This window comes from Crotalus tigris, unplaced genomic scaffold, assembly GCF_016545835.1.
Source record: "Crotalus tigris isolate CLP2741 ecotype Arizona unplaced genomic scaffold, ASM1654583v1 scf7180000021586.92266, whole genome shotgun sequence".
NCBI classification, from domain to species: Eukaryota; Metazoa; Chordata; class Lepidosauria; order Squamata; family Viperidae; genus Crotalus; species Crotalus tigris.
The window spans coordinates 2,758-74,846 of NW_024098577.1; the positions used below are offsets into that span (position 1 = coordinate 2,758).

General features: G+C 38.9%; 3 protein-coding genes across 3 annotated transcripts; all 3 read left to right on the plus strand.

Annotated features, from left to right (window-relative positions):
* The first annotated feature begins 809 nt into the window (after positions 1-809).
* Positions 810-13,369, plus strand: LOC120296822 (vomeronasal type-2 receptor 26-like). Its single transcript, XM_039318838.1, has 6 exons — positions 810-990; positions 2,941-3,118; positions 8,217-9,068; positions 10,186-10,413; positions 11,133-11,259; positions 12,468-13,369. The coding sequence occupies exons 1-6, from the start codon at positions 827-829 to the stop codon at positions 13,367-13,369; spliced, it is 2,451 nt and encodes an 816-aa protein (XP_039174772.1). The 5' UTR covers positions 810-826.
* A 1,652-nt stretch (positions 13,370-15,021) lies between these two features.
* Positions 15,022-39,588, plus strand: LOC120296823 (vomeronasal type-2 receptor 26-like). The gene is made up of 7 exons (XM_039318839.1): positions 15,022-15,396; positions 20,875-21,041; positions 33,092-33,269; positions 34,368-35,219; positions 36,698-36,925; positions 37,300-37,426; positions 38,687-39,588. The coding sequence occupies exons 1-7, from the start codon at positions 15,022-15,024 to the stop codon at positions 39,586-39,588; spliced, it is 2,829 nt and encodes a 942-aa protein (XP_039174773.1).
* A 2,487-nt stretch (positions 39,589-42,075) lies between these two features.
* Positions 42,076-55,174, plus strand: LOC120296825 (vomeronasal type-2 receptor 26-like). The gene is made up of 7 exons (XM_039318840.1): positions 42,076-42,350; positions 45,720-45,914; positions 47,889-48,066; positions 48,961-49,821; positions 50,861-51,088; positions 51,747-51,873; positions 54,273-55,174. Exons 1-7 carry the CDS (start codon positions 42,076-42,078, stop codon positions 55,172-55,174), a joined length of 2,766 nt encoding a protein of 921 aa, XP_039174774.1.
* The last annotated feature ends 16,915 nt before the right edge of the window (positions 55,175-72,089 follow it).

Sequence of the window (72,089 nt, forward strand, 5' to 3'; positions counted from 1 at the left end):
ACAAAATGGCAAACCATTTCTGAAAACATCAAGAAAAATTCATGGGATTGCTCTTGTAAGCACCACAAGTCAAGACTGATTAATCAACCATAATAATAATACTGACCCTAACATTTTGTAAAATGAACCCATTTTATTATATTTAGGGGATTGTTGGACAGAGAAGAATAATGAACTCTTGGTGATGTAAAGCCATGGATGTTTTCTGACATGCTTTCTGATGGAGCTTTTTGACTTAACATGTTTGTTTTCTCATTATGGAAGCTTATTACAAGTGCAAACCTGATTTTTTTTGTCATGCCAGTATACCACTAAAAATTTGTAAAAACAAATATCATTTTCATTCTTAATATTATCTATTTATTTTTCTGGATATTATCTGCTTTGATTGGAACCTGTTTTTCTCTTGCTGCTACACAGAAAACTACACACAATTTACACTGAGGTGAGATCAATTATTTTCCTCTGCAAGTTCAAAAGTGTATGAGATGTTGTGTCCCCATAATTGACCACATTTAATTCTACTCCTTGGGAGTAGGCTCTTGGGAGTTCCAAGGAGCAGAGGAAAACAGTAACCCAACTAAGAATGCCTGATGTTTTTTATATGCCTTGTTTTTGATTGTATTCAAATATGAGGTTTGATGAGCAATGCTGTTTGTGCCTGTTTTTCCAATGCATTTCTGCATTCATATCATCTAAGATAAATAGCAAAATTGTTGGATGCCCTGTATTCACAAGCCACATCAATGATCATTTGGGCAAAGCACATCTCTGATTTGCTATGCTACCCTTCATGCTGTGGGTGACAATATGGCTTCCGCAGGTTATGTGCCATGATGCTAAATGTGCTGTCAATGACCGTAGTATTAAATACAAATCTTATCATTCAGGTGATCTCAACATTGGTGGCATTATTTCTCTAATGTATATGATATCTAACCTGATCACCTTCAAAAGAATTCCATCTGAAGAACTTCTTGATGATCCGATGTATGTAACTATTTTTCTTAACTATACTAGCTTCAAGTCTGATTGTATAATTAATTAATATATTAACTGGGCATAAAGGGAAGGGAATGAAGACTGAAATATAACTTTTATTTCCTTTCAGTTTTTATTTCCTTCTCTTCTATTTCTTACATACTTCATAATTATTAGGTTAACAGCAAGGCAATGTTTTTGTTCCACTTGGTTTCAAGTTAGAAAGTTTGTATCAATATACTTGGTTTTGCTTAAAAGATATCTGACTTTTTCCTAAAGCTCTGATTCCTAGTTTCCCAATGTTTTTGTCTCTATCTTCTCTAGCACACCAGTTCCAACATAGCATTGTATGCCTGTCAGATCAGATCATGCTTTACATCAAGAAGAAATTTCTGTGAGGTATAAACCTAAAGTTAAATTCTCAGCCCAATCCACCTCATAGAAATTGTTATTGTTGTGGGAAACCTTGAGTTAATTGTAAAAATAATAAATATTGGAAATAAGTAAATAAATAAGTAAGGAAGATAAACATTTCATTTGGGAGATTAAATACATGTTTCTACATAGAAAACTTTCTACTGTTTTTATTAAGTGGATATATTTTTGATTCATATTATTTTTTCTTTACTGATTCAGTCTAGTTGGAATTCATCACTGAAGAATAGAAACAGATATAACAATTGCCCAACCAACTTGTTTTCAACTGAGAACAGATTCTAGTCTGATTTACGGTAACATAAAGTCTAAGGACATTGTTATCCCATATACTTTTCCAATCTATATCCCATTTCCTAAGATACATAGATTCAAGTCCTGAGAGAGGATTTTTTCTGGGGGTGGAATTGGGGAATGTTGCTAGAGAATGGTATAGAATGGTACAGAAGAAATCTTTAAGGAAAGCTCAGGAAAAGAAAGGGAATTGTTTTAGCAGTGACTGAGAAGCAAGTTAATTGTTGTAAAAAAATTAATAGTGAATGTGACCCAAATTTTGCAGCCAAAACTCCAGCCTTAGATATGTCAAAGATAGATTCATTATTCCATGAGATTATTGGTTCTAGAAGGGAATTTGATTACGGGGCAGAGAAAGAGAATTATGGAAAGAAATGTGAGAGGCACTCTCGGTCTATGGAGATTCTCAATCATCCAGGTCATGGTTGTCTCAAAGGTGCTTTTAAAAAGGAAGCTGGAATTCTTATTTTGTTTTTCCTTGAATATGTTTCACTTCTCATCTAATAAACTCCATAGGTTCTGGCTGGTTGGTGGGGAGACAGAAGGGCTTCCATCTCTCCTTTCATCTCTCCCACCATCCTTAGGAGCTGAAAATGTTTCATTTCTAGATTTTGGACACTGACACTTTCAACACGGTTCAATATAGAGTACTTCATCTTTCAAAATGAGATAAAAATACAGAGGTAGAAATCTGTCCTAAACCAGCATGATATACCAGTTCCTGCATAGCATATCCACAAACCATCAGCTTTTTCCTTAGTCAAATCCTCTCGACAACAAAGAGAGGATATCTTAGGAGCTGGAAATTAATTCCCCCCCCCCATGTTTTAGATATTGCCGTTTCTAACATTGTTCATTTTATAACATTAAACCTTTCAAAATGAGGTAGAAATATGGAATTGTAAAATATCTTCCAAATATCTAATTCTGCATTGAAATTATGAAATAGTGAGAAGAGATCCAATCTACAACTCCAAGGTCCCTTCCAACTCTGTTATTCTGTTAAGGATTTTCTATACACTATTTTTCTTTGAGGTGGAAACTTATACTTTATTTTTAAATCTTCTCTGTGTTGAAATGCAAATATTGTGACAGAGGCATTACTCTCCCTTAAAGTATGTTTCTACAGACGTATCAGCATATCTTGTCCTTGATCTTTGCTGTAACGGAGATCAACAATAATCCTCAGATCTTGCCAAACATCACTCTGGGCTTTGGGATATTTAACAGCTATTTCATGGCAACATGGACCTACCTTGCTTCTATGGAGCTTCTTTCTTCACATGACAAATTTGTTCCCAACTATAAATGCAGCATCCATCAAAATTCAGTTTGTGTTATTGCTGGACCCAACTCTCATATCTCTCAGGTTATGGCTGACATCCTGAGCATATATAAGATTCCACAGGTAAGACCTGCTCAAGAAAAAATATAACTCCTATTCGTATTTGACCTCCTCTTTAATGACATTTTGGGGGAAGAAGGTTGTAAGTAGTGGCAATTAGAAGATAACTAAAATCTGCCTGGACAACACTTACATGTATTCAGTCCTAATTTACTGAAAAGGTTGCAAGAGTTTCAGAAAAAACAACAACATATTGTCTCTATTTTTTTAAAAAAAAGGAAATGAAAAGAAACCCATTAGCATTTTCAAAGTCCCTTCCACCACCACCACCACCACCACCATCATCATCATCATCATCATCATCATTATTTTGGATCATTGCAAGGTCAGCCAGATGTTCAGACTGGATTTGGCATTTTGTCTACCTATTGAGTCCTTACCCAGGATCTGGGATAGGCAGATGTGGATGTTTGATGGTATTACAGATATCATCGCAGGATGGAAGCAGTTCAGAGTAAGGCCGCCTTTTGCAATTGACTAATAGCGAATTTGTCAATGCCAATGATGTTCAAGTGGAGCTCCAGTTGTTTTGGGATTGCACCCAAGGCGCCTATGACTATTGGTACTACCCTTGCTTGTTTTTGCCACAGTCTTTCTATTTCTATTTGTAGGTCTTTGTACTTTGTTATCTTCTCCAGTTCTTTCTCGTCTCTTCTGCTGTCTCCAGGCACTGCCACGTCCACTATCCAGACTTTTTTGTCTTTCTTATCGACAATTGTTAAGTCTGGGGTGTTATGTTGCAGGTGCTTGTCTGTTTGAATTCTGAAGTCCCAGAGCAGTTTAATTTTATCATTTTCTATGACTTTCTTATTTTATGATCCCACCAGTTTTTGCTTACAGGCAAATGATATTTTTTGCAGATCTTCCAATGCACCATTGTTGCTACTTTGTCATGCCGCTGCTTGTAGTCAGTCTGTGCAATCTTCTTGCAACAGCTTACCAAGTGGTCCACTGTTTCTTCAGCTTCTTTGTATAGGCGGCATTTACTGTCTGTTGCTGTCTTCTCAATTTTGACTCTATATGCATTTGTCCTTAAGGCTTGGTCTTGTGCAGCCAGAATTAGTCCCTCGGTCTCTTTCTTTAATTTTCCTGCTCTTAGCCATTGCCAGGTTTTATTATTATCTGCTTCCCCAGCTATTTTTTTCACGTATTGGCCATGTAGTGCTTTGTCTTCCCATGCCTCTATTCTGTTCTTAATTTGGTCTTTCTTGAAGGCCAGTTTGGTCTCTCCAGTAGTTAGTAAGCCTTCCTGATATACTAATTTCAGTGCATCTTCATCATTGTTCTTCAGATATTCTTCCAAAGCCACTTTTTCTTCTTCAACCATCTGATGTACTTGTAGCATTCCACGCCCACCTATTTGCCTTGGTAGATAAAGTCTATCAATGTCACTGTGTGGATGAAGGGCATGATTCATTGTCATTATTTTTCTGGTCTGCCTATCCATTGCTTTTAATTCTGCTTGAGTCCAGTCCATTATTCCAGCTGTATACCTAATGACTGGAATTGCCCAGGTGTTGATTGCCTTTATGGTATTTCCCCCATTGAGTTTGGATTTTAAGATCTTCTTAACTCTCTTGATGTATTCACTTCTAATCTTTTTCTTGACTTCAGTGTGCTTAATGTTGTCAGCTTGAATGATACCCAAGTATTTGTAGTACTCTATCTCATCCAGACTCTTAATGTTATTTTTGTGGGGCATCTTGATTTCTTCAGTTTTCACTATTTTTCCTTGTTTGATAGTAAGTGTGGCACATCTGTCCAAGCCAAACTCCATTACAACATCTTGGCTATATATACGGACAGTGTTGAGCAGCGATTTTATTTCAGATGATGTTTTTCCATACAGCTTCAGATCATCCATGTAAAGGAGGTGGGATAGTCTGGCAGATATTTTTGATGTTTGATAGCCATGTCCTGAGTTATTCAGTATTGTTGACAGAGGAAACAGTGCAATAACAAATAGTAATGGTGATAATGAATCTCCTTGAAATATTCCTCTCTTGATATTAACCTCTCCCAGCCTCTCACTATTGATCTGCAACTGTGTCTTCCATTGTGCCATCGATCTTTGCACAAATTTTCTGATGTTTCTACTGACTCCTGTTATTTCTAGGCACTTTATTATCCAATCATGTGGCAGAGAGTCAAATGCCTTTTTGTAGTCAATCCATGCCACATTCAGGTTGGTCTTCCTTCTCTTGCAGTTTTCCAAGATCATTTTGTCTATTAGGAGTTGATCTTTTGTTCCTCTGCTATTGGGGCGGTTTCCTTTCTGCTCAGGTGGAAAGAGATTGTTTTCAACTAGATGCTGTTGCACTGCATCAGCTACCACACCAGTTAGTAATTTGAAAGTTGTTGGTAAGCAGGTAATTGGCCTGTAGTTACCTGGTGTTGCCCCTTTTGCTGGATTTTTCATTATTAGGTAGGTTTTCCCAGTTGTTAGCCACTTTTCAATTTCTCCTCCTTGTAGTATATTGTTGAACTGCTTGGCAATGAGTGGGTGTATAACAGTTAGATGTTTCAACCAAAACCCATGCAGTTCATCTTCACCTGGTGCTGACCAATTTTTGATTTTCCTTGCTCTTTTTTCTACCATTTTTGTTGTTATTACTAGTTCTTTCATTTCAACTTCTGTTTTATTTGCATCCACCTCTTTTAACCAAGCTTCATCCTTGTTGTATTTCTTTGAGTTATCCCATATCTGCTTCCAGAACTGCACTGTTTCTTCCTTGTCAGGTACTGACTGATTCATTGCAGTTTCTCCATTGATGGATTGGTAGAAACGTTTCTGATCGGATTGAAATTGGAGGTTCTGCCTGTAGTTTGCAATTCGAGCTTCATATCTACTGATTTTCCTGGCTATAGCTGTTATTTGTTGCTTTATTATTTCCAGTGCTTCCTTGATCTTCCTTGTTTCTAAGTGGTATTTCTTGATTAGGTATTCTTTGGTCTTCTTGTTCTTCAGCTTCTTTTCTTTCATCTGTTCTAGCTTGCTTGCATGTGATCTTAACTTGCTGATCTTATTTTCTAGTCTAACCTTCTATTTTTGTGGTGCACTGTTTGTTTGTTTTTCTTCTTTGTTGATTTTGCATCCCAGGTATTCAGTTATAACTGCAGCTGTGCTGCCCATTAGTTGATTTGTTTCTTGCAGTGAATTGGTGCTTATACTTGATATTGCAGTATTTGCATCTTTTAATGCTTGTGCTAGCTGTTTCTTTGGAACAAGCTTCAATGCAGGTAGCCTTATTCTGTTGTTTTTGTGCTGTTCTAGATGCTCAGTTATTCTTTGTTTCAATTCTTTTATTTCTTTAGTTAGAGGGTTTTGTTCTTCCTGAGGTAGAGGTGCCTGGTTTCCAAATGAGAACAGTTGCAAATCTCTGCTGGATTCCTTCACTGCCAACTCCCCCTGGTTTGCCTCTACATTCTGAATTACTTCTGGTAAGGCTTTGATTTCTTTGCCCTGGGTAAACTTTTGCAGTTCGTCCAATTCTGTTTCTGTGAATACTTTATTTCATATTATAAATCTGCATTGATCTGCTAGTCTCTGTTCTGTTATTTCTGATTCTGGATGTTGTTCTTTCCAGAGCTGGTGCATTCGTTTTAGATATCCTCTTTTTGTTGGACTTGATCTGTAATAACAGATCATTATTTCTTTGTTTTCAATCACTGTGTATCTGCGATGGGTAAATACCTTTTCTTCCAGTAGTTCTGCAGCTGCTGGCCCTGGTTGCTCAGCCAACAGTCCTGAGTCCTGTGACCCATTTTTAACCAGATATCCAGGAACTCCAATATCTAGCGCGGACCTTGTTAACCCGGGCAACGTCCGAGCCAGTATGGCATTCTGCAATTTACGTCTCACCATATTTTTTATGGGAGAGACACTCTTTGTCTGACTCCTCTGATGAGACCTGTCCAGTATGCTTGAACCTCTGGCATAGCTCTCATCATCCCCAGAGTACACAAGCTCCACAACCACGTCAAGGTAGTGCCTCACTGGGGGATTATTATTATTATTATTATTATTATTATTATTATTATTATTATTATTATTAATCATTGCACAGTCAGCCAGATGTTCACACTGGATTTGGCATTTTGTCTACCTATCGAGTCCTTACCAAGGACCTGGGATAGGCAGATGTGGATGTTTGATGTTATTACAGATATTGTCACAGGATAGAGGCAGTATTATTATTATTATTATTATTATTATTATTATTTAGAGATTTTTCTTTTAATTTGAAATACTTCCTAGAGAACTCTTAAGCAATGACATACTCAGCCTTATGGAGTTATGGGGGTTCTATCACTGGAGATCTTCAAGAAAAGCTAGTAATATTACCTGTCAGGGATTGTATGAGGATTCCTGCTGGAAACATGGCCAAGTTTCCTTCTAATGCTATGCTCTATGTCTCCACAAATGAAAGTTTATCATATCCAGTTGATACTCATCCCTCATAATAATGATACTTGTTATCAAATTTCTATTCTTGAACTTGTATTTTTAGAAGAATGTTATCTTTTAAATATGATGAGTTTCTTGGAAATATTACAAAATCTGTGATTGTGCGGTATCATTAACGTCACAGAGCTTAAAGAAAAACCCTTGTTCAATATGAAAAACCCATGAAAATCAATAAGAGTTAGTCAGGCTTATCATTGAAAAATTATAAAAAATATTAAAATGGTATGTGCAAATGATCTCAGGAGTCAAAAGGAAGAACCACAAAAAAGACAAACATTATGTAAAAGGTATCTCAGCCCATAGAAAGAAAAGGGGTGTGGAAAACATTTCACAAAGACTTTCCCTACTTTCTAAGAAAGTACAGGGAGAGGAGAGGAGAGGAGAGGAGAGGAACATTACTTACAGACCTGTAAGATTGTTATTCACTCTTCAATGTACTCTAGAGAAGAAGCAGAACAATGAATATCCCTTCTAAAAGTCTTCATATGGCTCCCCTTCTCCTGTAGACTGAGTTAACATTTGCATGAGAGCTGTCTAGTCTACATCACTTAACTTCTGTCTCCCAAGATTTTTCTCATATCATTATCAATTTGTATGAATACATTCTCTTTTCTGTTTCCTTTTTATCCTTAGCTCACGTATGGCTCTGCTCCAGTGATCAACAATATGATTCAAACAACTTTTTATCATCAGATGTTCCCAAATGAAGAACTTCAAATTATGGGGATCCTCCAGCTGCTGCTGTATTTTAAGTGGTCCTGGATTGGGCTTATTTGTCAAGAAAATGAGATTGGTCAAAGATTTCTGCAAGAAGTGCTTTTCATATTTTCTGAAAAGGGAATCTGCTTTGATTATACTGAAGAGATTCTGCTAGAAGCTTTTTCAAGTGATTTGGGAGAAAAAATTGATAATTGTCTTCAAATGTACAATGTCATTATGACAAGTATTTCTAGTGTTGTGATTGTATATTGTGAAAACCAGGTTATGGTTCTTTTCAGAATGATCTCTGTTTCAGAATATTTTGACACAACAGTAGAGAGAAAAGACAAAGTTTGGATTTTTTCAGCCCAGATGGAATATACTTCAGTTCCGTTTCAAAGAGACAGCAGTATAGACTTCATCCATGGTGCTCTTTCTTTCTCAGTTTCTTCAAAAAAAATATTAGGATTCAAATCATGTCCTCAGATGACAAATGGTGTTCCAGAAAAGGAAGACAGTCTTTCAGGGGTCTTTTGGGAGCAAATATTTGGATGTTCCTTCTCAAATTCCACTTTGAAGCCAGAGAAAAGATGTACTGGGGAAGAGAAGCTGGAGACAATTTCAGATTCTGTTTTTGAACTGAGCATGACTGGGCAAAGCTACAGTATCTACAATGCAGTCTATGCTGTGGCACATGCTCTCCAAGCCGTGATTACATCCCACTCCAAACACAGAGCCATAGATACTAGAAGGAAACAGAAGCTTTTTCATCATGAGGTTTGGCAAGTAAGTTCCTACATTTATTGGTCTAGCAGATTACTCTGCTTCCATATCTACAAATGCTCATGATGAATGCTGAAACTTGTTTAAATATAAGAGATGGATCAGAATGTCCATACCCCTTCCTACACCAAATGGATGATTTCCCCACATTGTTTCTTTATGTTCCAGATATTTGGATTAATTTTTATCATATTTTATGTAGACTTTCTATATTGTTAATATTTTATATTCTTAATATAAAATATTAAGAATATATTCTTAATTTAGAATAACAAATTACTTTGATCAGTTAATTAAAGTATTTTTGCAAACAAGATATGGTACCAGTTCTGATCTGCAACAATGTTAATCATTTGATGATCAAACTGAATGTGCAACTATTATGTCACCTCCTCCATGTCATTTGTTAATTAAACTATAAAGTAAAAGCCCTAAAAGGAAATATCTTCCATGGAGCTTTCCCATTAGTGATATTGCTAATATTTCTTGGTGATGGGATGGTGGGAGAAGCTCTTTTTCCCCTGGAGAAATATATATTCACTTTTTCTTTGAACACATATAGTAGAGAATTTGGTGCTTTAAAGATGGTTGCATAATTATGACAGAGAATGCTGGTGGCTTTAGGCACTGAGAATCAACATTCCAACAATGAGGACACGATGATGAGGAAGAAGCTAAAAGAAGTTGATGTGGTTGCCAAATGATACTAATAAAACGTGGTGGTGGCATCTACTTTTAGGAGATAGTCACTAATCTGGATGTGGTTCATGGGACTGATAAATTACTATTACCACCACTACTACTATTATTATAAGTAGATAGCACAACAATATCTTCAGAAATAAAGGAATCTTAGAATTGGAAGTGCACAATCTGTCAGATTTGAATAGCATGATTTTCTATGATACGATCTCATTAAGGTTAATACAGATTTTAAAAATCACTTTATTAAAATTGTCATACTGAAAATGTGAAACAGGATTCCAGACTGTGCCTGAAAATGCCTTTATATACCTCAAAAGAAGCATTTATAAGAAAAAAAGGAGCATCCACTTTCTCTCTCAACATATAGCACATTTTTCCATATCCTTATTAATTACTATTGTGTTCTTCTCTTGAGCTTCATCACTATCTGAGAAAAGTCTCATTTAACAACAATGCTGGAGAAAACATTTTCTTTGACCAGAATGGGAAGGTTGCAACTGGCTTTGACATTGTCAACTGGGTCATTTTCTCAAATCAATCCTTTCTTAGGATGAAAGTTGGAAAAGTAAATCCTTCATCTCAACTAGAAAATTCTCTCTCTCTGTCAGCAGATAAAATTGTTTGGCCCAATCTTTTTAACCAGGTATCTATTATTCATTTATTAAGGGATGGTTCAGTACTCATGCATTTTTGAACAGCTGCGCAAATTAATGAATCAAGCACAAGCAAGAAGGACAAGGGGGGACATGATAGCAGTATTCCAATATCTCAGGGGCTGCCATAAAGAAGAGGGAATTAAGCTATTTTCCAAAGCACCTGAAGGCAGGACAAGAAGCAACGGGTGGAAACTAATCAAGGAGAGAAGCAACCTAGAACTAAGGAGAAACTTCCTGACAGTGAGAACAATTAATCAGTGGAACAGCTTGCCTCCAGAAGCAGTAAATGCTCCAACACTGGAAGTTTTTAAGAAGAGACTGGACAGCCATTTGTCCGAAATGGTGTAGGGTTTCCTGCCCGAGCAGGGGGTTGGACTAGATGACCTCCAAGGTCCCTTCCAACTTTACTACTATTACTATTACTATATTCTTGAAAAGGAATTTGTAGAAGAAAAACTAACTCAATGTATCTCTGCTTATCAAATATTAGGCCTAATATTTGAGATCTATCACATGAATAAGAGATTTTTCATTTATATGACTCATTATGCCAGGACGATATTTTAAAGAATAAAATAAATCTTGCATGTTAGCATAGAATTTCATAACTCTGATTAAAAAAGAAAGAAAATATACATCAAAGTTGATGGTTTCTAGAGTGAAATTGTTTAAATTCTAAATGCATTCCACTTTCATTTATCAATAGAAACAACCTCTTTCTTTGTGTAATGCTCATTGCTCCTTGGGTTACAGCAAAGTCAAAATAGAAGGGAAGCCATTTTGCTGTTACAAATGCCTTCATTGCCCCAAGGGGAAAATTGCCAACCAGACAGGTAAGAGATGCCATGCAAGGAGTTTTGTAATGGAATTTGGCAATGCCCTTGGGGAAAGAGTGGAAGAGATGCTTCCCCCAGTGATTTAAGAGACAGAAAACCTAAAAAGGATCTGCCTTAATGGATGAGTTGAAAGTAGCAGAAAAAAGTTTTGTACTTTTGGACTTGCATCATTTTTTTAATGTAGTCTTGTTACAATGTAGAATTAGCTCACCTAGTAGTTTTTTTCTGTTTGATTTATCAGGTACGGTCGATAAAATTTGATATCTATCTATCTATCTATCTATCTCTCAAGTGGCTATGTATAATTTGGCAAATTCCATGATTTTACATCATCAATCACAAGCAGTTCGAAGATATGTTAGTCGGGCCATAGAATCCCCAAGAAAGCTTTCAAGGATCTCATTGAGAATTATTCTTGGTAACAATAGAGCATAAAAACTACATTCAGCTGGTTGACAAACTTCTTACAGTACACAACACCACAAAGTGCAACGTGTCACTGTAGATTCATATTCTACATTCACACTCCAACTTCTTTACCAAAAATGGACATTACCGCAATGGAAAAACAGTATTAGGGCTACTGAAATCCAACAATATTGGTTGATGATTTTGGGACACTGCAGTGAGATGCACTAGACAATGAGTATAAATAAAAATCAGCAGCAAAAGAGCTGCTCTGTTAAATTAATGCAACATGTGCAAACTTTATGGAATTAAATACATTATAGTCATTAAAAGCTAATTTCACATTTCTCAAGATTCCTACATCATATACTCATCCTGAAATTATATTTGTGTTTTTTGAAGGGGTCTATGATAATCACCAAATTCCACCAAATGCATCAAAAGCAAAACTTTTGAAAAAATGTTCTTTGATATTCTTATAAATATTGTTGCTATATTGTACTATCATGGTGTGTTTCCCCTAAAGCAATAGAGTAAATGGAAGACACAATTCCATTTCAAATATATAAATAGAATGAAAGTATATCTGAAGGAGTAACCTGCTTTCAAAGGATCTGTTCTCAGACAAATTGGATTTAAAGATTTTCTTGCTTATAACTTTCTAGATAAGTTAAATTTCAAATTGTCAGCTTTTGTGATGACTACCTGGAAATTCCAAGCATTCAAATATTATATTTCTGAAATTTGGGGATGGCTCATCTAACTTTGAATGCTTGACAACTGTATTTCTCTTCCAGATTTAGATGACTGTATCCCATGTTCTGAAGAAAGCTATCCTAACAAGAACCAGGATCTGTGCATTCAAAAACATCCAACCGTCTTGTCTTACAAAGAACCCTTAGGAATCACCTTGATTATTGCTGCTTTCTTTTTTTCTTTCATCTCAGCTGTGGTACTGGGGATCTTCATTAAAAATCAGGACACTCCAATTGTAAAAGCCAATAACCAGAACCTCACCTATACTCTTCTTGTTGCTCTCTTCCTCTCTTTCCTTTGCACTTTGCTTTTCTTTGGTCAACCTGATCAAGTAAAATGTTTCCTGAGACAAACTTCTTTTGGCATCATATTCTCTATAGCCCTTTCTTGTATATTGGGTAAAACAACCATAGTGGTCCTTGCTTTCATGGCCACCAAACCAGGCTCCAAAATGAGGAAATGGGTTGGGAAAAGGCTGGCCAGCACTATTGTCCTGTCTTGCTCCCTGATACAAGTCACTATTTGTAGTGTGTGGCTGGCAATTTCTCCCCCATTCCCAGATTCAGACATGCATTCTATGGTTGAAGAAATTATCCTGGAATGTAATGAAGGTTCAGCCATCATGTTTTACACTGTCCTTGGCTTTATGGGGTTCTTGGCGGCCATCAGCTTCATGGTAGCCTTCCTAGCCAGGAAGTTACCGGATAGCTTTAATGAAGCTAAATTTATTACCTTCAGTATGTTGGTCTTTTGTAGTGTCTGGATTTCCTTTGTTCCCGCCTATCTGAGCACCAAGGGAAAATACATGGTAGCTGTGGAGGTCTTCTCCATTTTGACATCTGCAGTTGGATTACTGGGCTGCATCTTTTTCCCCAAATGCTATGTTATTGTTCTGAGGCCTGATTTGAACAGAAAGGAGCAGCTAATAAAGAAACAAATGTGAAATCTTTTTGTTTATATTTATTTATTAAGCTTATTACTCCAGGTCCAAATGGAGCTTCTTTCTGTTTGTTAAATTTGTTCAGAATTAGTCCTTTTTTTCTCAAAGTAATGAAGAACAATATAGGCACTTCATCAGATAGGCAACCCCATTATTAATGTGAGCAATGAATATTATTTTCTTTTAAAAACAGGAACAGCCATACAGTATATTTCTGGTTGAGCATATTATAGTTTTTCCCAAACATTCAATATAGAAAAAAAAAGTTTGATGAAAAATATGACTTCTAGTCCTAACTGCTCAGTTTTCAAACTAGCATTTCAGAGGGGGGGAATAAATAACACCCTACTTCCTTTTTCTTGCTTTTCCCCTCAATCCCAAAATATGTGTACACTGATACTAAGAGTGTGGAAAATGTACTCAAGCACTTGAATACTTACTAATATAGGAAGCATAAATTTTAGGGAGATTTGATGGGATGACCTTCTGATTAGAATATAGTACTTAAAAATACCATTAATCCACAAATAAGAGAAGTAATTGAAAGGAGAATTATTAAAAGAAGTTGTGCTATATGTAAAACTTTTCCCGAAATGGTCAGATATTTAAAAGTATGAATGTGGTGATCCTAATAAAAACAAGCTGGTTAAAATAACTGAAAATATGTAAACTATGTTGGTAGTGGTGACTATCACCAGTTCACCCAGGAAGAAATTGTAGATGATGATTTTCAATCCTGTAATGTGCCTTAAAGTGTTTTACCATACTGACCATATTCTAGAGGCAAACTGCCAATTGTGGCCCTTCCAGAGAAATTATGATTTTTCATTTTGACTACTGGAGGATGAGATTTATTGGTTCTAGGTTTTTTATGACTCCCAACATCAGATACCTAATGAAATGTGTCTGTGTATTTGTGTGTGTGTGTGTGTTTGTGTGTGTGCACGCGCGCACGCGTATGCAACTTTAAATAATGGGCATATCTGGGTTTTTAGCTAAATGTCTGAAGAGAAAAAAAGCAGTCTTCCTTATTTACAAGTAAAGCACTGGGAACAATTTGGGCACTGCCTGAGAAGAAATGTGCCTCTTTGAATACTGAAATTTTCTCACTTTCTCAATTTAGACAAATTCACAATTTATCCACCATTTCTTACAATTTAGAAAAAAGGAGTCATGTAGCTTGTCAACCCTTTCCAAATTTGATTCTCTGGCTGATCCAATTTTAATTGCCCATGACTTCAGATTGATCACTTGATTTTCTATACAGCCAATCCCCAAGTTACGAGCATTCACTTGACGCTTGCTCAAAGTTATGTGATGAGCGCTCTCTAGTGCTTATGAACAACTCCTGAAATTGCAAGTATTGCAGCACCACAGCAGTTATTTGTCCTTACGAGCGACTGGAGAATCTTTGTTTTCTTGGCTGCTCCAGGCCTTTGATATGTTTGCAGAGAATGGAGTCCTAAAATAATGCAAGGTGATGCAAGATGAGTGGAGCGAGGTCTCACACTACTGATCTCGCGTGATCTCATGGTTCTTTAGGCCTCTGTTCTCTGCAACAGAGAAACAAACCAAAGCCAGGGGACACTTCAATGTGCCTCCAGAATCTGGATCAGGGCTCCATAGGACTGGAAAAGGCTCTGCCACCCGGATCTATGGCTGCAGAGCAATTTTGTGCCCCCTCCCCCACAGCCGATCCAGGCTCTGGAGGCCTGGAAAAGACCTCTGCCGCCAGAGTCTATGACTGGAGAGTGATTTTGCAGACCCCCCAGCAGCCCGATCTGGGCTCCAGAGGCCTGGAAAAGACCTCTGCCACCCAGATCTATGGCTGCAGAATGATTTTGTGCCCTTCCCTGAAGCTGATCTGGGGTCCTGAGGCCTTTTCCAAGCCTCTGGAGGTCTTTTCCAAGCCTCTGGAGACCTTTCCCAAGCCTCTGAAGCTCAGATCCATGGCCGCGAAACAATTTTGCAGCACCCCAGTGGCCCAATCCAAACTCCTGAAGCCTTTTCCAAGCCTCTGGAGCCCATATGTATGGCAGTGGAGCGATTGTGTGCCCCCCCCCAGTCCAATGTGAGTTTGGGAGGCCTTTTCTGAGCCTCTGGAGCCCAGATCTATGGTAGTGGAGCGATTTTGGGGCCCTTTGCAGTCCAATCTGGGCTTGGGAGGCCTTTTCCAAGCCTCCTGAACTTGGATCCATGGCCACAGAGCAATTTTGCAGGGGGGGGGCTAGTAGCCTGATCTGGGCTCCGGAGGCCTTTTCAAGCCTCTATAGACCAGATCCATAGCTATGGAGCGATTTTGCGCCCCTCTCCCAGCAGCCCAATTCGGGCTCTGAAAGCCTTTTCCAAGCCACCAGAAACCGAATCCATGGCCACAGAGAGATTCTATGCCCCCCCAGTGGCCCATAGCCTCTGGAGCCCAGATCAGTTTGCTGGGGACCCAAAAATCTCTCTATGGCCATAGATCTCGGCTCCAGAGGTCTTTTCCAAGCATCCGGTGCCTGGATTCATGGCCGTGGAGCAATTTTGCAGCCCCCCCCCCAGCAGCCCAAGCCAGGCTCTGGAGGCCAGGAAAAAAACTCTAAAGACAGGATCTATGGCCATGGAGCAATTTTGTGGTCACCCCACTGCCTGATCCAGGCTCTGTAGTCCTTTTCAGAGCCTCTAGAGTACAGATCTATGGCCAAAGAGAGGAGACTGATCTGAGCCCCAGAGGCCTTTTCCAAGCCTCTGGAGATTGGTTCCATAGCTACAGAGTGATTTTGTGGAGGGGGCAGTAGCCCAATCTGGGCTCCGGAGGCCTTTTCCAACCTCTGGAGGCCCTTTCCAAGGGTCTGGAGCCCATATCCATGGCCACAGAGTGATTTTGTGGGGCCCCAGTGCCCCAATCTAGGCTCTGCAGGCCTTTTCCAAGGCTCTGAAGGCCAGATCTATGGCCCCTGAGAGATTCTGTGGCCCCCCGCAGCCTTTTCCAAGCCTCCAGAGCCTGGATCCATTGCTACAGAGTGATTTTGCAGCCCCCTCTCAGCAGCCCAATCCAGGCTCTGGAGGCCTTTTCCTAGCCTCTGGAGACCGGATCCATGGCCACAGAGAGATTCTGCACCCCCCAGCAGCCTGATCTGGGTTCCGGAGGCCCTTTCCAAGCCTCCAGAGGCCTTTTGCAAGCCTCTGGAGGCCTTTTGCAAGGCTATGGATCCCAGATCCATGGCTGTGGATTGATTTTGCAGCCCCCCCCCCGCAGACTGATCTGGGCTCCGGAGGCCTTTTCCAAGCATCCAGATCCCAGATCGGTCCGCTGGGGCCCAAAAATTGCTCTGCAGCCATAGATCTCAGCTTCGGAGGTCTTTCCCAAGTCTCCAGAGCCCAGATCCATGGCTGCGGAGTGATTTTGAAGCCCCCCAGAAGCCCGATTGGGGCTCCAGAGCCTTTTGTAGGCCTACGGAACCCAGATCGGGCCGCTGGGGGGCCAAAAATCATTCCAAAACCATAGATTCTGTGCCCCCCACAGCCTTTTCCAAACCTACAGAGCCTGGATCCATTGCCACAGAGTGATTTTGCAGCCCCCCAAGCAGCCCAATCAAGGCTACAGTGGCCTTTTCCAAGCCTCTGGAGACCGGATCCATGGCCACAGAGAGATTCTGCACCCCCCAGCAGTCCGATCTGGGTTCCAGAGGCCCTTTCCAAGCCTCTGGAGGCCTTTTTCAAGGCTACGGAGCCCAGATCCATGGCCACAGAGCAATTTTGCAGCCCCTCAGTGGCCTGATCTGGGCTCTGGAGGCCTTTTGTAGGTCTGCGGAACCCAGATTGGACTGCTGGGGGGGCGAAAATTGCTCTGTGGCCATATATCTCAGTTTTGGAGGTCTTTCCTAAGCCTCTGGAGCCCAGATCCATGGCCACAGAGTGATTTTGAAGCCTCCCCAGCAGACCCATTGGGGCTCCAGAGGCCTTTTGTAGGCCTATGGAACCCAGATCGGGCCACTGGGGGACCAAAAAGTGTTCCACAGCCATAGATCTCGGCTCTGAAGGTCTTTTTTAAAAATAATATTTTATTAATTTTCCAATTTTACATTTAAGTATTTAAAAAGCAATGTGGTGACTGGGTTAATCAATAGTTCTATAACATATAAAAATCTTTAATACAAATCTCAAGTTACAACATCAAATATTTCCTCTCTTTTTCCCTTAACATCTACTGTCTCATATTTAAGCTAATACAGTTCTTATTATATCAACTCAGTAAAAACATCATTATTACATTTATCAATAAATTTTTAGTTTATACATATCTTAATTACTTTTTACATTCAAACTTCATAAACAATCCATATCCTGTTATTATTTTTTCCCAATTTTTAATTTCCCATTAATATTCCAATTTAATATTTGATATTTATAATTGTCAGTCTTTAGGTAACCAAAATTTCCCTTATCTCAATTCATGACAGAATCTAATATTCAAAATACACATTTTATCCATTTGGATATAGTCTTGTTCTATTTCCTAAAAGTTATCTAATTCCCACCATATTAAATCAGCTACTTAATATTACAATATCCCCTTTAATGAATCAAAACCATTATATATATTTTTTTCTGGATTAATCAATAAATCAAACATATTCATAATATTTTTTTTTCTTTTAGGTCTAATTTTTAAATATTAAACAGATAAAATCCTTATTTTCAAGTAATTTCCAAATACGTTAAATCTAATGACCAAAATTCCCCTTATTTCAACTCCTCCTTTAATCCTCTAATTAATAATAAATATGTTATTTGAAATAAGGGAGACCATTTAATTGCCATTTTTTTGGAAGGACTATCCCATTATCCCATCACGGCCGCCACAGACACTGGAAGGTGAACTCCGTCTTCTGCGTTCGGTTTTGCTCCGCTGCGGAACCCTGGTATGTAGGGGCAACAAGCAAGGAGAGGACCCCCGCTTGATCACAGGAAGTCCAAAATCTATTTTAGATCTTGGCTCTGGAGCTCTTTTTCAGGCCTCCAGAGCTCAGGTCCATGGCCACAAAGAGATTTTGCACATACACACACACACACACACACACACACACACACACACACACACCCATGGCCGATATGGGCTGGGGAGGCCTTTTCCAAGCCTCTGGAGCCTGGATTCCAAGCCTTCAAGCCCGGAACAATGGCCCCCCAGTGGCCCAATCCAGGCTCTGGAAGTCTGGAAAAGACCTCCAGAGCCCTGATCTATGGTTGCAGAGAAATTCCACACACTCCTGTGGCCCTATCCGGGCTCTGGAGGCCTTTTTCAATCTCTGGAGAACAGATCCATGGCCACGGAATGATTTTGCGGTCCCCTCAACAGCCCAATCTGGGCTCTGGGGGCTTTTTCCAAGCCTCTGGTGTCCAGACTCATGGCAATGGAGTGATTTTGCAACCCCTCAGTGGCCTGATCTGGACTCCAGAGGCTGGGTCGGGATGCGGGGTGGGGTGCAAAATCATTCTGCAGGCATAGATCTCAACTCCAGAGACTTTTCCAGGCCTCAGAGCCAGGATAAGCCATGGAGATGGGGCACAAAATTGTTCCATGGCCATTAATCCAATCTCTGGAGACTTGATCCAGTTCCTCCAGCAGCAGGAACCGTGGCAGAGAGGAGACAGACTTTTTCCAGGTGAGTCCTGCATGGCAGGAAGGGGGGGAGGAAGCATGAGGTGTCTTAGTGGATTGGGGGGGCCTTGGGGGGTGTTCCATCACTAGGCACTCCATGGCCTTCCCCACCCTCAGATACCTCATGTTTACTTCACAAGCTGCATGCATTTTAACAAGCAAGAGAGTGATCTCATTAAAGCAACGAGATTCACTCAATGAGTTTTCGAGTTATGAGTGGAATGGGCAGTTTCCATTACACTCCTACCTCGAGGACTACCTGTACATTGTTTCTGAAAAATATATTGAGCACCTGAAAAATATATTGATAACCTGAAGGTTAAATATATTTAACCTTCCAAATCTTGAGGTTCTCCATCTGAGAGAAGCACACAAAACTTCAGTAGTCAGGAGTCCAAGAGAAGTCTCAACTTAGACAATCATAACCTCAATAGAAATGTAATGTCACTCAGGTCTATGGAGATTCTCTGTCATCCAGATCATAGCTGTCCCAAAGATGCTTTTTCACTTTCTTGCTTTTCTTTAAAGAAATTTTGCTTCTCATCCAAGAAGCTACTTCAGATCTGACTGGATGGTGGGGAATGGAAGGATTTATACTCCTTGCACACAGCTAATCATTTGCATTCTTTAGAGAGTTGTAGAGGCCATCCAGAGGTTTATTTGTGTCATCAGGGTCACCTGAGTGGTGCAAAAGGATGTGGAGCCTTCTTGGAACTATTGAAAGAACTGTGTTGTAGTCTGTAGATAAATGATATCATATCCCTCCCCCTCTGTTGAGAGAGGGAATCCTTCCATTCTCCACCATCCAGTCAGAGCTGAAGAAGCTTTTTGGATGAGAAGCAAAACATCTTCAAAGAAAAACAAGAAAGTCCGGTTGCCTCTGAAAAAGCATCTTTGGGGCAATCTCATTCAAGATTCAGTTTGCAGCAGAGAGAATAAATACCACGTCATATCTTCTTAGGCTTGATTTTAGGTTTTTTATGTCATGCATTCTCTCTTGGGTCACAAGCTACACATGTATTTGAGAAAAAAGTCACCTGAATACCTTTGAGCCAGTCATTCTCTCTTGGCCATAAGAACAAGCATTTTTGGAAGTGTCAAGGAAAATCCATGGACTTGTTCTTGCAAGTACCTCAAGTCACGGTTGAGTCAATCAACCATAACATCAAAACTGACTATAAATTTTCTAAACTGAAGCCATTTAATGATATTTCAAAGACTGATGGCTAGAGAAAAGTAACAAACTCTTGGTGATCTAAAGCCATGGATATTTTGTGACAAATGAAGCTTTTTGGTTTAACATTGTTTCCTCATTGATAAAACCTACTTCAAGGGCAAACCTGACTTCTGTGTCATACGATCACACAAATACAAACCTGACAAATGTGTTCTTTTTCACACAATATATTATTTATTTGGTTTCCTTTGTCTCCTATTGCAATCTGCTTTTTTTGTTGCTGCTATGCAGAAAGCGACAAATCATTTACTCCAACCTTATTATTTTCTCCTGCTATATCAGAAAAGCAAAAGATGTTGTGTGCCGTAACTGACCATGTTTAATTCTATCCTCTGAGCTCTAGGGAATATCAAAGAGCAGAGCAAAATAGGAAGCCAACCAAGACTGACTGATGTTATTAACATTCCATATTCCTAAACATATTCAAATACAAGGCATAAAGAGCAACAGTGTGTAAGTTTGTTTTTCTTATATGCTGTAGTTCTTCACTCAGATTATCCAAGAGAAAGAAGCCAAATGTTAGGTTGTCCTATACTCAGAAGCAATATTAACAATCAACATAGATGTGCAACATACATCTATGATTTCAAATCTTCCTCTTCACACTGTGGGTGATAACTTCTTCAGGTCATGTTCCACGATGCTAAATGCACCATCAACAATCCCACTATTAAATACAAGCCTTACCATTCAGGTGATCTCATCATTGGTGGCATTATTTCTCTGATGTACATGATGTCTAACCTGATCACCTTCAAAAGAATTCCATCTAAAGAACATCTTGATGATCCCATGTATGTACTTGTAATTTAAAGTTATATCAGATCCTAAGTTGGACTGAATAATTAACCTATGTATTTTAGGGAGGGCAAAATGGTTGATATATAACTTTTATCTCCTTTCAGTTATGTTTCATATGCTCAGCAATTCTATTCTATTTCTTACATACTTCATTATTATTGGGTTAACTGCAAAACACTGCATTTCTTCCACTTTAATACATCTTCATAAGCTTGTAGCACTCTACATGTTCCTTTCTGGTTTCCCAATGTTTCTGTCCCAAACATTCATAGCACACCAATTCCAAAATACAACCGTATGCCTGTAACTGATTATATTACACCCTGCACAGAACACACATTTCTGTGAGCTAAACCTAAAGTTGAACATTTATTTCTGAGACAATAGCTGATTTCTCCCAGATTTTTTCTTTATGTGTCACACAGTTATTTTATTAGTTTGATATTCATGATTTATATGGTCTTTCTACAATATTATAAATAAGTGGTACTAGTTCTGGTTTGTAAATTTACAACTACTGTAATATCTGGTGATCAAAATGGATATGCCACTTCCCTGGCATTGTTTAATTACATTGTAATTAATCAACTTAATTTAACTTAATGTAATTAAGTTTATTGATTAAAATGTATTGAAGTAAAAAAGGACTCCTGAGTTTTAGGAATAGTGTGAGAAGCTCTCCCTCCTTGGAAAAATTAAGAGAAATGATGTATACGCCTTTTCTCATAACACATAAAATAGAGAATTTGGAACGATATAAGTAAGAGTTGTAGTGGCACAGTATTTCAGGCTAACTCACTGCTCACTGCCAGGATTTCTATCCTGACCAGCTCAAGAGTGATTGAACCTTCGGGGAGGCATGCCCAATGTTGTTCCCAATCCTGTCCCAACTCCAGTCCTGATCCTAACCCCACTCTGAACCTTAATCCCTATCCTGGTCCTATCCCTTCCCCAACCTTATAAAACTCAATAAAAATCTTTATATATAAAAAAGAGTGACTGAACCTTCCATCCTCCCAAGGTCAGTAAAATAAGAATAGAATAGAATAGAATAGAATAGAATAGAATAGAATAGAATAGAATAGAATAGAATAGAATAGAATAGAATAGAATAGAAGGGACCTTGGAGGTGTTATAGTCCAGCCCTCTGCTCAAACAGGAGAACCTATACTAAATAATAATAATAATAATAATAATAATAATAATAATAATAATAATAATAATCCCCCAGTGAGGCACTACCTTGACGTGGTTGTGGGGCTTGTGTACTCTGAGGAAGATGAGAGCTATGCCAGAGGTTCAACCATACTGGACAGGTCTCATCAGAGGAGTCAGACAAAGAGTGTCTCTCCCATAAAAAATATGGTGAGACGCAAATTTCAGAATGCCATACCGGCTCGGACGTCGCCCGGGTTAACAAGGTCCGCACTAGATATTGGAGTTCCTGGATATCTGGTGAAAAATGGGTTACAGGACTCAGGACTGTTGGCTGAGCAACCAGGGCCAGCAGCTGCAGAACTACTGGAAGAAAAGGTGTTTACCCGTCGCAGATACACAGTGATGGAAAACAAAGAAATAATGATCTGTTACTACAGATCAAGTCCAACAAGAAGAGGATATCTAAAACGAATGCACCAATTCTGGAAAGAACAACATCCAGAATCAGAAATAACAGAACAGAGACTAGCAGATCAACGCCGATTTATAACACGAAATAAAGTATTCACAGAAACAGAATTGGACGAACTGCAAAGGTTTACCCAGGGCAAAGAAATCAAAGCCTTACCAGAAGTAATTCAGAATGTAGAGGCAAACCAGGGGGAGTTGGCAGTGAAAGAATCCAGTAGAGATATACAACTGTTCTCATTTGGAAACCAGGCACCTCTTCCTCAGGAAGAACAAAACCCTCTAACTAAAGAAATAAAAGAATTGAAACAAAGAATAACTGAGCATCTAGAACAGCACAAAAACAACAGAATAAGGCTGCCTGCATTGAAGCTTGTTCCAAAGAAACAGCTAGCACAAGCATTAAAAGATGCAAATACTGCAATAGCAAGTATAAGCACCAATTCACTGCAAGAAACAAACCAACTAATGTACAGCACAGCTGCAGTTATAACAGAATACCTGGGATGTAAAATCAACAAAAAAGAAAAACAAACAAACAGTGCACCACAAAAATGGAAGGTTAGACTAGAAAATAAGATCAGCAAGTTAAGATCACATGCAAGCAAGCTAGAACAGATGAAAGAAAAGAAGCTGAAGAACAAGAAGACCAAAGAATACCTAATCAAGAAATACCACTTAGAAACAAGGAAGATCAAGGAAGCACTGGAAATAATAAAGCAACAAATAACAGCTATAGCCAGGAAAATCAGTAGATATGAAGCTCGAATTGCAAACTATAGGCAGAACCTCCAATTTCAATCCAATCAGAAACGTTTCTACCAATCCATCAATGGAGAAACTGCAAGGAATCAGTCAGTACCTGACAAGGAAGAAACAGTGCAGTTCTGGAAGCAGATATGGGATAACCCAAAGAAATACAACAAGGATGCGGCTTGGTTAAAAGAGGTGGATGCAAATAAAACAGAAGTTGAAATGAAAGAACTAGTAATAACAACAAAAATGGTAGAAAAAAGAGCAAAGAAAATCAAAAATTGGTCAGCACCAGGTGAAGATGAACTGCATGGGTTTTGGTTGAAACATCTAACTGTTATACACCCACTCATTGCCAAGCAATTCAACAATATACTACAAGGAGGAGAAATTGAAAAGTGGCTAACAACTGGGAAAACCTACCTAATAATGAAAAATCCAGCAAAAGGGGCAACACCAGGTAACTACAGGCCAATTACCTGCTTACCAACAACTTTCAAATTACTAACTGGTGTGGTAGCTGATGCAGTACAACAGCATCTAGTTGAAAACAATCTCTTTCCACCTGAGCAGAAAGGAAACCGCCCCAATAGCAGAGGAACAAAAGATCAACTCCTAATAGACAAAATGATCTTGGAAAACTGCAAGAGAAGGAAGACCAACCTGAATGTGGCATGGATTGACTACAAAAAGGCATTTGACTCTCTGCCACATGATTGGATAATCAAGTGCCTAGAAATAACAGGAGTAAGTAGAAACATCAGAAAATTTGTGCAAAATCGATGGCACAATGGAAGACACAGTTGCAGATCAATGGTGAGAAGCTGGGAGAGGTTAATATCAAGAGAGGAATATTTCAAGGAGATTCATTATCACCATTACTATTTGTTATTGCACTGTTTCCTCTGTCAACAATACTGAATAACTCAGGACATGGTTATCAAACATCAAAAACATCTGCTAGACTATCCCATCTCCTTTACATGGATGATCTGAAGCTGTATGGAAAAACGCATCTGAAATAGAATCGCTGCTCAACACTGTCCGTATATATAGCCAAGATATTGTAATGGAGTTTGGCTTGGACAAATGTGCCACACTTACTATCAAACAAGGAAAAATAGTGAAAACTGAAGGAATCAAGATGCCCCACGAAAATAACATTAAGAGTCTGGATGAGGAAGAGTACTACAAATACTTGGGTATCCTTCAAGCTGACAACATCAAGCACACTGAAGTCAAGAAAAAGATTAGAGGTGAATACATCAAGAGAGTGAAGAAGATCTTAAAGTCCAAACTCAATGGAGGAAATACCATAAAGGCAATCAACACCTGGGCAATCCCAGTCATTAGGTACACAGCTGGAATAGTGGACTGGACTCAAGCAGAACTAAAAGCAATGGATAGGCAGACCAGAAAAATAATGACAATGAATCATGCCCTTCATCCACGCAGTGACATTGACAGACTTTATCTACCAAGGCAAATAGGTGGGCGTGGAATGCTACAAGTACATCAGATGGTTGAAGAAGAAAAAATGGCTTTGGAAGAATATCTGAAGAACAATGATGAAGATGCACTGAAATTAGTATATCAGGAAGGCTTACTAACTACTGGAGAGACCAAACTGGCCTACAAGAAAGACCAAATGAAGAACAAAATAGAGGCATGGGAAGACAAAGCACTACATGGCCAATACATTAAAAAAATAGCTGGGAAAGCAGATAATAATAAAACCTGGCAATGGCTAAGAGCAGGAAAATTGAAGAAAGAAACCGAAGGATTAATTCTGGCTGCACAAGACCAAGCTTTAAGGACAAATGCATACAAAGTCAAAATTGAGAAGACAGCAACAGACAGTAAGTGCCGCCTATGCAAAGAAGCTGAAGAAACAGTGGACCACTTGGTAAGCTGTTGCAAGAAGATTGCACAGACTGATTACAAGCAGCGGCATGACAAAGTAGCAACAATGGTGCATTGGAAGATCTGCAAAAAATATCATTTGCCTGTAAGCAAAAACTGGTGGGATCATAAAATAGAGAAAGTCATAGAAAATGATAAAATTAAACTGCTCTGGGACTTCAGAATTCAAACAGACAAGCACCTGCAACATAACACCCCAGACTTAACAATTGTCGATAAGAAAGACAAAAAAGTCTGGATAGTGGACGTGGCAGTGCCTGGAGACAGCAGAATAGAAGAGAAAGAACTGGAGAAGATAACAAAATACAAAGACCTACAAATAGAAATAGAAAGACTGTGGCAAAAGCAAGCAAGGGTAGTACCAATAGTCATAGGCTCCTTGGGCGCAATCCCAAAACAACTGGAGCACCACTTGAACACCATTGGCATTGACAAATTTGCTATTAGTCAATTGCAAAAGGCGGCCTTATTAGGAACTGCTTCCATCCTGCGACGATACCTATAATACCATCAAACATCTACTTCTGCCTATCCCAGGTCCTGGGTAAGGACTCGATAGGTAGACAAAATGCCAAATCCAGTCTGAACATCTGGCTGACTGTGCGATGATTGATAATAATAATAATAATAATAATAATAATAAACAAACAAACTTGGGAGATATCTTAGAGATCATCTAGTCCAAGGCCTTGCTCAGGAAGGAAATCCTATACCATTCAGAGAAATGGCTGTCCAGTCTCTTCTTAAAAACCTCCAGTGTTGGAGCATTCACAGCTTCTGGAAGCAGGTTGTTCCACTGATTAATTGTTCTAACTGTCAGGAAATTTCTCATTAGTTCTAAGTTCCTTCTCTCCTTGATTAATTTCCATCCATTGCTTCTTGTCCTTCCTTCAGGTGCTTTGGAGAATATCTTGACTCCCTCTTCTTTGTGGCAGCCACTGAGATATTGGAACACTGCCATCATGTCACCTTTTGTCCTCTCTTCATTAAACTAGACATACCCAATTCCAGCAACTCTTCCTTATATGTTTTACCCTCCAGTCCCTTAATGATCTTTGTTGCTCTTCTCTGTACTCTTTCTAAAGTATCAACATCATTTTTGTAGCGTGGTGACCAAAACAACCATAGTGGTCCTTGCTTTCATAGTGACCAAGCCAGGCTCCAAAATCATGAAATGGGTGGGGAAAAAGCTGGCCACCACTATTGTCCTGTCTTGCTCCCTAGTACAAGTCACAATTTGTAGCGTGTGGTTGGTAATTTATCCCCCATTCCCAGATTCAGACATGCATTCCATGATTGAAAAAAATGTACTGGAATGTAATGAAGGCTCAGACATCATGTTTATATTGTCCTTGGCTTTATGGGTTCTTGGCAGCCATCAGCTTCATAGTGACCTTCCTAGCTAGGAAATTACCTGATAGCTTTAATGAAGCCAAATTTATCACCTTCAATATGTTTCTCTTTTGTAATTTATTCCTACCTATCTGAGCACCAAGGGAAATTACACTGTGGCTGTGGAGATCTTCTCCATTTTGGCTTCTGCAGATGGATTATTCAGTTTCATCTTTTCTCCCAAATGCTATATTATTGTTCTGAGGCCAAATCTGAACAGAAATGGAAAGCTGATAAAGAAAGAAATCTGAATTCCTGTTTTATTTATTTAGTAACCTTCTGTCTCTAGTTCAAACTTCATTCTGCTTTTTATTTGGTAAAGTTAGTTCTCAATCGATCCTTCTACCCCAAATGATCATCATCAACATATACACTCTGTCACTGTGTAAGAAATTTTATGAACTGGAATAGCCATAGCAACAAACCAGCCAATGAGAACTGTTTTTGGTTAAGACACAGTATTGTCTGTGTGAGGCATGTGATCTACCTTAGGTCTGGACATGTCTTTTTCTGATCTCCAAGTTAAGAGTTGTTGATGTTCCCCAGAACTGAATGAAACTATATGTATTATGTTTATATTATAAACTATGTCTCCTGCTCATCTTGAATGTGTGCTTATTTTGAGGGCTTATTTTTGTGCTGGAAAGCTGTAAAACTCTAACATACTCCATAAAAAGACAACCTCATTCTTTATCTCAGAGACAGAACATTTTCTTTTTAAAAAAGCAGGAAGAGTCATATATATATTTTCCTTGAGTTATTTGAACTTGATGTCAAATATTCAGTGTCAAAAATTGTTATATCATGTAGAAAAGATCAGTCTTCAGAAAAATCTAATTTCTAGTCCAAACTCGCTGAAACTGAGTTTTTGTATTTGAATTCCAGATTGAAAAAAGTTAGAAAATTTCCTGCTACTCTTTCTAGATTTCCTGTAAATTCCTCAAATGTTTTGGCCAGTTTATATAAATATATACATACATAGTGACCATATGGCCAGCAACAATCACAGGTTCAACCTTGCCAGGGCAGAGGCCATCGCACAAGGGTGGCCGGTTACTGAAGGAGGCTTGGGTGTTGGATGAACATTCAATTAATCACCACATAGAGTTACTGCCTGCTTATCAGGTACTAAGAAAGTGGGAACAACAACGCAACAATCCACAACGAGTGCAACAGGTTCAGCCTATGCAATACCAGAACTCATGTAACAGCAAAGAAATACGACTGGCAAAGGGGAGAAATCCCCAGTACGATTCATACAGGAGTCAATGATGGGAAGCGGAGAGCCACACTCACAACAAGGGATGGCCACAAGACAGGATGCACTGGGGGATCATCCTATAGCAAAGTGTACCCAGATACGTTTGAAGTGGGCAAAGAGAGTGGCAATAAGAGAAGCGGTGATCCCTGAACTTACAAATATATAGACGGATGCAAGATTATTAGAAGTAATACGGTCAACTAGGGCGGGCAGACCGGTGATGCATTCTATGAGCAGAGCACTTAAACTGCCAGTCTTATGAGCAGGCTTTCAAACCTCTGGCATTCCACTCTGATGATGTTGGCAGTTAGCCAATGAAAGCTAAGTTTATCAAACAGTTGTTTTTATTTATCCCAGTGTTCGACTACTTTTCTCAACATGAATATACCCGGGATTCGCATTTTTAGTATAATTAGAGACAATTATGAGCGAGCAGTTTTGCTCCAAGCCAGGAAGTGGGAAAGACTTGCAGAGCAGATGACGATCAACTATCGTAAGTTAGCCTTTTTGCATGACTGCATCCGAGGAGAATTGCCTCCCAAGTCGCTGCAAAGGAAACCATTAGTGGATTCTATGGAGGGCCAGGCAACAGTCCAACAGTTTCAGCGCTGGACAATGCGTGCTCTAGTTAACGACCATCATAGACATATTGGAGTCCTATTGACAGGAGCCCGAAGATGCCACGAGTATTGTCGCCATGTATTAACATGCCAACACTATCAATCCCTCAACCACCATATACACCATGCCTCAGTGAGGGCAAGCCAACACAAAGCTGAGGTATTCTGATGCAAGATGCAGATCTTGAGAGCATTGGATAACTGCAGCCACACTAATAAACTAGTCCACAATTTGTCATCAAAAACCCTGACTTATGGACAGACTAGACTACTGCAAAGTGACACGGGTCACAATTTAATGGATGCACGGTCCATCGATTTTGTTGCAGCCTTAGAACCTACTATTCAGCGGATCAGAGCTAACAATGAAGCCAAGAACTCCATTAGACAATGTGTCACAGGGCTACTTATGGGCCATAGACAATGCCATGTCCTATCCATCACGGAGAAGGAAGCCTTGGAACAACTGCGAGATGACAGTACCATCGTCATCTTGCCGGCTGACAAGGGCAGGGCAACTGTCATCATGGATAAGCCAGAATACATCCGTAAAACTCATGAATTGCTAAATGATACCAGCGCCTACTGTATAATCATGAAAGATCCGATGACCACTCTTAAAAACCAGCTGAACAAATTAGCAGAGAAATTTAAAAAACAGGGCAAAATCAGTGACAATGTCTTAAAGCTAATATGCCCTAGAGATTCAGCCACAGCCAGGTTTTATGGGCTTCCAAAAATCCATAAAGAAGGGGTCCCATTGCGACCAATTGTGTCGTTTAGGGACACACTGATTTTGGGTTTGGCCAAATGGCTAAGCGAACAGATTGGATATTTGGTGGAGAACAGTGAAACCACAGTGAAATCATCAGAAGAGTTCCTGAGCAGGATAAAATCGTTAAGAGTGGAGGAGGATGAGGTCTTAGTATCTTTTGATGTAACCTCACTCTTTACCTCGATTCCGCAAGACCTACTATTGCAGTAATAAGGAGCTGCCTGCGAAAAGAGGAAGGGCGACATCAGGACTCACTCTGCACCGAGGATCTCATCCAACTCATGAACCTGTGCCTTAAAACATATTTTACATTCCAGGGCACCATCTACGAGCAGGTGAAAGGCACGCCAATGGGATCCCCAATTTTGTGAGTCATTGTGGTGGTCCTGCAACAGCTCGAAGCTGAAGTGATGTCCGTGCATCGCCCCAAATTTTGGGTTTGATACGTGGATGACACTTTTGCTGTCATCAAAAAGCAAGATAGCGCCAAGTTCCTGAGAGATTTAAATTCAGTTTACCCAGACATTCGCTTTACAGCGGAGGAAGAGATCAATGGCACACTTGCATTTTTAGATGTCCTAGTCAGCCGTCAGCCTGACGGCACTCTCCACACAACTGTCCACTGAAAACCAACGCATGCAGACAGAATTTTACACTACAGGAGTAATCATCCCATGTCACACAAAATAGGCTGTATCAAAATGCTATTTAAGGGTGTGAAAACTCATTGCAACATGGATAGGGAAAAAGTGGAGGAGAGGAATCATCTATACCGTGTTTGCAGACAAAATGGCTATCCAATTGATTTCATCAGATGGTACAGCAGACCATATGAGCCTCGCAGAATGCAACACACAGGCACTATGACATGGACAACTCTGCCATACATCAATGGGGTATCAGAGGCGATGGCACGGATATTGGCGCCATATAACATTAGTATTGCCCATAAACCAAATCAAAGCCTTTGTGCCAAAATAATGTGCCCAAAAGATCCACTCCCCTATGAAGAAAGATCTTCAAGGATATATAGAGTGAAATGTAAGGATTGTCACTACAATTACATTGGGAGACGACCAAACGTCTTAGAACTAGAATCCATGAAAACAAGCTGGCCATTAAACGACATGAGCAACGCTCGCAGGTGTGGGTCCATATGGCCAGCAACAATCATATGGCCTTTTTATAGGGCTTGAAACCCGGACAGAGTGAACCAATAAGAGTTCTTCTTCCTTCGTGCCTTGTGCATGTGCGCAAGGCTGGCGTCGCTCTGTCTGGTCCCGGGCAGCTTTTAGAATCAATGGGACCATTTGCAACAATTCTGGGCCTGCTGAGTTTCCTCATCAGGCTCAGGACACAACACTATCAATAACCAGGAGTCCAAAAGAAATCTCAACTCAGAGTCTCACAGATCCTGAAAGGGGGATCAGATTACCCCAGGGTTAAAATTGCAACAAAGAGAGTAATCAGCCAACCAAGCCTTCTGTTCTTTAATCTTACATTTAACATTACATTTCATATTATCCAGTTTCTCATAGCCTCAGGCCCTGGGTCACAACCAAATGACAAATAAATATGTGTTTGACATAAACACCACCTGCATAGGTTTGAGCCAGTCATTTCTTCCTGGCCCTAAGAAGAACAAAATAGCAAACCATTTCTGAAAACATCAAGAAAAATTCATGGGATTGCTCTTGTAAGCACCACAAGTCAAGACTGATTAATCAACCATAACAAATAATACTGACCATAACATTTTGTAAAATGAACCCATTTTATTATATTTAGGGGATTGTTGGACAGAGAAGAATAATGAACTCTTGGTGATGTAAAGCCATGGATGTTTTCTGACATGCTTTCTGATGGAGCTTTTTGACTTAACATATTATTTTCTAATTATGGAAGCTTATTACAAGTGCAAAACTGATTTTTTTTTGTCATGCCAGTGTACCACTAAAAATCTGTAAAAACAAATATCATTTTCATTCTTAATATTATTTATTTACTTTTCTGGATATTATCTGCTTTAATTGGAACCTGTTTTTCTCTTGCTGCTCCACAGAAAGCTACATACAATTTACACTGAGGTGAGAACAATTATTTTCCTCTGCAAGTTCAAAAGTGTATGAGATGTTGTGCCCCCATAATTGACCATGTTTAATTCTACTCCTTGGGAGTAGGCTCTTGGGAGTTCCAAGGAGCAGAGGAAAACAGTAACCCAACTAAGAATGCCTGATGTTTTTTATATGCCTTGTTTTTGATTGTATTCAAATATGAGGTTTGATGAGCAATGCTGTTTGTGCCTGTTTTTCCAATGCATTTCTGCATTCATATCATCTAAGATAAATAGCAAATTTGTTGGATGTCCTGTATTCAAAAGCCACATAAATGATCATTTGGGCAAAGCACATCTCTGATTTGCTATGCTACCCTTCATGCTGTTTCACTTCTCATCCAATAAACTTCATAGATTCTGGCAGGTTGGTAGGGATACAGAAGGCTTTCCATCTCTCCTTTCATCTGCCCCACCATCCTGTCAGAACTGATGAAGCTTTTTGGATGAGAAGCAAAATGTCTTCAAGGAAAAAGAAAGGAAGAAAGTCCAGTTGCCTTTTGAGAAAGCATCTCTGAGAGAGGCAGGATCCTTTTCAACTCATGGAAAGCATTAACACAGAAACACAACAGTTTGCCTTTTACTTAAAATATAGAAAAAATGTTGCATTTTCCACTACATTTTCCCTTGATAATTTTGCAGTCGAACTCATCTATGTAATTATTTTTCTCTTATCAAATACCCATGACATCACCCTCCTTCCCTCCCTCCCTCCCTCCCGACCTCCCTCTTTCTTTCTTTCTTTCTTTCTTTCTTTCTTTCTTTCTTTCTTTCTTTCTTTCTTTCTTTGTTTCTTTGTCTGTCTTTCTTTCTTTCTTCCTTCCTTCCTTTCTTTCCTTCCTTTCTTCCCTCTTCCCTCCCTCCCTCTCTCCCTTCCCCCCTCCCTCCCTCCCTCCTTTCCTCCTTCCTTCCTTCGTTAGGAGCGGAATATGTTTCATTTCTAGATTTTGGACACTGACACTTTCAACACGGTTCGATATAGAGTACTTCATCTTTCAAAATGAGATAAAAATAAAGAGGTAGAAATCTGTCCTAAACCAGCATGATATACTAGTTCCTGCATAGCATATCCACAAACCATCAGCTTTTTCCGTAGTCAAATCCTCTTGACAACAAAGAGAGGAAATCTTAGGAGCTGGATATTCATTCCCCCACTCCATGTTTTAGATATTGCCATTTCTAACATGGTTCAATTTATAACATTAAACCTTTCAAAATGAGGTGGAAATATGGAATTATAAAATACTATAAAGAGGTTATCTTCCAAATATCTAATTCTGCATTGAAATTATGAAATAGTGAGAAGAGATCCAATCTACAACTCCAAGGTCCCTTCCAACTCTGTTATTCTGTTAAGGATTTTCTATACACTATTTTTCTTTGAGGTGGAAACTTATACTTTATTTTTAAATCTTCTCTGTGTTGAAATGCAAATATTGTGACAGAGGCATTACTCTCCCTTAAAGTATGTTTCTACAGACGTATCAGCATATCTTGTCCTTAATCTTTGCTGTAATGGAGATCAACAAAAATCCTCAGATCTTGCCAAACATCACTCTGGGCTTTGGGATATTTAACAGCTATTTCATGGCAACATGGACCTACCTTGCTTCTATGGAGCTTCTTTCTTCACATGACAAATTTGTTCCCAACTATAAATGCAGCATCCATCAAAATTCAGTTTGTGTTATTGCTGGACCCAACTCTCATATCTCTCAGGTTATGGCTGACATCCTGAGCATATATAAGATTCCACAGGTAAGACCTGCTCAAGAAAAAATATAACTCCTATTGATATTTGATCTCCTCTTTAATGACATTTTGGGGGAGGAAGGTTGTAAGAAGTGGCAATTAGAAGATAACTAAAATCTGCCTGGACAACACTTACATGTATTCAGTCCTAATTTACTGAAAAGTTTGCAAGAGTTTCAGAAAAAAAACCCATATTGTATCTATGTAAAAAAAAAGGAAACGAGAAGAAACCTCTTAGCATTTAGAGAATTTTCTTTCAATTTGAAATATTTCCTAGAGAACTCTTAAGCCATGATATACTCTGCCTTATGGAATTATGGGGGTTCTATCACTGGAGATTTTCAAGAAAAGCCAGTAAGATTACCTGTCAGGGATAGTATGAGGATTTCTGCTGAAAAGATGGCCAAGTTTCCTTCTAATGCTATGCTCTATGTCTCCACAAATGAAAGTTTATCATATCCAGTTGATACTCATCCCTCATAATAATGATACTTGTTATCAAATTTCTATTCTTGAACTTGTACTTTTAGAAGAACGTTATCTTTTTAATATGATGAGTTTCTTGGCATTATTACAAAATCTGTGGCTGTGCAGTATCATTTACGTCACAGAACTTAAAGAAAGACCCTTGTTGAATATGAGAAACCCATGAAAATCAGTAAGAGTTAGTCAGGCTTATCACTGAAAAATTATAAAAAATATTAAAATGGTATGTGCAAGTGATCTCAGAAGTCAAAAGGAAGAACCACAAAAAAGACAAACATTATGTAAAAGGTATCTCAGCCCATAGAAAGAAAAGGGGTGTGGAAAACATTTCACAAAGACTTTCCCTACTTTCTAAGAAGGTAAAGGGAGAGGAGAGGAACGTTACTTACAGACCTGTAAGATTGATATTCACCCTTCAATGTACTCTCGAGAAGAAGCAGAACAATGAATATCCCTTCTAAAAGTCTTCCTATGGCTCCTCTTCTCCTGTAGACTGAGATAACATTTGCATATGAGCTGTCTAGTCTACATCACTTACTTCTGTCTCCCAAGATTGCTCTCATATCATTACCAATTTGTATGAATACATTCTCTTTTCTGTTTCCTTTTTATCCTTAGCTCACATATGGCTCTGCTCCAGTGATCAACAATATGATTCAAACAGCTTTTTATCATCAAATGTTCCCAAATGAACAACTTCAAATTATGGGGATCCTCCAGCTGCTGCTGTATTTTAAGTGGTCCTGGATTGGGCTTATTTGTCAAGAAAATGAGATTGGTCAAAGATTTCTGCGAGAAGTGCTTTCCATGTTTTCTGAAAAGGGAATCTGCTTTGATTATACTGAAGAGATTCTGCTAGAAGCTTTTTCAAGTGATTTGGGAGAAAAAAATGATAATTGTCTTCAAATGTACAATGTCATTATGACAAGTATTTCTAGTGTTGTGATTGTATATTGTGAAAACCAGGTTATGGTTCTTTTCAGAATGATCTCTGTTTCAGAATATTTTGACACAACAGTAGAGAGAAAAGACAAAGTTTGGATTTTTTCAGCCCAGATGGAATATACTTCAGTTCCATTTCAAAGAGACAGTAGTATAGACTTCATCCATGGTGCTCTTTCTTTCTCAGTTTCTTCAAAAAAAATATTAGGATTCAAATCATGTGCTCAGATGACAAATGGTGTTCCAGAAAAGGAAGACAGTCTTTCAGGGGTCTTTTGGGAGCAAATATTTGGATGTTCCTTCTCAAATTCAACTTTGAAGCCAGAGAAAAGATGTACTGGGGAAGAGAAGCTGGAGACAATTTCAGATTCTGTTTTTGAACTGAGCATGACTGGGCAAAGCTACAGTATCTACAATGCAGTCTATGCTGTGGCACATGCTCTCCAAGCCATGATTACATCCCACTCCAAACACAGAGCCATAGATACTAGAGGGAAACAGAAGCTTTTTCATCATGAGGTGTGGCAAGTAAGCTCTTACATTTGTTGCTCTAGCAGATTATTTTGCTTCCATATCTACAAATGCTCATGATGAATGCTGAAACTTATTTAAATATAAGAGATGGATCAGAATGTCCATACCCCTTCCTACACCAAATGGATGATTTTCCCACATTGTTTCTTTATGTTCCAGATATTTGGATTAATGTTTATCATATTTTATGTAGACTTTCTATATTGTTAATATTTTATATTCTTAATATAAAATATTAAGAATATATTCTTAATTTAGAATAACAAATTACTTTGATCAGTTAATTAAAGTATTTTTGCAAACAAGAAATGGTACCAGTTCTGATCTGCAACAATGTTAATCATCTGATGATCAAACTGAATGTGCAACTATTGTGTCACCTCCTCCATGTCATTTGTTAATTAAACTGTAAAGTAAAAGCCCTAAAAGGAAATATTTTCCATGAAGTTTTCCCACTAGTGATATTGCTAATATTTCTTGGTGATGGGATGGTAGGAGAAGCTCTTTTTCCCCTGGAGAAATATATATTCACTTTTTCTTTGAACACATATAGTGGAGAATTTGGTGCTTTAAAGATGGTTGCATAATTATGACAGAGAATGCTGGTGGCTTTAGGCACTGAGAATGAACATTACAACAATGAGGACATGATGATGATGATGAAGAAGAAGCTAGAAGAAGTTGATGTGGTTGCCAAATGATACTAATAAAACGTGGTGGTGGCATCTACTTTTAGGAGATAGCCATGAAAAGAGGGCTGTTAGACTATTTTGATGACTAATCTGGATAGGTTCATGGGACTGACAAATTACTATTACCACCACTACTACTATTATTATAAATAGATAGCACAACAATATCTTCAGAAATAAAGGAACCTTAGAATTGGAAGTGCACAATCTGTCAGATTTGAATAGCATGGTTTTCTATGATACGATCTAATTAAGGTTAATACAGATTTTAAAAATCACTGTATTAAAATTGTCATACTGAAAATGTGAAACAGGATTCCAGACTGTGTCTGAAAATGCCTTTATATACCTCAAAAGAAGCATTTATAAGAAAAAAAAGCAGCATCCACTTTCTCTCTCAACATATAGCACAGAATCTTGAAAGCTTTGTGCTTTAAAGAAGGATACATAACTATGACAGTGAAGAATACATCAGATGTGATGGCCTTAGGCACCGAGAATAAAAATGACAACACAGGGAGAAGACAATGATAAGGAAGGAGATAGAAGGAGGAGGAGGAGGAGGAAATGCCGTTGGAAATAGTGGCAGGTGTAAAAATGTTAGGCACCCTTATAGTTGCTCTATCCCTTTTCATGACTGTTCTGGATGCTGTTAATGAAAGTGACAAATTAATCCTATTTTAAGTAAGGAGCAAACAATTTCTTTTAAAATCATATTGCTGTATGTTTTTTGCCATTCTTCCATATCTTTATTAATTACTGTTGTGTTCTTCTCTTGAGCTTCATCACTATCTGAGAAAAGTCTCATTTAACAACAATGCTGGAGAAAACATTTTCTTTGACCAGAATGGGAAGGTTGCAACTGGCTTTGACATTGTCAACTGGGTCATTTTCTCAAATCAATCCTTTCTTAGGATGAAAGTTGGAAAAGTAAATCCATCATCTCAACTAGAAAATTCTTTCTCTCTGTCAGCAGATAAAATTGTTTGGCCCAATCTTTTTAACCAGGTATCTATTATTAATTTTTCAAGGGATGGTTCAGTACTCATGCATCTTTGAACAGCTGCGCAAATTAATGAATCAAGCACAAGCAAAACTATATTCTTGAAAAGGAATTTGTAGAAGAAAAACTAACTCTCAATGTATCTCTGCCTATCAAATATTAGGCCTTATATTTGAGATCTATCACATGAATAAGAGATTTTTCATTTATATGACTCATTATGCCAGGACGATATTTTAAAGAATAAGATAAACCTTGCATGTTAGCATAGAATTTCATAACTCTGATTAAAAAAGAAAGAAAATATACGTCAAAGTTGATAGTTTCTAGAGTGAAATTGTTTAAATTCTAAATGCATTCCACTTTCATTTATCAATAGAAAAAACCTCTTTCTTTGTGTAATGCTCATTGCTCCTTTGGTTACAGCAAAGTCAAAATAGAAGGGAAGCCATTTTGCTGTTACAAATGCCTTCGGTGCCCCAAGGGGAAAATTGCCAACCAGACAGGTAAGAGATGCCATGCAAGGAGTTTTGTAATGGAATTTGGCAATGCCCTTGGGGAAAGAGTGGAAGAGATGCTGCCCCCAGTGATTTAAAAGACAGAAAACCTAAAAAGGATCTGCCTTAATGGACGAGTTGAAAGTGGCAGAAAAAAGTTTTGTACTTTTGGACTTGCATCATTTTTTTAACATAGTCTTGTTACAATGTAGAATTAGCTCACCTAGTTGTTTTTTTCTGTTTGGTTTATCGGGCAGGGTCGATAAAATTTGATATCTATCTATCTAGCTAGCTATCTATCTATCTATCTATCTATCTATCTATCTATCTATCTATCTATCATCTATCTCTCAGGTCACTATGTATAATTTGGCAAATGCCATGATTTTACATCATTAATCACAAGCAGTTCGAAGATATGTTACTTGGGCCATAGAATCCCCAAGAAAGCTTTCAAGGATCTCATTGAGAATTATTCTTGGTAACAATAGAGCATAAAAACTACATTCAGCTGGTTGACAAACTTCTTACAGTACACAACACCACAAAGTGCAACATGTCACTGAAGATTCATATTCTACATTCACACTCCAACTTCTTTACCAAAAATGGACATTACCACAATGGAAAAACAGTATTAGGGCTACTGAAATCCAATAATATTGGTTGATGATTTTGGGACACTGCAGTGAGATGCACTGGACAATGAGTATAAATAAAAATCTGCAGCAAAAGAGCTGCCTCTGTTAAATTAATGCAACATGTGCAAACTTTATGGAATTAAATACATTATAGTCATTAAAAGCTAATTTCACATTTCTCAAGATTCCTACATCATATACTCATCCTGAAATTATATTTGTGTTTTTTGAAGGGGTCTATGATAATCACCAAATTCCACCAAATTCATCAAAAGCAAAACTTTTGAAAAAATGTTCTTTAATATTCTTATAAACATTGTTGCTATATTGTACTATCACGGTGTGTTTTCCCTAAAGCAATAGAGTAAATTTAAGGCACAATCCCATTTCAAATATATAAATAGAATGAAATTATATCTGAAGGAGTAATCTGCTTTCAAAGGATCTGTTCTCAGACAAATTGGATTTAAAGATTTTCTTGCTTATAACTTTCTAGATAAGTTAAATTTCAAATTGTCAGCTTTTGTGATGACTACCTGGAAATTCCAAGCATTCAAATATTATATTTCTGAAATTTGGGGATGGCTCATCTAACTTTGAATGCTTGACAACTCTATTTCTCTTCCAGATTTAGATGACTGTATCCCATGTCCTAAAGAAAGCTATCCTAACAAGAACCAGGATCTGTGCATTCAAAAACATACAACCTTCTTGTCTTACAAAGAACCCTTAGGAATCACCTTGACTAGTGCTGCTTTCTTTTTTTCTTTCATCTCAGCTGTGGTACTGGGGATCTTCATTAAAAATCAGGACACTCCAATTGTAAAAGCCAATAACCAGAACCTCACCTATACTCTTCTCATTGCTCTCTTCCTCTCTTTCCTTTGCACTTTGCTTTTCTTTGGACAACCTAATCAAGTAAAATGTCTCCTGAGACAAACTTCTTTTGGCATCATATTCTCTATAGCCCTTTCTTGTATATTGGGCAAAACAACCATAGTGGTCCTTGCTTTCATGGTCACCAAGCCAGGCTCCAAAATGAGGAAATGGGTCGGGAAAAGGCTGGCCAGCACTATTGTCCTGTCTTGCTCCCTGATACAAGTCATTATTTGTAGTGTGTGGCTGGCAATTTCTCCCCCATTCCCAGATTCAGACATGCATTCTATGGTTGAAGAAATTATCCTGGAATGTAATGAAGGTTCAGCCATCATGTTTTACACTGTCCTTGGCTATATGGGGTTCTTGGCAGCCATCAGCTTCACGGTAGCCTTCCTAGCCAGGAAGTTACCTGATAGCTTTAATGAAGCTAAATTTATCACCTTCAGTATGTTGGTCTTTTGTAGTGTCTGGATTTCCTTTGTTCCCACCTATCTGAGCAGCAAGGGAAAATACATGGTAGCTGTGGAGGTCTTCTCAATTTTGACATCTGCAGTTGGATTACTGGGCTGCATCTTTTTCCCCAAATGCTATGTTATTGTTCTGAGGCCTGATTTGAACAGAAAGGAGCAGCTAATAAAGAAACAAATGTGATATCTTTTTGTTTATATTTATTTACTAAGCTTATTACTCCAGTTCCAAATGGAGCTTCTTTCTGTTTGTTAAATTTGTTCAGAATTGGTCCTTTTTTTCTCAAAGTAATGAAGAACAATATATGCACTTTTCGCATCATCTTCTCTGTTGCCCTTTCTTGCTTTTGGGGAAAAACAACCATAGTGGTTCTTGCTTTCATGGCCACCAAGCCAGGTTCCAAAACCAGAAAATGGATTGGGAAATGGCTGGCTTAAATTATTCTCCTGTCTTGCTCCCTGGTTCAAGTCACAGTTTGTAGTGTGTGGCTGGAACTTCTCCCCCATTCCCAGATTCTGACATCCATGCAATGTCTGAAGAAACTGTCCTCGAATGTAATGAAGGTTCAGCCATCATGTTTTATACTGCCCTTGGTTTTCTGGGATTCTTGACTGCTATTAGCTTCATGATGGCTTTCCTTACTAGGATGCTACCTGATAGTTTTAATGAAGTGAAATTTATCACTTTCAGCATGCTGGTCTTTTGTAGTGTCTGGATGTCATTTGTTCCAATCTATCTGAGTACCAAGGGGAAGTACATGGTAGCTGTAGAAATCTTCTCCATTTTGGCTTCTGTAGCAGGATTACTGGGCTGCATCTTTTCCCCCAAATGCTACATTATTGTTCTGAGGCCCGAATTAAACAAAAAGGACCAACTAACTAAGAAACAAAAGTAAACATTTTTCTCTGCATTTTATAAAGTGCTGCATTTGCTTCTTTATAGAGTTGTGAGGCTAAAGACAGGCAGAATACCTGCATGGTTAGAAATTATGCATAATTAAAAACTTAGAAATATGGATTTTGCAGAAATGGAAGCTCTCTTGAAAAATATAATCTGTATATTACCTATTAAGAACTTGTGCAAATAAATAATAGAGAGAGAAAAGAAAGGAAAGCACGGTCAGTTAATTCATACATAATGTATGGTAAACTATTTCCTGAATTTTGATGGAAATGTGAAATTTTGAAGAACCAGAATGTCATTGTTTGTTTATTTGTTTTAAAAAAGAGAATGCATTATATTTCTCAATGCTGATCTCTGAAAACCCCATGAAGTCTAGCCACATGGAGATTTTAATTGTTAGGAATGAGAAGTAATAGTATCTGAGGATAAAAATTGGGCCTCCATATATTGTTTTTCAAGATAGATTATATTTATTCCCAAAATATATTTTATAGCACTGGTATCTGATGTATAGTTCATTGTGCTAAACAATTGGATTCCTGCTGCTTAGCAGAAAAATTGGGAGCATCATATGAAAAAAATATCCTTAACAGAACAGAATAACAGAGTTGGAAGGGACCTCTTCTAGTCCAACCCCCTGGTCAGAGACAGGAGTCCCTATACATACCAGACAAATGGCTTCTCGTCTCTTCTTAAAAACCTACAAACCAAAATCCACTTGTTTGTAGTCATACTGAAGAATATAACAACTTTTGAAAAAGTATTCTCCCGCCCTATCTCCTAGATCAGTGGTTCTCAACCTTTTTATAGCCGCGACCCTGGTCATAAGTCGAGGACTACTGGCCCGGGAGCTCTGCACATGCGTGGTGCCGCCCCCTGTGCCGGCTGAGGCATAGCCGGCAAGGGCGGCGGCAGGCAGGCCCGGGCCCTCCTGGGCGGCCGCGGCAGGCAGGGCAACCACTGGCTGGGCCACCAGCTGGCCCAGCCCAAGGCAGGCAGGCCCAGATGCTCCTGGGTGCCGCGGCAGCGGCAGCGCAGGGCGACCACTGGCTGGGCCGCTGGCTGGCCCAGCCCAAGGCAGGTAAGGCACCTGCCAGGCCCCACGCATGCCAGCAACCCTCCCTGTGCCCGCTGCTGCCCTGCTAGGCTTACTTTGGCCACCACCCGTTCAGGGAACCGGCAGGCAGGCCCAGGCACTCCCAGGCAGCCACGGCAGCAGCGGTGCAGGGCGACCACCAGCTGGGCCACCAGCTGGCCCAGCCCAAGGCAGGTAAGGCACCTGCTGGGCCCCACGTGCACCAGCAACCCTCCCTGCGCCCACCGGCCTCCCAACTCCCACCCCCAGCCCTCTTTTACTTACTTTTTAGTTGCTCAGCAGGGAGGGAAGCTCTGCAGACTGTTCCCCTTTTGCAGACTGGGGCTTTTGGCGGGCTCAGCAGGGCAGAGACAGCCCTGGACAATTCCTATTGGCTTTTGAAAACCAATAGAATTAGACTCTGTTCAAGAGAGTCTATTCTATTGGCTTTCAAAAGCCAATAGAATAAGAGGGAGTAGCAGAGCTAAGGAAAAGGGGGGAAAATGGCAGAAAAAATGGTGGATCACATTGTTTGGTGACCCCCATGAAATGGTCGTTCGACCCCAAATGGGGTCGCGACCCACAGGTTGAGAACCGCTGTCCTAGATAAACAGAAAAGAAAGCCACATACAAATCCAGTTTGAAAGGGACTCAGTTTAGGGGTTTAAAGGCCAGTTGTAGAGGAGGAGTGAATGTCTTGGTGGTATGACACATTCCTTGGGAGCTCCCTAAGGATCATTGCTTTTCAGCTTTTGGGGAGGTCTGCCTGGATTCCAAACAAACCAGAACTGTCCTGGAGGGACAGTGAAGAAGGGAAGCATAGTTTGGCAGAACAGGAGGGATTGCAATCTCCTGGAGAGCCAATGGAAGCTTCCCAGACCAGCAGTTGTCAGACAGTCATTGTGAGCTGTCACAAGCCGGGCGTTCGCTTGGAAGAATCAGAAAGCAAAATTGGAGGATCGCCTGGGTGAGTAGATTAAGAGATTGTAAAAGAGGGGAAAAACTTTCTCTCTTAAATGCTGGAAATTGTGGGGGGGATAAGAAGAATCTGAAGCTGTGGAGAAAAGGGGGGAGCGGACTTTTAAGCTGATGTGGGATTTTTCTCTCATTTTTGTTTATTTCCTCTTCTTCTTGGAACATATTGGGATTATAATATCACGTTGACATTTGGATTATAAATCATTGGAGAAGATTAAGAAGATTACAACACACTTAACAACAGCCCCCTCAACTTTATAGAGTCCGGTGGTGCAGAAAACACTGGACTCTACAATACAGCAAGATAAATTTAACATGGAACTGAAAAATATGATACAGGCATTACATACAGACTTCAAGGAAGGGGGGAGGATGGGTTGGAGGTTAAATAGCTCAGATAAGTAAAAATAGTTTTATTGCATATAATATTGATGTTTTAATTTGGAGAGAGGAATTGCTCGGGCATTTCCCCTGGACTGCATCCGGAGTGAGAAGATAGGAGGAAGGGGAGAAGTAAGTAGGAAGGTTGAGGAGAAGGAGGAGAGGGGGAGAGTGAGGAAGAAGAGGGAAAGAGGGAAGTGAGAGAAGAGGTTAGAGGGTGGATGCGGTTTGGGGGGAAATGGGTGAGCAATACCAAAAGTTGTGAGTATAAATTTATTTTACTCTTTTCTGAAGTATTCGTTATGAATGTAATGTAAAATTGAAAATAAATTTTTTTTTACAAAAAAAAAAAGATAAGATAACCTTTACTGTCATTTTTATACTGTGGGCACAATGGCACACATCAAAAATGAAATTTAATTGCCCGCTCTCAAAGTGAAACACATACATGACACACACCTATAACATACTATGAACAACATATGTATAGACACACATCCCTACATATACCTAGCAAATAAATATTAAATATTGTCCATCTTGAATATGTAACGGAAGGAGAAAGCTTGAGAGTTCGCAAGGTTAATGCTGTATGGAACGAAACTGTGACTGAATCAGGATGTTCTGCTTCAGATACCATGAAGCCTCCTCCCAAAAGGTAACAAGGAAAACAGGTCATGAAGAGGATGTGTAGTGTCCCAGATAATCTTAGGGACCCTGCTCAAGCAGCACTTCTGTGCTATGTCCTGGATGGAAGGGAGGGAACTGCCAATTATCTTTTCGGCCATTCTCACCACTCTCTGCACCGCCTTCCTGTCTGAAGCAGTGGTGCCTCCAAACCAGACTGTGATGCTGTATGACAGGATGCTCTCGATCGTCCTCCTGTAGAAAGTGGTCAGGACAGGAGAAGGAAGATGTGCTTTTCTCATGCGGCGCAGAAAATGCAGGTGCTGTTGTGCCCGCTTCACCAGTTTCTCACTGTTGAGAGACCAAGTTAGCCTACTCGTTAGCTGCACACCCAGGAATTTGATACTGGTAACCATCTCCACAGGTGAATCATTTATGCACAGAGAAGTGTGGCTGTGCCTGCCTTTTCTGAAATCAACAATGATCTCTTTGGTTTTTCCGGTATTTAAAACTAGGCTGTTTTCCTTATACCAGTTCACCAACCCCTCAACCTCCTTGCGGTAAGCTTCCACCTTGTCATCCTGAATAAGGCCCACTACTGTTGTATCATCTGCAAACTTCACAATATGGTTGGTGGCAAACCTAGCACAACAGTCAGGGGTCAACAGGGTGAACAGCAGAGGACTTAAGACACAGCCCTGAGGAGAACCTGTGCTCAAGAAAATGGAATTAGAGGTATTTGTTTCAACTCGCACTTATTGGGGCCTGTTGGTAAGAAAATCAAGAATCCAGTTGCACAAAGGAGTGTTTAAGCCTAAAAGGCCCAGTTTGTCTACTAGATGCTGGGGAATGATTGCGAGAAATAGTGATATTAAAGCAGATTCCAAGAAGAGTGAGAGACCTGAGAAAGGAGTATCAATTTTTGATGAAAGGCTTAATTGAAAAAAGGATAAATTTTAGATGGTTAAAGGCCAGTTGTAGAAGTTTATGTTCAAAGCATTTGTATTACCATATTTTTCCGCCTCCTGGTCAGCCCCATCCCCCACCCACCTAACCAGCATGCATAGTCAGTTCATAGCAGCAGCCTTCCGACCCTGGTAAACAAACCAGCGTGAGCACCGGCATGACAGCAAGGCAAGGGAAGCGAAGACAGGTTTTAAACTCCCCGCCATTTCTCCACACTGATCAGCTGTTCGGTGGAGTGCCGAACAGCTGAGCCTGCAAATCTGGAAGTTCGGCCGGCCGTTATTATCAAGCAGGACAGCTTCGCAGCTATGTTCCATAGGTATGAGCATAAAGGTATGAGGGAGGGAAAGGGCTGTCATTGCCATCCATGCTACTGGTCCCATCCGCTGCCTCCGGACGCCGCCATCCAACAATCTTGCCCCCTCCCCCCTCCCATTAGTGGCAAGCACACAGGGGCTTGACACCTGCACCTGGCAGCATGGCAGCAGCATATAAAGAACCCACATAGGCATGCCCTGAGCTGCGGAAGTTACCATTATTTTTTAGTGTATAAGATGCTGCACTTGTATAAGACGCACCTGATTTTTGAACAGGGTGTTTGCAGGAAAAATAATGTTTTATACATGGAAAAATATGGTACTTGGTTGTTATTAAGTGGGAGCATGTTGCAATAATAAGAATCAATAAGATCTAACTACCTCTGAATAGAAATTTACTTGAAAAAGAATAAGAAAAAATCTGACTGCAAGTGGCATTGACCAAAAGGGGGAAAAAAATAGAGTCAAAACAACTTAGTCAAGAGCTCCATAAAAATACTGCAGATTACAATATCCAAATGTCCAAGGGTAATTTAAAATATGCTTATGCCCCTTTTAAAGTTTTCTGGTGCCAGGTGATTTTTAGCTAGATAATGTACAAGTCAAAACAATGTACAAAATAAACTTTCACTCATTATGTTATTTACATTCCTTAGATTCTTTCCCTTTGACTGCAATTCATTTTTCTCTTGTTGCTAAAGAAAAAAACACAAACCATTTACACCTGGGTGAGATCAATTATTTTTTCCTGCGACATCAGAAGCTCAAGATATGTTGTGCCTTATAATTGACCATGTTTTAATTTTACTCCTCCGGACACTAGGGAGTTCCAAAGAGCAAAGCAAAATAAAAACTACTCAAGACTGTCTGATGTTATTAATATTTCATGTTCCTAAACACATTCAAATAGGAGGTTAAAGAGCAAGGCTCTGTGATTCTGATTGTTTTTTCTATAATTTTTGCAATCAGATCATCCAAAAGAAAGAGGCAAAATGTTAGATATTCAGAAGCCCTACCAATGATCATTTGGGCAATGCAAATCTTTGATTTGCTATGTTACTCTTCAGGCTATGGGTGATAAAACTGCTTTCTCAGGTCATATGCCATGGCACTAAATGCACAATCAACAACCCTAGTATTAAATACAAGTCTTACCACTCAGATGATCTCATCATTGGTGGCATTATTTCTCTTATCTACATGATGTCTAACCTAATCACCTTCAAAACAATTCCATCGGAAGAACTTCTTGATGATCCCATGTATGTAGTTATCGTTCTTAATTCTATCAGCTTCCAAATCTTCCTGGATAGTTAGTCAATGTATTTGGAGGAAGGAATAAATGATTGAAACTTAACTTTTATCCCCTTTCAGCTATCCTTTCTCTTCTTGGAGATTCTACTCTGTTTCTTCAATACTTTATAATAATTTGTTAATAGGTTTTTCCCACTTTGTTTTATCTTCATAAAGTTTATAGCAATATACATGGTCTTGCTTAACAGATATCTGAGTTTTGCCCAAGTCTCTGTTTTCCAGCTTTCTAATGCTTCTGTTCCAAATTTCCATGGTACACCAATTCCAAGATAATACTATATATATAGTATATGTGATCAAATCACATTCTGCATAGAGGACATATTTATGAAATAACACTAAAGTTAAACATTTCATTTTTGAGATGTTCTCTCTATGCAGAATAATTTTTATTGTTTTCATTATACTTTCTGGTTCCATGTCACCTATTTTTTGATGGATTGAAGCTGGATGGAATTCATCAGTGAAGAATAGGAATAGATACTATAGTTGTCCAACCAACTTGTTTTCCATAGGGGAAAGTTTCTATTGTGGTTTATGGCAACCTAACATCTAAGTACACTTTTAAGCTAATGAACATTTCCAGTCTTCATCCCTTTTCTTCAGATATATAGAATAAAGTCCTAAGAGAGGAATTGGGAAATGGAAGTGGAGATAGGGGATGATGCAGCAGAACTATCTAGAAGAATTCTTGAATGATGTCTATGGACATTCTTTAGTCATCCGGGCCATTGTTGTCTCAAAGGTGCTTTTTCAGAAGGCAACTGGACTTTCAGTTTGTTTTTCTTTGAAGAGGAACTGAAGAAGTTTCTTGGATGAGCAGTGAGACATCTTCAAGGAAAAACAAAGAAAGTCCAGCTGTCTTTTAAAAAATCATCTTTTGGACAATTCTTGAAGGTTTACAGTAAGGAAAGATCATTGATTCAGAGGTGAGAGACAAGCAGAATTATTTTACATAATAGGAAAAGTAGCTGCACAAATTGCAAATGTTTTGAGTCAATCCTTTATAAAGAGTCTTTTTATAGCTAGGTATCTATCTACCTATCTATCTACCTACCTACCTACCTATCTATCTATCTATCTATCTATCTCAGCAGTTAATTAGGTAGGTGGGTAGAATTCTTACTACCTCATTAATCATTTATTACATGAGAATATTACCTTGAGAAAGGAATCCAATAACACTGGTATAGAGAGGGGAGAGGGAGAAGAAGAATGTGGAAAGAGGGAATAATGGAAAGGAAGGTGAAAGATGCAATCCATTTAAATATGATTGCTTAAAAAACATAAACATGGAAGCATAATATTTTGGGCTTTGCTTAAAATGTAGAAAGAATGTTGCATCTTCCATTGAATGTCTCCATAGCAGTTTTGTAGTCTAACCCATCTGCATAATTCTTTTTCTCTATTCAAACACCCTTGACCTCGAAGAGATGGTTTTGTAGGAGTTGGCAATGTTTCCTTTATAGGTTTTAGGTATAACCATTGCTAAAGTGGTTCAATATAAAACATTTGATCTTTCAAAATAAGAAATAAATAAATATAAAAATAAATATGCTATAAAAAAACATTCTAAAAGAGGTAATTAAGAGTACTCAAAGATCAAGATACCAAAGAGGTTATCTGCCAAATAGCTGATTCTATTATGCAATAGGGATGGACAAGTAGTTTCTACAGACTGTCTGGCCTTGGGGGCTCAAAATCTATTTTTGAATCTTGCTATTAACAAAGATTATTAAATTGAAATGTAACAAATTATCTGTGTGGAAATGCAAGTGTTATGACAGAGGCACTACTCTCCCTTAAAGTTTGTTTCTACAGACATATCAGCATATCTTGTCCTTGATCTTTGCTGTAAAGGAAATCAACAAAAATCCTCAGATCTTGCCAAACATCACTCTGGGCTTTGGGATATCTAACAGTTATTTCATGGCAACATGGACCTATCTTGCTTCTATGGAGCTTCTTTCTTCACATGACAAATTTGTTTCCAACTATAAATGTAGCATCCACCAAAATTCAATTTGTGTTATTGCTGGACCAAACTCTCATAACTCTCAGGTTATGACAGACATTCTAAGCATTTACAAGATTCCACAGGTAAGACCTGCTCAAGTAAAAAAAGAAAAATTCTATTGGTAACGTGATTTCCTCTTTAATGACATTTTCTGGATTCATGGTAAACTAAGGTCAATCAGAATGTAACTGACATCTGAATAGACAACACTTTCATATTTTCCAGTCTTGAATAACTGAAAATTGTGCTGAGTTGGAGGATATGGTCTCTATTTTTTTAAAAAAAAATGAAAATAAGATTATTCCTCTTGGACTTCTGGACGTTCTATCATTGGATTTTTTCAAGGAAAGTTTGGAAAAAATACATGTCAGAGAGTGTGAGAATTCCTTCCTTAAGGAGAAATTACAACGATCACCAAATTCTGCAAATTGAATCTTATACTGACTATTTAAAACTCTACTTTATCCTGGATATGTATGCAGCAGGGTTGTACCCATCAGAACCAACTATGGGGGGACACTTTACAGAGAACTAGATACTAAATGGTTCAATTAGGCTTTTGTTCCTATACCCAAATTAGATAAAAAACAGTTTTTCAAAGATCCCAAGTACTCCATTTGTGGTAGAAAGGAAATAACAACATTACATAAATCCTGAACATCTACTGTATCAATAGTTTAGACTTCTCTGATGTGCTATAGAGGTTATCTACATAAGACTTTATTATTTCCCAAACCTTATATATTATAGCCAAATTGAATATGATCAAATTACATCATAACATTTTTAGAAAAATTTCCAAAAATGGTGACAGTTTAGTTCCATTAACTTCATTGAAATTAAAGGAAGATCTTCAATGAGTTATGAATAAGCCCTAAAAAATCAAAGCAACAAAAAATAAATCAGTCAAATTTAATCATTTATCACTTATATCAAATACATATACATACATTTTGTATTTTGCTTTTTTTTCTAAGCTCACATATGGCTCTGCTCTAGCAATGGATAACATGATTCATACAGCTTTCTTATATCAAATGTATCCAAATGAACATTTTCACGTTATGGGGATTCTCCAGTTGCTGCTTCATTTTAAGTGGACTTGGATTGGGATAATTTTTCAAGAAAATGAGATTGGTGAACGATTTCTGAGGGAAGTGCTTATTGTCTTATCCCAATATGGAATCTGCTTTGATTACATTGCAGAGCTTCCAACAGTAACTTTTTCTGATGGGATAGGAGAACAAATCAATACTTTCATTAAATTATGCAAAGTCATTATGAAAAGTACCTCCAGTGTTGCAATTGTTTACTCTGAAAACCAGGCCATGGCAGGTTTCAGAACAATCTCCTATGTTTCAGAATATTTGGACAGAACAGTTGAGAGAAAAGACAAAGTTTGGATTTTCCCAGCCCAAATGGAATATACTTCAGTTCCTTTTCAAAGAGATTGGAGAATGGATTTTATCCACGGAGCTCTTTCTTTTGCAGTGTCATCAAAAGAATTATTAGGATTCAATAGATTTCTTCAGATGAGAAACAGTGTTCCAGAAAATGAAGACAGTTTTTCAAGGGCCTTTTGGGAACAAGCCTTTGAATGTTCTTTCTCAAAATCCACTTTAAACCCAGAGTCGGAAAAAAGGTGCACTGGGGAAGAGAAGCTGGAGAGTCTTCCAGACTCTGTTTTTGAATTGAGCATGACTGGGCAAAGCTACAGTATCTACAATGCAGTCTATGCTGTGGCACATGCTCTCCAAGCCATGCTTACATCCCACTCCAAACACAGAGCAAGGGCTGGCAGTGGAAAACATAAACTTTTTAGTCATCAAGTGTGGCAGGTAATCTTCTATATTTATTAATGTAGCAGGGCATGTTGCTTCCATATCTACAACTGTCCACAGGTTATATAGAAACCAATTTAAATATAATGCTGGAGAAATTACTTAGGGGGATGAGAATGTCTGCACATTTCTATTCCAGCTTTTTTTAAATGCAAAAAGTTAAGCTCCTATGAATATTTAATGCTGAATATTGGAATAATTGGGCTATTATGTGCAGCGTCATAGTGAAAGGCTTCTTTCCTCTTTCCCTCACTTCCTTCTTCGGATTCACTGTATTAGGAGAGTTCTTCTCAACAAGAAAGAAGAGTTCAGTGTCTCTAAGTTAGTGAGAGTGAAAATGAGGCTGTAAGTTGGACCTACCGTATCTTGATAGAAGAACTCTTAAAATCCCTATGGTCCATTGGATTCTAGGATTGATTTCTTACCAAATAAAGATGTAGGCTAAATCTCCTAATGAAATAAAATAGTCCACTTCATGGTCACCAATGAAATAAAGCCTAAATAAAACTCTGCATACAAATTGCTAGCAATAAGGAATCTTCCCATCATTGATCACTTACCTTACTCCCTGTAGTGTAGCTGTTGGATTCTGTACGAGCTGCAGGTGGGTGCAGATCCACAGGCTTATGGTTCTGGGAAATTCAGACCTATTCTGTCTGGCCTAGGGTTTCAGAGTTCATAGCCAAAAACCTAGTTCAAAGTATTCATGGCCCAACTCACACACAGAGTCCACTCATTAGATCTGTTATTTGCCTGGTGTGGTTGCCAAATGACAAGGAAGGAAGACAACATGCAATTTTTTTGATGGTGGCATGTACTTCTGGGTGATATGCATGAAAAGATGCCTGTTAGCCCATCCTTAGCTGTTTTTGTCTCTCATGGTGAGTCTTCTGCTGCTTACTGATAGAAGTGACAAATTAACTTTATTATTAGCATCATATATCAGGAGTGCAACAATATCTTCTGAAATAATATTGCTGTATATTTTGCCATCATTATATATCTTTATTAACTACTCTCATGTTCTTCTCTTGAGCTTCATCGCTATCTGAGAAAAGTCTCATTTAACAACAGTGCTGGAGAAAATATTTTCTTTGACCAGAATGGGAAGGTTGCATCTGGCTTTGATATCATCAACTGGATCACCTTCCCAAATCAATCCTTTCTTAGGATTAAAGTTGGAAAAATAAATCCCTCAACTCAACTTGAAAACCTTCTCTCTCTATCAGCAAATAATATTGTCTGGCCCAACATTTTTAACCAGGTAACTTTTATTTGCCCTGGTTGCGCATTGGTTAGAATGTAGTATTGCAGGCTAATTCGGCTGATCGCCAGCTGCCACAGTTTGACAGTTCAATTCTCACCAGCTCAAGGTTGACTTAGCCTTCTATGCTTCCAAAGTCGGTAAAATGGGAACCCAGATTGTTGGGGGCAATATGCTGACTCTGTAAACTGCTTAGAGAGGGATGTAAAGCACTGTGAAGAGGTATATAAGTCTATTGCTATTGTTATTCATTTTTAAGGGATGGTTCAGTCATCATGCTGCAGTTGATGTCCAAATAATGTCTTTGAACAATCACACAAATGAATCAATTACATGAAAAGTAATATTCTTGATGCACAAGACTTTGAAGTGGTCTTGCACCAGGAAAAGTGCAAGACCCACTTCTGAACTAACTAACAGTACTTCTGAACTAACTAACCCTAATTTATGATATCTGTCAGGTGAATAGAAGACTTTTCCATTAACAGAGTTTATGATGTCAGAAGGATATTTTAAGGAATAAGCCAAACCTTCTCTGCTAGCACAGAATATTTCATATCTCTAATCAACAATGGAAAGAAAATATTCCTCTACCATGGTAATTTCTTAGATTCCTAATGTTTAAATTCTAAATTTACTGCATTTTCGTTTATAACAGACACAACCTCTTTCTTTGTGTAATGATGATTGCTACCTGGGATACAGCAAGATCAAAATAGAAGGGAAGCAATTTTGCTGCTACAAATGCCTCCATTGCCCAGAAGGGAAAATTGCCAACCAGACAGGTAAGAGAAGCCATTCAAAATGAACTGGTGTCTATTAGCTCTGAAGGTCAATAAGTTCAAAGCGCTACCCAGGATGTTGATGTTGGGGCATTTATCCCTACAGATGTTGAGAACAATGATTGTTACCACAACAACCATAGTATTGTTCCAAACATGGCCCCAACTCACAAAATGGCCAATGGCACCTGAACTAGTTTTTATTTCAGAACCTGTAGAATGTCATCTAATTTTTTCCAGGATTAAGGTTATGATGGTTGGAGTGTAAAGCATGGAAGTATGACATATTGTTTTTGTTTAACAGATCCACCATTCTTCTCTTATTTTCTCTTCTATACTTCTATTTTTCATTTCATATTTATTCTGTTTTCATGCTGTAAGCTAGCCAGGGTCCTTTAGAATCAGCAATGACAAAGTAAAACAAAATATATAACTGGTAAATGAAAAGTGAAGGATATCAAACCTCACTGATATAGTCAGATTTCTTTCCAGTCACCATGAGTCACACTGCCAGTGCCATTAAGATGAACCTAAAAATATGTCCATCCTAGACATTTATGCATACAAATGACTAGTGACATGGAAGTAATCTTTGTGCTTAGGCCAGTGATGGCGAACCTTTTAGAGACCGAGTGCCCAAACCACAACCCCAAACTCACTTATTTATCGCAAAGTGCCAGGGCCGCATCAGCATTGTGGTGCCCTTAGGGGGGCCATGGGGACGTGGCCCAATGGGTGGGCATGGCTGCGGTTGTCACGGCAGACTGGGTGGGCATAGCTGGGGTGGGCCTGGCCACCTTGATGTTGTTCATGGGAGGGATGCCTGGGGAGCCAGGCAGGGTTGGGGGAGATCCAGGGGATCTCTGGTGGGTGGGGTGGTGGGCAGGAGGCCCAGCATAGATGGGGGAGACACACAATCCTAGTTGGGACTGGGGGACCATGGTGCTGATGGGGATCTGGCTTTCCCTTCTTGGGGTGGCCTTTGCTGGGTGTGGGCAGCACCTCTACTTGAGCTTGTTAGCTGGCTGCTTTGCCTTCTTTGTGCTGGGAGAGCTGCCACTCTGGACAGCAGCGACCTAATGGACCTGTGCAAGCTGCTGGCAGTGGCGGCACGCGTGCCCTCAGAGAAGGCTCTGAGTGCCACCTCTGGCACGCGTGCCATAGGTTTGCCATCACTGGCTTAGGCCCTCCACCTAAGGAACTCCAAGCCAGCTCTTCATTGGATGGCACATCTTTGAAGAAATATGTGATTCAGCCCTTGTCAGTTCCTGGTTAGCCTACTATGGTTTCTTTCAAAAGAACAGAATACAAACTATGTAGCTCAGGTTTGAACTGTGGAATCATTGGTGCTCTCTAAGCTTAGCTGCTTGTTTGAAGATATTTCACAACCTGGTAGGTAACATCATGAATGCTAATGGGCTTGCTGCCTGTTTATATACATTAGTTTGGCCTGCCAGTGTTGGCTGGAGTTTAGTTTTCTCCTTAGTAGTTCTTTGATTAGAGTAACATTTTCTGCTGAGTTCTTTGTCTGGTGTTAATTTTTGCTTATCTGGATATTAGTTGCTGAAGGGGGTATATTCTGGTCTTTTTGTTTCCTCCTTCACTGTTTTATTGTCTTTTTTTGAATGCTGTGTCAGTCTAGTTTATCTCTATTGTCCTGATCAGTAGGGCACCATGGGCAACACAGTGTAGAACAATCTACTAAATATGAGCTGATAAATTTTGCCATAATAATTCCTATTAATATGTTATTGCACAATGAGCATAGAATACAGATAACTTTTTCCAACCCAGAAGCTTCTTAAGAGGAAGGATATTCTGTGGTTTTCTTTTATCTTTTCTCCTCCCTGTCAACTCTGCAACAAACCTGCATGAAGCCATTTGGCTCGTTTTTGGTTGTCACCAGAATGGGAAGGTGGTCGTGGAATTTTTTGGCTAACTTAAACAATTCTGTCCCTCCTTGTTGGTCACCTCTACATGGTGACTTTTGACCCTTTTCAGGGCCCCCCAGTGATGCAAAACTGGACATGGGAGATGAAGCTCCTCTCCCAGGCATCCATGGCGGCTGTGGTAAACCGGAAGTCTCCGAGAAAAAGATTATTACACTCTTCACACAGTGTAATACCAAGATTTCCTTCCTCTAAAGCAATAAAGCAATAGTGTGAGTTGGAGATTCAATTCAATTTCAAATTACAAATAGAATGAAATGATATGAGTAATTTTCAAGGACTTGTTCTCAGATAAATTAGATTGAAAACTAACCTAGCCAAATAAATAAGATTTTAAATTCCCAAATTCCCAGACTCACAGATGAATGTCTGGAAAATTCAGCCACTAAAATATATTACTTCTGAACATTGCTGATGACAGAGCTAACCTGACAACAGTGTTTCCTCTTTCAGGTTTAGATGACTGTTTCCCATGTCCTGAAGAAAACTACCCCAATAAGGACCAGACTCTGTGCCTTAAGAAACATACAACATTCTTATCTTACAAAGAACCCTTGGGAACCACTTTAACCAGTATCGCTTTCTTTTTTTCTTTCATCTCAGTTGTGGTCTTGGGGATCTTCATTAAAAACCAGGAAACTCCCATAGTCAAAGCCAACAACAGAAGCCTCACCTACATTCTTCTCATTGCTCTCCTGCTCTCTTTCCTTTGCAGTTTGCTCTTCATTGGGCAACCTAACCAAGCAAAATGTCTCATGCGACAAACTGCTTTTGGCATCATCTTCTCTGTCACCCTTTCTTGCATTTTGGGGAAAACAACCATAGTGGTTCTTGCTTTTATGGCCACCAAGCCAGGTTCCAAAACCAGAAAATGGGTTGGGAAAAGGCTGGCTTATACTATTCTCCTGTCTTGCTCCCTGGTTCAAGTCACAATTTGTAGTGTGTGGCTGGCAACTTCTCCCCCATTCCCAGATTCTGACATCCACTCAATGTCTGAAGAAACTGTCCTCGGATGTAATGAAGGTTCAGCCACCATGTTTTATACTGCCCTTGGTTTTCTGGGATTCTTGACTGCTATTAGCTTTATGGTGGCTTTCCTTGCTAGGAAGCTACCTGACAGTTTTAATGAAGCCAAATTTATCACTTTCAGCATGTTGGTCTTTTGTAGTGTCTGGATGTCTTTTGTTCCAACTTATTTGAGCACCAAGGGGAAGTACACAGTAGCTGTAGAAATCTTCTCCATTTTGGCTTCTGCAGCAGGATTACTGGGCTGCATCTTTTCCCCCAAATGCTACATTATTGTTCTGAGGCCCGAATTAAACAAAAAGGAACAATTAACCAAGAAACAAAAGTAAATTATTTTTTTCTGAGTTTTATAAAGTGCTGCTTCTTTATAGTGCCTATGAGATTAAAGATAGGCAGTTCAATCTGTTTTTTACCTTTTGAAATTTCTGCTTTTTATTTCTGTTCTGTCCTTCAGGCCAATCTAAGAAGAGGAAATAAATGCCTCTTCATTTACTGTTTTCTCAGCTGCTGCCTCCTGTCTAATTTTTTCCCTTCAACAGGGCAGGCTGTCTTAAAAGAGAAGCCACCTTCTGGTTGGTGATTCAATTATAAGGGATGTAAATTTAGAAAAGGACACAGAGGTTTCAAAAGAGGGCAGGTATCTCCCAGGTGCTACTGCCAGTAGGGACAAGAAGCGTATTTGTAAAATAATCAAGAATGCCAGCAAGGACTGTGATGTGGAGGCTATTGTACATCTTAGCACTGTACTCTCTGTGCAGAATGATTTCCAGAGCCTGGGGCAGGAACTTAGCAGAATAGGCTGTAGGCTTATTTTTTCAGAGGTTTTACCAGTGTATAAGGAGCAAAATGGAAAAGGCCAGCGTATAGCACAATTCAATATGTGGCTAAAGGAGTGAAGTAAAGGGGAAGGCTTTGGATATATTAGTCACAATATCAGCAGCTGGTCCAATGAAAAAATGTACAAAAGAGAGGGTTTGCGTCAATCAAAGAAAGGAATTGAGTTACTCGGCTATAAATTCACAAATTTTCTGGAGGAATATTTAAACTAAACAGCGGGGATAGTGACTAATTGATGCAGAACATCACTGTCCCTGGCAATCTAAACATTATGGGGCTGTCAGTGCATGTAACATAGATGTGTGTGTGGACAAGAATATCAACCTTGCTGTCAAGCAAAATCAAGCTCTTAATAGCGAGTGCCACACAAAGTGTACTAACCAAATAGGTGGTAAGACAATAGGGGAACTTAGGCACCACACAGGTTATGTAGAAAGTAAACACAGGGTCGGTCATAAAGGTCTCAATTGTCTATACACCAATGCACAGAGTATGAACAGCAAACAGGGTGAACTAGAAATTCAGGTTAATGAGGGCAGATATGATATTGTTGCCATTACGGAAACATGGTGGGATGAAACCCACAAATGGAACACACAGCTAGAGGGATTTAAAGTATTTAAAAGAAACAGACCAACTACATCTCTATAGAAATAAAGCACAACAATGATGAAAACTGTCTTGAATGCATTTGGGTCAATATAAAAGGGGGAGATGACATTGCCATAGGTGTATACTATAGGCCACCCAACCAAACAGAGGAAATAGGTAAACTTTTTCCTAGTCAGCTAACTAAGGTATGTAGGAAGCACATCACAATAGTAATGGGGGACTTTAACTACCCTGACATCAGCTGGGAGACAAACTCTGCACCAAGTGGAAGATCAAACAGATTCCTGACAAACCTAGCAGACAACTTTGTCTCCCAAAAATGAGAGAAGAGAACTAGGGGATTAGCCATTTTGGATCTAATTCTCACTAACAGAGATGAAATGATAGAAGGGGTTAAAGCCATAGGAACCTTGGGAGGAAGTGATCATGCAATATTGGAACTCAACATTATGGAAGCACAAGCAATAGAACACAGTCAGACTAGAGACTTGGACTTCAAGAGAGCTAATTTCAATAAACTTAGAGAGAGTTTAGGAAGGATTCCATGGATGAGAATCCTCCAGGGGAAAACAACTCAAGAGGCTTGGGAAATTTTGAAAAGTGAGATAATAAAAGCCCAGTCTAGCACAATACCAACAAAGAGGAAAAATAACAGCTTTCAAAAAAAAACCAGCATGGTTGCATAAAGAACTCTCTGATAAATTGAAAGATAAAAAGGACAAGTATAGAAAGTGGAAAGAGGGACACATAACTAAGTCAGAATATCAGCAAATAGCCCGAGCCTGCAAAGATGAAGTGAGGAAAGCTAAGGCTCAAAATGAACTAAGGCTTGCGACCAAAGTCAAAAATAACAAAAAAAAGCTTCTTTCAACATGTAAAAAACAAGAAAAAAGTGAAAGAAATGATTGGTCCATTAGTGGGTGAAAGTGGCAAGAAGGTGACAAGCAACAGGGAGAAAGCAGAACTATTTAACTCATTTTTCGCATCTGTCTTTACACAAAGGGAAAAAGCAGACCAACTTATCAAAAATAATGCCATAAAAAACAGAATAGAAAGACAAGTTAAGATAGGCAAGAAAATGGTAAGTGAGCACCTGTCCAGCCTAGATGAGTTCAAATCACCAGGACCAGATGGATTACACCCCAAGGTTCTCAAGGAACTGGCAGATGTGTTCTCAGAACCACTGAACTATATTTTTCAAAGATCCTGGAGGACTGGGAAACTACCAGAGGACTGGAAAAGAGCTAATGTAGTTCCCATCTTCAAAAAAGAAAAACGAAATGGATCCAGAAAATTACAGATCTATCACCCTGACCTCAATACCTGGGAAGATTCTGGAAAAAATAATCAAACAATGAATCAGTGAACTACTATTATACTACTACTACTACTACTAATAATAATAATAATAATAATAATAATAATAATAATAATAATGTTGAAAGGGACCTTGGAGATCATCGAGTCCAACCCCCTGCTCAAGCAGGAAACTCTACACCATTTCGGACAAATGGCTGTCCAGTATCTCCTTAAAAACTTCCAGTGTTGGAGCATTCAACGCTTCTGGAGGCAGGTTGTTCCATTGGTTAATTGTTCTAACTGTCAGGAAATTTCTCCTTAGTTCTAAGTTGCTTCTCTCCTTGATTAGTTTCCATCCATTGCTTCTTGTCCTGCCTTCAGGAGCTTTGGAGAATAGCTTGACTCCCTCTTCTTTGTGGCAGCCCCTGAGATATTGGAACACTGCTGTCATGTCCCCCCTCATCCTTCTCTTCGTTAAACTAGACACACCCAGCAACCATTCCTTATATGTTTTAGCCTCCAGTCCCCTAATCATCTTTGTTGCTCTTTTCTGTACTCTTTCTAGAGCAGGAGTGTCAAACTCAATTTCATTGAGGGCTGCATCAGCATTGCGGTTGCCCTTGGGGGGCTGGGTGGGTGTGGCTTACTGGGTGGGCATAGCCAGCTCTACATAATTCACATCAAGGGTGCCTGTGGGGGCTTGGGCAGGAGTGGGACAGATCTGAGGGTCTCTGGCAGAAAGGGGTGGGACCGTGGCAAGCACCAAGGCATGGTCCATTTCTTCATTCCTCACAAAGGGTGACACCTTCCCAGCATGCACCCAGGGGGCAGGGCCGACACAGCAGGGCCTGGTTCCTCGCTGTTTCTAGATGGCCTTGTGGAGCTAAGACTGAATGCGTTTCAGCATGATGGCCACCACAAAATTTTACAGGGCCAAGGCAGTGGGGGCCGTTCTCCCTCACGGTTTCCAGGATGGCTTCGTGGGCCACATGAAACCACTTCGCAGACTGCATCCGGCTCTCATCCAATCAGTTCATACCCCCACTGGCAGCTACAGGAAGAAACAGCTACGATCACACATTGCTCCTAGAAGCACAAAGCCGAAAGCACCAGCCTGAAGATGATGAATGAGACTTCATTGAAACGTCGCCAAGACACTTCCAATTTTACGTGGGAGAAAACCCGAATAACCAAAGACCTACATATATATATATATATATATATATATAGATATATATATATATATATATGTGTGTAGTGTGTGTGTGTGTGTGTGTGTGTGTGTGTGTGTGTGTGTGTGTTTTCTGAGGTTTTCGCGGGTGTTTGTATGTAGGTCTTTGGTTATTCGGGTTTTCTCCCACGTAAAATTGGAAGTGTCTTGGCGACGTTTCGACGAAGTCTCATTCGTCATCTTCATCCTGGTGTTTTCGGCTTCGTGCTTCTAGGAGCAATGTGTGATTGTGGCTGTTTCCTCCTTTTAACTGCCAGTGGGGGTATGAACTGATTGGATGAGAGCTTGGCTGTGTTCTGATTGGATGAATGTGTGTTCTGATTGGTTAGGAGCTTGACTGTGCTCTGATTGGCTGGCTGGTTGGCTGTGCTCTGATTAGATGGGGGGTTGGCTGTGCTCTGATTGGATGGGGGAGTGTTCTGTTTGGGTGGGGGCTTTGTTGTGCTCAGGTTAGTCTGAGTTGCAGGGGGATTTAAAATGGTGAGTTGCATTGCTATTTTTTGGCTTCGCGTTCGTGGTCGTGCCTCATCTTCATGGTGGGTGTCATTTTGCTTCATGTATGGATTGGAGAGGTTTAAAGTGGCTAATGATGCAGCTGTGGTCTGGCTTCTGGTTTGTGGTCATGCCTCATCATCGGTGTGGCTTTGGGTTTGCTTTTTGCGTGGATGTGTGGTGGTGACATCCTGTGTAGTTTTTGTGTGTGTGGGTCTGGTGTCATTTTTTGTGTTAGGGAGTTGTTTGTCAATAAGGGCGGATTTCCAAATGACTGGTAGGCAGGAGGTATCATCTCGTTTGTTCATGCTGTGTGGGCATTTTTCTATCTCGATGGCTTCTCTGATTATTCTGTTATTAAAATGTTCAGTTTTGGCGATAGTTCTGGTCTTTTTAAAGTCAATTTCATGTCCTCTGATTTTAAGGTGTTGGACCAGGGAAGAAGTTGGTTCCTCTTTTTTGACTGAGTTCTTATGTTCTTCAATGCATGCACTTATTCTTTTGTTGGTTTGTCCGATGTATGTGGTGGGACAAGTGGTGCATGGGATTAAGTATACTCCTTGATTTTCTAATTTAATTTTATCTTTGGGGTTTCTTAGGATGGTGGATATTTTTCTGTTTGGGAAGAATGCTGTCTTAATGTTGTGTTTGTGGAAGATCTTACTGATTCTGTCTGTGGTGCCTTTTATGTAAGGGAGGAGGGCTTTGCTGTTTTCTTGTTCTCTGTCTTGGGTTTTAGTGGGGGTTTCTTTTTGGATTAGTTTGGTAATCTTATTTCGTTGGAATCCATTGGATGTAAGTACATTAGTGAGAGTGTGTAGTTCGGTTTTTAGGTGTTGTTCATCAGCTAAGCGTTTTGTTCTAGAGATGAGTGTCTTGGCTACGGAGTTGATCTGTGCTGGGTGGTGGTGTGAGAGAGCATGCAGATAGCGGTTTGTGTGTGTTTTCTTCTGATAGATGGTGTGTCCTAGGGAGCCATTAGATTTCTTGTAGACTAAGACATCTAGGAAGGGAAGTTGGTTATTAGCTTCTGTTTCCATGGTGAACTGTATTTTGGGGTGTAGGTTGTTGAGGTGTATGAGGAAGTTGTCCAGTTTTTCTTTCCCATGTGGCCAGATTATGAAGATGTCGTCTACGTATCTGAGCCAGAGTTTGGGTTTGTGTTCAGATTTTTCTAGAGCTTGGGTTTCAAAGTGTTCCATGTAAAGGTTTGCAATGACAGGTGAGAGGAGTGATCCCATGTTTGTATTTTTGTCCATTATAGATGAAGTATGTGTTGGATAGACAATGTTTGGTCAGATCTAGGAGGTGTTTTGGGGGGTTATATTTGTTTTGGATAGCTGTCAAGGCTTCTTTGATTGGCACTTGGGCGAACAGGGATATGACATCGAAGCTCACAAGTAGGTCGCTGGGCTGTAAGTTTTGTTTCTTTATGATCTCTAAGAAATGGAATGAATTTTTTACGTGTGAGGTGATGGATTCTGCATAGAGCTGTAGTTGTTTGGTGAGAAATTTGGATAGGTTTTGTAGAGGTGAGCCTATGGAGCTGACTATAGGTCCATTGGATGTTAGTACATTGGTGAGAGTGGCTCCCTAGGACACACCATCTACCAGAAGAAAACACACACAAACCGCTATCTGCACGCTCTCTCACACCACCACCCAGCACAGATCAACTCTATAGCCAAGACACTCATCTCCAGAACAAAACGCTTAGCTGACGAACAACACCTAAAACCCGAACTACACACTCTCACCAATGTACTAACATCCAATGGATTCCATAGAAATAAGATTACAAACCTAATCCAAAAAGAAACCCCCACTAAAATCCAAGACAAAGAACAAGAAAACGGCAAAGCCCTCCTCCCATACATAAAAGGCACCACAGACAGAATCAGTAAGATCCTCCATAAACACAACATCAAAACAGCATTCTGCACAAACAGAAAAATATCTACCATCCTTAGAAACCCCAAAGATAAAACTGAATTAGAAAATCAAGGAGTATACGAAATCCCATGCACCACTTGTCCCTCCACATACATCGGACAAACCAACAGAAGAATAAGTGCACGCATTGAAGAACATAAGAACTCAGTCAAAAAAGAGGAACCAACATCTTCCCTGGTCCAACACCTTAAAGCCACAGGACATGAAATTGACTTTAAAAATACCAGAACCATTGCCAAAAGTGAACATTTTAATAACAGAATAATCAGAGAAGCCATCGAGATAGAAAAACACCCACACAGCATGAACAAGCGAGATGATACCTCCCGCCTACCAGCCATTTGGAAACCCGCCCTTATTGACAAACGACTCCATAACCCCAAAATCTTAAACCCCTCTGCAACTCAGACTAACCTGAGCACAACCAAACAGAACACTCCCCCAGCCAATCAGAGCACAGCCAAGCCCCTAACCATTCAGAACACACCTCCACCCAATCAGAACACAGCCAAGCTCCCACCCAATCAGTTCATACCCCCACTGGCAGTTAAAAGGAAGAAACAGCTAAGACCACACATTGCTGCTCAAAGCACGAAGCTGAAAGCACCAGCCTGAAGATGACGAATGTGACTTCGTCGAAACGTCGCCAAGACACTTCCAATTTTACGCGGGAGAAAACCCGAACAACCAAAGACCTATATATATATATATATATATATATATATATATATATATATATATATATATATATATTAATAATTTTGTTGGGTTTTTTTCTTTTTCTATTTTTAACATTCTCTACATTTTTGAGACTACGGTGGAATGTCAAACAAAGAAATTAGCAATCTCTTGTGAATTAACATAAGGCCATTTTGCTTTGAAAACCAACTAACTTTTCCCTGTCTTTACATAATACCTGAAAAAAATGTTTTCTCTCTCTCTCTCTTAAGCCCTCATTGCTCTTAGTAATTTCAGGATGCTGGACCTCTTGTCATCCCACTGAAGAAGGACTGATGTTTACTGAGGTCAAAAACATGTTTACTGTTCATGGTTTCCTAAGACTTTAATTCCTAATTGTTGACCTTGCCATTGTTATTAGCAATCCCCATGTCAAAGTTTCAACTTCATCTCCTAGTGACAAAGGGGTTGCTGTGCAGACCAGTGCAAGCAGAAATACTCTTAACATAAATTGACTGACAGATAAAACATATCTATTTGTGATGATGATATTTTCAGTCTTGGTCTTAGTGCTTTTACCTGAAAGGATGAACATGATTCCCAGGGCTACATGTAGGACTAGTGATCCTTTGCCTTTTGTTCACAAGCAGTATCAGTCAGGAGACTTCATTGTGGTGGACATTTTCTCTCAGATCTACATCTTCTATACTATGATAGACTTCAGAAAGCATCCTTCTAAGGAACTCTTTGTGTGAGTTTTTTTTTTTAACAAAGGGACACAGAGAGAGAAGGAGAGAGGACCTTCACATTAACTGTATTTAATTTGTTCTTTGATGAATAGTTCTTTTCTTGTCTTTATCTCTTGTTCTTTAACCTATGAGCTTCCTTCCTTCCTTCCTTCCTTCCTTCCTTCCTTCCTTCCTTCCTTCCTTCCTTCCTTCCTTCCTTCCCATGCTTTACATTTTCAAGAAAAGAAATAAAACTGATAAAACACACATTTAAAGAATATAAAAAATATAGTAAGGGACAAGAGAGAGAAGCAATATAAGCAATAGGAGAATGGAATGGAGAGTGCTCAAATTATAAACAACCAGTAGTTCTAAAATATGAAAAGGTTAATATTTTTTAACAGAGCCACCTTAGTGTAACAGTCAGGTATGAAAAGTTGAGGCCATGTTGTCTAGTTGCAGATGAAGACAGCTAAGTAACCTTCTAACTTAGTTCAGCAAGCAATGACAAGCCGCATCCAAAAATCATGCCATAAAACTTTACATCATTTGCAAATGATCGCTATCTCTATGGAGATAGTTTGCTTAAGATATTTCTAATGATTTATTTTGTGATAAGGCATTTTTCTGTTCTTCATTAAAAAAGATAAATATAGTCCAATTGATAAGACAAATATCTGGTTTATTTTAGCATCAAAAAATGTTTCCAATGCATCGATAATGATTTTTTGAGATAGAGATATAGGGAGACAAACAGAAAAAGAAAGAATAGAATAGTTCCTTTATTTATGAATTATTTCTATATTCATGCTCTCATATAGAGAATTTTTAAAGAAAGGGAATATATGTTTTCTCTCAAAGAACCATTTATGCTTATTTGGAGACCAATAGTAAATGCATTCAGATACCATTTTTTAAAAGGAAAGTGCATTTCTTTAAGTGCATTTCTTTAAGTATAATTTGGGGTTAAAAATTATCATTGGAATGAAAACATCCCCATAATAGTTTTCAAAAGGCAATAACGTTAGTCTTTAAAATACCTTGATTAATGAATGGATGAATTGATTGGCATACTAAAAAGTATTATTTATAGGCTAGCAAATAAACAATACAGTGATATTCCATTAGATGATAGATGATAGATTTATGGAAGAAGTAGATAGATAGATAGATAGATAGATAGATAGATAGATAGATAGATAGATAGATAGATAGATAGATAGATAGATAGATAGACAAATGTGAAGAATATTAGGTTGAATTGATATATACCATACATCACAGTTTCAACAGAGTATATTTTGACAGAATATATAATGCTTATTTTAGAGTCATGACTCCAATGTATCAACACATCCTAGCTTTAGAATTTGCCATCATGGAGATCAATAGAGATCCCTCTATTTTACCAAACTATACCTTGGGTTTCCACATTTATAATACCTATTTTGATCCAAGTTGGACCTACCGTGCCTCATTGGAACTCTTCTTCACAAAGGGCCAATTCATACCTAATTACAACTGTGATGCTCAAAACAGACCAATAGCAGTCATTGGAGGACCTTCCTCTGATATCTATCTAAACATGGCTAACATTCTTTCCCTGTTTAAGATGCCACAGGTATGTTTTTTCTTTAGTGATACAGAGTGATAGGACATAAAAATAAAAATCCATTTGAAAAATGTTGTGGTTGAGTCTACATTTCAAAAAAATGTAGGGTTCTGAAGGATGCGAGTGAATTATCCAGTGGTTTGGTTATGCTATAGGGTCTTGATGTGTGTGTGTGTGTGTGTGTGTGTGTGTGTGTGTGTGTGTGTGTTTCCAAGGGCTAGAGTATTAATGGGGTAGTATATGTTGTCCAGAAGTAAGACTTCCTTGATTATTTCAGAGAAAGAATTGCTAAATACATTGCAGAGCATAGTTAGAATTATAAAACTGGGGCTAGGAACACAGGAACTTTGAAGATTACACTTTTCAACCCTTACTTTAAACATTATTGTAATGTTTTATAATACTTTGTGAATATTTTGTGAATACTTTGGAGAATACTCATTTTGTTGAAAAATACAGCAATATACATTGGATTGGATTTTAGTTTCTAATTTAGTAGCAAAACAGGGAAAGAGTACGATTACATGCGGTGTTAATTTTACTGATTTCTTTCCTATTATTGTTTGTCTCTCTCTTTCTAGGTAATACATGGTTCTGCTCCTGAAATTCACACAAAAGAACAAGCTGCTTTTTACCAACAGATGTTACCAAATATAGACGCTCAGTACAAGGGCATTTCTAAATTGCTGCTATATTTCACATGGACATGGGTTGGGATGTTGTTAGTAGATAATGACAGTGGTGAAATGTTTCGACACACATTTGTTCCCATGGCTACCCAGAGTGGTATCTGTTTTGATTTCATTGAAAGATTTCCAAAACCTGTTTATACAAATAATATTATAGAGCTAGTAGAAACAGGACTAAAGATGTACCAAGTGATTATGAGAAGTAATGCCACTGCAGTAGTCGTTCATGGTGAATTTGGGAACATGATAACTCTAAGATTTCTTTCCACTAGTTTGAAACATAATGATTTTCCACTATGGACAAAAGGTAAAGTCTGGATCATGACACTCCAGATGGGTTTCACATCACTCCCCTTTCAAAGATATGGTGACCTGGTTTTCCTGCATGGTGCCTTCTCATTTGTAATTCACTCAGAGAAGGTGTTGGGATTCCATCAATTTGTTCAATCAAGAAATCCTATCTTGGAAAAGGAACAGATTTTTATCAAGATCTTTTGGGAAAATGCATTTGAATGTTCCTTTTCCACCTCTGAGGTAGAAGAGGCAGGTGGGAGCATTTGTACTGGAGAGGAGAAACTAGAGGATCTCCCTACATCTGTATTTGAAATGGACATGACTGGCCACAGCTACAGTGTCTACACAGCCATCTACATGGTTGCTCATTCTTTGCATGACTTCCATTCATCTAAAATGAAATGCAAAGCAGGACATCTTGAAACCAAGGGGAAACCTTTTAATCAAGATCTGTGGAAGGTAAAATCCCAAGGAGACAATCACAGAGAAGTCACTCTATCTTCTTTCTAGATTTCTGAAGAATCAATTCTTAAAATATAGATGGAATCCTGTAAACATACATTTGTGTATTAATTAATTGACCAATCACAAGCTATAAAATGTAGCATACCCTTCCTACATAAATATGTAACACCACATAAATATATACCCTATGAAATTTCTGAAATTCAAAGAGATTCTCCAAATTCAATTCCTTTGAAAGGTGTAGATTTTTTTTTTTATTTCTGTACTAGACACATTAAAAATGTCCTCATCATTAGTATTTCAAAGAAAGTTTCTTAAATTATAAAGCTTTCTATAGCATCCATCCCCTCACACTGTCTTTTATACACTCCTTATCATAAATTTGTTATGTCTCTGTTTTATTAAATCTCTGTTATCATAATATTTTTCCAAATCCATTAGAAATTATTTTATTCTGTTTTAAACTAATTAATATTTAGATATATTGTTTCATTTCATGTTTATTATTATTTATTTTATTATTTTATTTTACTTTTCTTTATTTTTGTGCTATAAAGATTGTTAATCGTGATTATACTTAGTAATGTTAAGTATTTATTAATGCTATTATTATTGCCTTTTCTGCTTAGCAATGATCTAAAAGAATTTCTTATCTAAATATCTTAAAGGGGAGAAAGAGTGTTGTTGTACATCCTAATAAACATCTCTATTTGGCTTTTTTTTTTCCTGATTTAGCTCAACCACTTTATGAGAAAGATTTCATTCAATAATAGTGCTGGGCAAAAAATTCAGTTCAATGAGAATGGAGAGTTAGAGACTGGATTTGATATTATTAATTGGATCACATTTTCAAACTTATCTTTTAAGAAAGTCCGAGTTGGAAGCATACAATTCATGGATTCCCAAGAAAAAATGTTGACCACTGATGAGGATGATATTGTATGGCCAAGTAGGTTTAACCAGGTATGATCCTGTCACATTTTGGCTTGTGTTAAGACCTGATTTTACTCCTCCTAAAGCTGTCTTAAAACTAAAATATTCCACAGAAATGATCTTCAGAAACAGATCTCAACATATATTTTCTTCCTGAAGTCTCTCCATCTTGGATGTCTTTTAGTATAGGAGGGTAAATGGGGAGAAATGAGTAAGCAGGAAAAACAGTTCACACATTGCCTGTAAAATAAATGAGAAAATATTAACATTCACTAAGAAACCTATAGATGTTCACAAGGAAAAATGGGCCAAGAAAAACTTGATAAATCAATTCTTGTGTCAAGTGGTCCATTTCCTGGTGACAAATTAGATAATGTGATTTATATTTATTTTCATACTGAAAAAGCTGTTCAAACTTATATACCCCAAATTACCCTTCACTGACTCATTTTATTATGTCAAACTTGAATATAAAATGGAAGGATGCTTCTAGAAACATTTCAAAACACTGAGATGAAAACTTTGCAAAGATAAGGATAAATAAATAAAGATAAATCTCTTCCACATTTATTTATTCATGGACAGACAAAGCCATTTTCTCTGTGTAATGGAAAGTGCCATTCAGGCTACAGTAAGATCAAGATAGAAGGAAAACTATTTTGCTGCTATGACTGTCTTCACTGTCCAGAAGGGAAGATTTCTAACAGGGAAGGTAAGAGATCCTGTTTATCTACTTCACTTAAAATAAAGATATTTGTGAAACAAGTATTTCATGGAAAATTTAGTGTCATCTTTCACTTGGCAGGTTAGACTACAAAGTATGGATAAGGAACTGAATTGTAAAATGTCCATTATTTTTAGCAAGTAGTACATATCAGAGCAAAGATTTATGGAAAGACAAATTGATGGCAACTATCATAATGTATATTCTTTTCAAATGTTAAGTGGCAGTCCTTGTTTTGAAAATTGTACAATCAGTTTTTATTTCTTCACTGCAACTGAAACTTTAATACTTTCTTTTGTAGATATGGATGAATGTTTTCAGTGTCCAGAAGATCAGTATCCCAATGAGAAGAACAATTTATGTCTCTCCAAAGTTATAACATTCTTGAATTACAAAGAAACTTTGGGTGGTGTTTTGGCCACTTCTGCTCTTTTCTTTTCTTTGGTCACAGTTGGGGTCCTTTGCATCTTTATTAAGCATCAGGACACTCCCATTGTCAAAGCCAACAACCGGAACCTTACCTATGCTCTCCTTATTGCTCTCCTGTTATCATTTCTTTGTATTTTGCTATTCCTTGGAAAACCTCACAAGGTGACATGTCTCCTTCGCCAAACTGCATTTGGCATCATTTTCTCAGTGGCCATTTCTTGTGTTTTGGCTAAGACCATCATTGTGGTTCTGGCTTTCATGGCTACCAAGCCAGGATCCAAGATGACCAAATGGGTAGGGAAAAGACTTGGCACATTCATGGCATCCTGTTGCTCCTTTATTCAAATTAAGACTTGTGTCATATGGCTGATCATGTCTCCCCCATTTCCAGATGCTGACATGAAGTCAATAGCAGAAGAAATCATTCTGGAGTGTAACAAAGGATCTGCCTTCATGTTTTATTGTGTCTTGGGTTATATGGGCTTCCTTGCCATTGTCAGCTTCTCATTGGCTTTCCTAGCAAGGAAATTGCCTGATGCTTTCAATGAAGCCAGGTTTATCACCTTCAGCATGTTGGTCTTCTGTAGTGTTTGGTTGTCCTTTGTTCCAGCATACTTGAGTTCAAAGGGAAAATATATGGTTGCTGTGGAAATCTTCTCCATTATAGCTTCCAGTGCTGGATTACTGCTTTGTATCTTTTCACCCAAATGCTACATCATTGTGCTGAGGCCTGATCTGAACAACAAAGAATTTTTAAAAAGCAAAACAACAGATTAATATAAAATGTGATGGCCTGGTAGAAAACAGAAACCTTTTAGGCCACAATTCTATGCTGATATACTTAATACAAGTCCTGAATTGTTCTCTGCTGCTTACTATTCATTAAAAAAGGAGATAATTCTTCCAGTTAATGTATAATTAATATATTTAATTGGAATCAGGTATAGTCCTGTTTACTTTTAATTGGACAGAAATCTTTGTCCCACTTCTTTATTTATTGTCATTGTAATGAAAATGCAATAGGAGAAATCATATCAGTCCTTAAAATGTAAACTGTGCTTTAGATTTTCTGCCATCACTCATAGAAAAAAATCATTGTTAGTGAAACAGGTGATTAGACCGCTACTATTGAGAAATAATCATCTCAACTTTCAAAAAATATATCAATACTTGACTCTTGATTCCAGAAATACCATTTTAGGTTGTTAAAGAAATTAGGAATAGCTATCGGGACACCTTAGTAGATCCTGAAATAATTGCTTGGTTTAAACAAGAGAATAATGTAACAAAAGTAAGGGTGAAAGGGATCATCTTGGAAAACACAGCCTTTCAAAGAATTTTAATAATCAGAGAGACCTTATTTTAAGGCCAAATGACATCTTTTGGATCTTTAATTAATAAAAGGCTTTAAAGCGATTTTTTTTCCCTTTTGTATTAAGTTCTGACTTTACTTTGCATGGTTTGCTGTTCTCAGTGGAAGACAGATGCCTCCAGTAAAACAAGAATTGTTGTGGGGCCAGGTTAAATGCAGCTCTGAACAGGAAATTATCTGCCATGTCTTATTCTCCTATCCTGCTGCATCCGAAACTGTTATTCTCCTATCTTTATCAAATTCTTCTCTAAGTTCTCAGGGGAATTCTAGTCGCTATTGGCAAAATTACCAAGATTAAATGGCACGAAGAATCCTCCCTATATTTTTCAGAGCTGTTACAACAGAAAGTCAGAAACCTTGGTGTTATAACATTTCAAACATTTATGCATTCCGAACCATTTGCATTTGAAATCCCACCCTCAGAAGAAAAACCTGGATTCCTTTCTAAGACATTCAGATTTATTGCATTTGTTAAATGATCTGCAATTGCTGTGAATAATCTGACTGTGTAGGTTGTTTGGTAGTTGACCATTAGTCAATGTATTTCTTGGGCCACATTTATTAATAAGGGGCTGCCACAAAGGAGAGGGGGCCAAGCTATTCTCCAAAACACCTGAAGACAGGATAAGAAGCAATTAAAGGATATTCATCAAGGATAAAACCAATCTAGAACTAAGAAGCAATTTCCTGAGAATTAAAACAATTAATTAATGAAACAACTTTCCTTCAGTAGTCGTGGGTGGTTGTTAAGAATAGATTGGACAACCATTTATCTGAAATGATAGGGCAGCAGCATGTTTATGGGGTGGCTGATAAAATGGGATCATTCTTTGGGGCCTTGTAATTGAGATGCCTGTTCCTGTGCAAGAACATGTCCTTCTAATGGCTGTTGCCAGATTCCTATGGGGTCACGTAGGGCAGGGCTTTTCAACCTTTTCACCCATTGTACCACTTTTAGGTTATGGCAATATTCGAGTACCACCAGTCGCCCAGCAAGATGTCAAAACCTTGATGACCCCCCCAAAAAAGGAAAAAAGTGATAAAGTACAGGTAGTCCTCGACTTACAACAGTTCGCTTAGTGACTGTTTGAAGTTACAATGGCACTGAAAAAAGTGCCCCCCAAGCCACAGGCGAGCATAACACCTAACTGCCCACCTAGTGACGCTCTTCCTCCTGTCTGAAGTTTCCATTGTTGTGAGCATTTTTGTTGAGGATTGGCAGCGGGGGTGGAGTGGGGGGGTGTTCGGATTTTATTCCCCCTCCATCTGCTGGATGGTTGCAGCAGGTTTTGGTCACTTCACATGACCCCAGGACACTGTGACTGTCATAAATATGAATCAGTTGCCAAGCATCTGAATGTAAATCACAAGACCCTGGAGATGCTGCAACATTCCAGCTGATCGGCGCTTCTTCTGGGCTCAGCAGAAGTGCCAGGATCAGCGCTGAGTTCAAGCTGGAGCCTGGCGCTGATCCTGGTGCTTCCGCTGAGCCCTGACAGCCCTGCAGCTCCAGCCATCTCTCACTCAGGCCTGTGCGGTGCTGCCACCGGTTCAGCTCATTCCCCTCCCCCGCTACCACTTTTCTAGGATATTCGCATACCACCTTCCAGGTGCCAATGTACCACAGTGGTACCCATACCACTGGTTGAAAAGCCCTGATGTAGGGGTCATGGCTGGCTCTACAGGCAAAAGTGGAAATGCAAATCTTAGGTGTTTATTTGTCTGAGCTTATTTTGTCAACTTTGGCTTGCTTAACTGTATTGCTTATTTGGAGTCTCTGTTTGCTCTTTGGTTAAGAATAGACAAACTCTCCGATGTATAATTTGCTTTTCAATTGTAGTAATATAAACAATGTATTTTTTTCAGATGCAGATGACTGTGTCCCATGTCCAGCAGATCAGTATGCAAATGTCCACCAAAATGCATGCATTGACAAAGAGATCACCTTCTTATCTTACCAAGAACTTTTAGGAATTATGTCTTTGATTTTTGCATTCTCCTTTACTTTCATGACAGTATTTATGCTTGTTATCTTCATTAAGCATAATGACACACCTATTGTCAAAGCCAACAACCAGAGCCTCTCCTACCTTCTCCTCACCTCTCTTCTCTTCTCCTTCCTTTCTGCTTTCCTCTTCATTGGTCAGCCGAGAGTATTGACATGTCTCCTTCAACAAGTTGCTTTTAGTTTTATATTTTCAGTAGCAATCTCTTGTGTGCTGGCCAAGACTATCATTGTAGTTCTGGCTTTCATGGCCACCAAGCCAGGATCTGGAATGAGGAAATGGGTGGGGAACAGATTGGCTGCTTCTATTGTTTTTTCTTGCTCCTTTCTTCAAGCTTTTCTTTGTGCCATTTGGCTGGCAACCTTTGTCCCATTTCCAAATTTTGATATGTATTCCCTGCAGAAAGAAATAATACTAGAATTTAATGAAGGGTCGACCTACATGTTTTACTGTGTCTTGGGCTTCATGAACATTCTTGCCCTAGTCAGTTTCTTGGTGGCCTACCTAGCTAGGAACTTGCCTGACACTTTTAATGAAGCCAAGTTCATCACCTTCAGCATGCTGATCTTCTGCAGTGTGTGGTTGTGGTTTTTCCCAGCCTATCTGAGCACCAAGGGCAAACACATGGTAGCTGTAGAAATCTTCTCCATCTTTGGCTTCAGTGCAAGATTTCTGATTTGTATTTTTTTGCCCAAATGTTATATTATTTTTTTATAGCCTGAACTGAATAAAAGAGAACAGCTAGTGAGGAGGAAATAATATCTCCAGGTTTTTACTGAGCATTGCTGACAACACCATGTGATAAGCAATGTGTTTAAATCTGAAAATAAACTTTATGAAAATATCTCAGTCTTATGGAATTTCTTCCAATTTAGAGACCTTTCAGGATT

Bases quoted from the DNA above. Each gene is read 5' to 3' on its own strand.
- LOC120296823 (XM_039318839.1), top strand. From the start codon at position 15,022: ATGGCTGCAGAGCAATTTTGTGCCCCCTCCCCCACAGCCGATCCAGGC. The intron at 15,397-20,874 runs GTATGGCAGTGG...TAACTTCTTCAG, and splicing joins CAAGCCTCTGGAGCCCATAT to GTCATGTTCCACGATGCTAA. The intron at 33,270-34,367 runs GTAAGACCTGCT...TTTTATCCTTAG, and splicing joins GCATATATAAGATTCCACAG to CTCACATATGGCTCTGCTCC.
- LOC120296822 (XM_039318838.1), top strand. From the start codon at position 827: ATGTGCCATGATGCTAAATGTGCTGTCAATGACCGTAGTATTAAATAC. The intron at 9,069-10,185 runs GTAAGTTCCTAC...TCTTCTCTTGAG, and splicing joins TTCATCATGAGGTTTGGCAA to CTTCATCACTATCTGAGAAA. The intron at 10,414-11,132 runs GTATCTATTATT...ATTTATCAATAG, and splicing joins GGCCCAATCTTTTTAACCAG to AAACAACCTCTTTCTTTGTG.
- LOC120296825 (XM_039318840.1), top strand. From the start codon at position 42,076: ATGTCTTGGTGGTATGACACATTCCTTGGGAGCTCCCTAAGGATCATT. The intron at 48,067-48,960 runs GTAAGACCTGCT...TTTTTTTCTAAG, and splicing joins GCATTTACAAGATTCCACAG to CTCACATATGGCTCTGCTCT. The intron at 51,874-54,272 runs GTAAGAGAAGCC...TTCCTCTTTCAG, and splicing joins GAAAATTGCCAACCAGACAG to GTTTAGATGACTGTTTCCCA.